The 72089-nt window shown below is 43.9% G+C and overlaps 1 protein-coding gene and 1 pseudogene across 1 annotated transcript; one reads left to right on the plus strand and one right to left on the minus strand.

Annotated features, from left to right (window-relative positions):
• Nucleotides 1-33458: 33458 nt before the first annotated feature.
• Nucleotides 33459-34934, minus strand: LOC118677435 (annotated as a pseudogene).
• Nucleotides 34935-43749: 8815 nt separating this feature from the next.
• Nucleotides 43750-43902, plus strand: LOC118675295 (60S ribosomal protein L39-like). Its single transcript, XM_036347779.1, has one exon. It carries the CDS (start codon nucleotides 43750-43752, stop codon nucleotides 43900-43902), a length of 153 nt encoding a protein of 50 aa, XP_036203672.1.
• Nucleotides 43903-72089: the final 28187 nt, after the last annotated feature.

Below are 72089 nucleotides of genomic sequence, written 5' to 3' on the forward strand. Positions count from 1 at the left end.
GGCTAGTGCCATTTGTTCCCACTGAAACAGGAGAAAACAGACGAGTAGAGGCGAGGAGAAATGTGGGGCTCAAACAAACAGAGCTAAACTGCTGTGTCGGGTGGGTATGCAACCAAGCACTTGCCAGCTTTTACCCGGGACAAAGTCTCCTCAGCGGGTGGTTGCGATAGTTTTGGACTGTGTGGGTTGGTATTAAAAGTGAAGCTGTCATAAAAGTTAAAATGGCAAATGTTGATTTCCTTATTTTACAGATTTCACAACTCAGGCAGAAGAGGAGTTAAACCATGGTAGTGAGGGAAGTAGCAGAGCAAAAGTCACCGGCGATTTCTTGGAACTATTTCTGCCTAAGCAGTTATCATTTCTCAAGCCCCCTGAAAGCGAGCCAAAAGCCATCTGCGTAAGTAGCAACAGGATGAGCAGCCAGCACTGGGCGTTGAGCATAGATGCTGAGCAGTTTTTACAGTTATCTCTTTAATTGGCCTCTCATTTGCTTTTATTTTGAGCAGCGCCTTTGGTGAAAAGTGCACTGAACTAAGAGTTGGAATATCTGGGACCTAGTCCTACCAGACCACAGCAGACGGCTACCTCTGGAGGCACTCGACTCTCTACCCAGGAAAGGAGAAGCAATTGAATCAGAGCTCTCCTAGTTCTAGGACAGGAGTTGGCAAACCACGGCCCACAGGAGGGCCAATCCAGTCCACCACCTGTTGCTGTTCTGTCTACAGGCTTTTATATGTTTAATGTTTGAAAGAAATCAACACAAGAAGACTATTTCATGACCTATGAAAATCATATGACTTCCAATTCAGTGTTCATAAAGACAGTCTTACTGGAACATGGACATGCTTAGTCGTTTCTCACTGTGATGGCAGAGCAGAGTGTCTTATTGGGACACGGACGTGCCCAGTCATTGTGCCTGTGATGGCAGAGGGGAGTGTTGTGGGAGACTGTGCCCCCCGCAAAGCCTACATTCTAGTCCTTTCCAGAAAGAGTTTGTTGATAGCTGTTGACTACAGTACAACATATGTTCTTATTTCCTGCCTTTATAAAAACAAAGAAAGGACTTCCTGGAGTTGCTGCAAGAATTAACTGAGATAATGGGTGTAAAGGCATTTTGAGCCCTGGCCGTGGTGGCATTGTTGGTGTACCAGGAGGTTGCTGATTAAATTCCCATCAAGGTACATGTCTAGGCTCATCCCCAATAGGGGGCATGCAGGAGGCAGCCAGTGGGTGTTGCCCTCTCTCTCTCAAAATCAATAAACTATATTTAAAAAGTATTTTGAGAAAGTCAAAAGCATTTGTAAATTTTCACAATTCAATTAATTAATTTGAGAAAGGGTATCATGTACATAAATACCCAGCTCATAGGGTTTGCTGGGTGGAGAAGTAAGAAACTCTTATTAATAGTTTGTACAAACACAAGCTCTATTTTTATTCAGTAAGTTTGAAATGTACAGGATGAGATTGCAGATGTGCGAAATTATCTGGAAGAAAAAATAACAAGAACTTACTTGCTAGGTTGGTGTGATTCTGGGTGAGCTTTTAACTTTTCAATTATTTAAAGCATTCTTATAACTTTGTTTTAAAATAGATAAGAGAAAAGGGAAAGTACCCCCAGTCTTATTTCAATACTAATATTTAAAAAAGTATTTAAAAAAGATTTTCTATTTCCAAAGTGAGGGCTGAACTGTAATGGAGAAGGTTAGCTCTCTGCTCCATACTAAGTTGTCTATAGACAACACTGTCCAACCAATTGAAAGATATAGTCAAGTATTGGAAATAAAATATAATTTAGAAAGATTACAATAGCCATGAGTTATGGGTTTTGTTACAACAATATTGGAATAACCTGTCATCGTTAGATTGTTCATCATTTACTTAATTATTTAACTAACAAGAAAAGCAAAATTATACTTGTTTAACATTTAACCTACTCAGATAGTTGGGCAGGAGGATGAACATTTTAAGTGAGGTTGAGTCAATTTCAGGTTTGACAAAATACACAAGGACGGAAGTTTTCCATGAGAGGTTCAGAGCTTCAGTGTGCCCAAGAATAACCTAGAAAAGCAGGACTTGGATTTTGAATCCTATTTTCCAGTAGTGACAGCTTAGGAAGCTTCCAGATCAACTTGCCAGTCTGTGTCTTTGTTATATTACTGGTGAGGTTTTTTCGCATTAAAGCTGTGGTTCTCAACCTTCTGGCCCTTTAAATACAGTTCCTCATGTTGTGACCCAACCATAAAATTATTTTCGTTGCTACTTCATAACTGTAATGTTGCTACTGTTATGAATCGTAATGTAAACATCTGATATGCAGGATGGTCTTAGGCGACCCCTGTGAAAGGGTCGTTCGACCACCAAAGGGGTCACGATCCACATGTTGAGAACCACTGCGTTAAAGTGACCAGCTGTTTGGTTGAATTCACCACGTGGGCACAGCCTTATTGTGAGCTGTGAATTAACCTCCACCCGAAAAGTGGGATTGCCCTCTCTCTGTCTGGAGGTGCGGACTGATCTGGGCAATGAGGCCCCAGGAGGCTGGGGTTCTCCTGGGACTTGCAGTGGGACCTCAGGTGCACCTCTTAGTTCTGCTGATCCTTGACTTCCTCACCCCCTAAAGGGGGAGGGTAATAGAACTTACTTCATGGACCTGTGAACACTGACTGAGGAGACCCGTGGGAAAGGGCCAAGAATGGAGGTGCCTGGTAGCAGTCCTCTCTCAGTAAGCGTTAGCCATTCCTCTCATCCTGGGTGGTGAGGTAGCTAGAAAGCAAAACCAAAACAGATATTTCTTGGTGGTGGGGGTTCGAGCTCATGCCTTCCCATTTCCTGCAAGCCCCGAGTCAAGTGTGAACGCAGGTTGTCCAGCTCACTGCTTTGTAAGGGATGAAAATGTCTGGTAACATTTCTTTCCCACTTTAAATCTTTGTGGGATGCGTTAGGCAGAAGGCAGTACTTGAGCACTCGATGAGTGATCTTTTCTACATGAATACCCACCCAACAAAATGATTAAGTACACACTGGTCATTTGATGTGTCAGGGACGGTCAATAAACAATGACAAAGGGTCTTTTACATTCTCACCATAAACACGGCTGCTCCTTCTCACCATCTTCCTTGATAAACACCATCTGGAGTTCACTCCCAGCGGAGGGGCAGCTCACTGCCATAATGTAGGATGAAGTCAGGCAGTTGCCTCTTGAAGATTTATTTTTGTCTTTAAAAAAACACTGGTGGGGCTCCTGGTGTTGGGGCCCTGGATATTAGTGGCTCCCTTTCTGACGTGGGAGACAGCTTTGGGTAGTGATTTATTATTATTATTATTATTATTATTTTTTAATTCTCTGTCATCTCAGCCTCTTGCTTTTGCATGAAAGGAGGGGGGAAGTGGGTTGTGAGGGTCTGGGGCTGGGAGCTTGGAGCCCAGGACTGAGATCAGGCAGTTCCTGTGTGTGAGAGTGGTGAATGGGAGGAGGGAAGGGGGTTTAAACAGCATGGTGAATATAACGAACACTCCATCTTTGTTGTCTTTACAAAGAACAATGGTAGAGAACTAAATATGGTTTTGGAAACCAAACCAGTGTTTAATTGAATGCTATATTGGACCAACATGGGATCACCACAATCACTCCTGGAATATCCCCTGAGCCTAAAACAGTGCCTGACACATGGTAAGAGTTTAATAAATATTTGTTGATGAATTGCCACCATCCTGGTTCCAGGTATGTATCCATGAAACTAATGCCATAGGTCTCCAAATGTATACATTTAATGGGAAACATCCTCTAAATCTCCTGGTCAAGGAATGAGCTCCTTTTGACCTTTAGCCTCGTCTCCTACACCCATCCCTATTTCCACATTCTGGCAGCAGCTCCATGTGTCTTTGGAAGTAAATGTCCTTATGCTTTCTGACCTTGCTCCTTAATAGTTGACAGGGCTGGTCATGACGTTGGAGGACTAAAAGATATTTGGTTAAGGACCAAGCTTATATACATTCTCTGTGGCCCAGCCAGTGCTCCCCTCCAAAAAGTCCCAGATGTGTGGGAGCAGCCCACGGCCAACTGGGATGTAGAAGGGATTGCGATCTAATACTGGGAGAGATGGCCCCAGGTCACCATCATAAGTGGAAGAGGAAGAAGGAAGCCACAGCCACAGCCACATAGTTCTCATTCCTGACACAAGCACGTTTGTGCAGGGAAACAGTCTTGCACTTTGTCAGTGTGTGTGCGCATCTGCATGTGCTTGTTTGTGTGTGTGGTGGGGGACAAATTTCTTGTTCTTGACTTTTACTCCTGATTTTGATTCATTCAGGAGAGGAAAGGGGAAGGTGTGTGTGCGTGCATGTGTGTATGTGTGTGTGTGTGTGTGTGTGTGTGTGTGTGTGTGTGCACGAAGTCTTGAACTCTCTTTAGAGGTTGAGCTTACTGTCTGTGCATAGGTCACAACTGTGCAGCTGTGGGCCCTTGCTGTGGGAGGGGAGATCAGGAAGATGTTAAAGGAACCAGTGCCTTTCAGATTACTCATTCACATAAGAATATAAATCCCACCAGTTAATCATCATGAATTCAAATGTATTAAGTTGAGTAAACATTTGTTGAGTTTCTACTGTATGCCAAATGTTAAAGCTGAAAAGACACAAACAAGAAACAAAATCTACTTTCAAATGTGCCACAGCTCTGTGAGAAAATGTAAGAGTATAATCAGCATCATGATGAAGTGATCAGAAGGAGACTGGAAAGAGGTAGGCCACTTGAGGTGAACCATGAAGGATGGTTAGAAGGTTGCCAGGTGTGGGGAGGGAAGGGCATTTTATGCAGAGAGAACAGCAGTGAGCTAAAGCAGGGACATGCAGAAATGTGTGGTCTTTCGTAGGTACAAACAGTAAGTAGGTGTGTTTTGTTTGTTTTTGAGGGATTGTAAAGTGTAGGGCTCACTAAGGAGAAAGGAGAGGAGAAAATAGAAGGATACTTCCTATACCAAAGCCAGTCTGTTGTGGGATGGGTTCTCCAGATGCGGAGATGGAGTTTGGAAACAAGATGTTTATTAGCGATTAAGGCCAATGAAGGCAGAGAAAGCATGACTGGGCAGAGGGAGAAGTGGAATCACAACTTCAGCCACCCTGGTGGGGAGCCTCATCTGCCTCCTAGCTTTGAATGTCATTGGAGGAGTGGGACATCAGTGTCCCTTCCCCCAGTCCTTTAATCCAGCGGTCGCCAACCGGTGGCCTACGAACCACTGGTGGTCCGTGAGGTCTGAGAGGTTGGCTACTTCTGCTGAGAATTCTTTGAGGGCCCGAGCTGGGTTAATGCCATCCAATGAAGGGTTGAATCTTATGAACTCCTCAGTGATAGTGGACATGGGTGCTACACCTAGACGGAGACCCAAGTGTGGCTGAGAGATTCACCTTGTAATGTCTTTAAGTCAATTCATGGCTGAGTGTCACTGCAACTGCTGACAGGAAGTTGTGGGTTGCTATTAATGGCAAGCTTGTCCAGGAGGTTAGACATCAGCACCCACACCTCCTCGACTTGGTTGTGAACACATCCTTGCTTTGCTCCCTCTGTTGAATGATTCCAATGCTTGACATTATCAATGACTCTTCAGGAGGGCATTGAGCAGCATGTGCAGGAGACATCAGAGTGTGTTCTGTGTCCACTGGGAGTCTACTATAAAGACAAATTTGATGGAAGGGTGCTTGTTTTATAGCCTAATGTGGCTGAAGACTGGCAGGGAGAACAGAACAGAGTTGTGGCTCATTATTGGGTCCTCCAAAGATATGTCCTTTTTATAGCACACTGTCTGGGTGTGAGTCCTGGTGCAAGCATTTCCTAGCTGTGTGACTTTGGGCAAATTACTTAATTTCTCTGTGTTGCAGTTTCCTCCTATTTAAAATAGACGCAATAATGACAACTTTATAGAGTTGTAGAAATCATTATGAAGATTAAATGCCTAGTAAAACTAAAGCACTTAGAACAATGCCTAACATAGAGTCAATGTTCTATAAAAGTTAGCTCTTGTTATGATTATCTTAATCCACATAAAATACATAACACCAACGTTTAAGACACTAGAGACCCTTGAAGAAGAAGAAGAAGAAGAAGAAGGAGAAGAAAAGAGGAGAATGATGGGAATGGATGTGCCATGTAATTCCTTTACTTGTTTAGTACTGTGGGGCATATACCAGGTGTCAGGTACTGTGTGAAGAAGACACAGTTTCTGCTCTGAGGATGCAGTTTGGTAGGGGACTTACAAACTTAGGCAAAATATCACAGAAGATGTCCTATGTGCTATACTGGAGGCATTTTAAGGCAGCCATAGGAAGCAACCATCTGCCGGGGAAGGCATTGGAGAGGGAGAGGTCAAAGGTGAGGAGGAATTCAGCAGGTGAGGAGGGAAGAGCATGGATGTAGCAGGAGGAGGTGAAGTGGTGCAAAGAGTGAGAAGGTGAGCAGGACTCTCCGCTCAGCTCTGGGAGATGCTGAATGTAGTGGGAGCTGCACAGGCGAGCTGGTGTCAAGCTGCCCAGTCTTGAATTGCCAAGCCGGGAGGTTGAACTTCACTCTGACCACAAGGAGCAGGGGCGAGATGTGATCAGATTCTGTGTCTCAGAAGACGTGTCAGCTTCACAGCAGTCAGTGTCCTTCCCACATCCTCATAGACCTTTGGTCCTAGAGTGAGGTCGGAGGGCCTCCCAGCCAGCATTGCCGGGGCACCTGTCAGAAATGCAGACTCAGGCCCCACCCAGGCCCACCAACATCAGCCTCCCCACAAGAGCCCCAGGGGACTGGTTTGCGTGGTAGAGCTGCGGCCAACTCAAGGCTGGACTCCACGGCATCTTAGGTTCAGAGTGTTTGCCTGATCAGTGCTGCTCCTTCATTCTGTGGCTGAAGGTTGAGCTCAATGAGCAGGAACTGCACATGGCTTTGGGGTGTCGGGGTTTGGGGGCTGAGGGTGGCTCAGGGGAAATGCTCGCTGGAGGGCTGTTGTCCCTGTAATGTTGGGACTGTTCATCCATGTCTTCCTCCTGAGCTTTTCTCAGTCAGGGTATTTGTACTTAGCAGCAGGGACACAGATATGTTTCAAGATGTTTCTGCTCATCAAGTGCTTAAAAATCAGCATTGCCAGGTTTTCATGTTCAGCCCAGGCCACCCTGGGAGTTAAAATCTGTTCCCTTAGTTCTCTGTCCTGCCAGGCTTTCTCCTGCATCACATCAACAGCTCCATTTGTGACCTTTATTTTCCAAACCTTTCTCCACTCTACCCTTCTAGAAGTTTCTGAACTTGTCTCTGGGTCTCATGTTTGATTTTTTTGGGGTGGTGGTTGTGGTGTCTGAAGGTAGTGGTGTCTGGGAGGAGCGAATGTAGTGGGAGCTGCACAGGCGAGCTCTTTTCAAACGGTGTCTTTTCAAACAATTATTTAATCTGCCAGCACGCTTTCAGTTCATAAATAGCATGAGAAGGAAGGCTTTTTCCTTTCCCAGGACATATTAACCTTAAAGAAACAAGATTGTGCATCTGGGGTGAAGGAAAAGCCACATCTTGATGACTGGGTGCTGCTTTTCACTGGCTCACACCCAAAAGCCAATGCATAGGAGCTATACATTGCATGGCCCCAAATAAATGAGCCTTTAGGCATCAAAGACTTTTTAATAAAAGCTGAAAGCATAGCTTTTCAGCTCTGCCCCTGCACTTTTTCAAGCTACTATAGAATTGGTATGATATTTCAAAGTATAGGAAAAGGCAGGGAAGTCATAAGAGAATTCTTTTCTCCTTTCAACTTTCTGTAATAATTTAAAAAAAAATTATCTGCCACGCTGCCAGGGTAGAGTGTATCTTACCAGGTCAAACCCAGAGAGATAAACCATCACAGAACAGCTGAGTTTGATACTCTGTCCTCACAGGACAAAGAATGAATGCTCTGCCAAGGAATTAACCAGCCCTGCATTCCAACTCAGGGAAGAGAAGAGACGAAGGAAACTGAGGGGAAGAGCAGACTCTCCCCACCCCCCACAACCCCCTCAGTATATCAAGGGTAAATCTGAGAGATGCTATTAGAAAGCTTTTCAACAAAGACATCTTACCAAATACAAGCACATGAAGACAAACCAAAGGAGCAGAATATAACAAGACACAGTGGTTAGACCACGGTCTCTGGACATTGGCAGTATTGATATTTTGGACTGATAATCCTTTGTGGGGCTATCGTTGCATCATAGGGTGTTTAGCAGCATTCCTGGGCCCTATGTACTAGATCCCAGTAGCACTTCCTCAGTTGTGACAACCAAAAATGTCTCCAGTCATTGCCACATATTCCCCAGGGGGCAACGTCCTCCCTGGCTGGGAGCACCTGATTAGCTACAGAATAGGCTAGCTGGTTCACATCCAGCTCTGCCACCTACTTGCATCGTGATCTTGGGTAAGTCTCTTAGTGTCGCTTGAGTTCAATGTCTTCACCTGTAAATTCACCTCACAGAATTACTATAGGATTAAGGACTTAAATATGCATCTTCTAGCCCAGTGGTTCCCAGGTGATTCTAATGTGCAGCCAAGGTTGAGAATCACTGATCTAGAGCCCACAGTAAGTATTCAACACATATTAACTGCTTCTGTGATGATAATGGCATCTTCTCACCTGAGATAAAATACTGTCACCCAGAAACTGGAGCAATTGATAAGAAGATTAAGGACACAGACCACAGTTTAGATTATCACAGGAGGAAAAATTCTGCTATAGCGAACAAAAGCGCCGATTTGCCCCACACGCATACCCCACTGAAAGAAAGCACTACACACGTCAGATTAGCAGCGAAGCTCTAGAAATTCTGAAGAACTCAGACAGGCTTAATAAGGGGGCCGGATTTAACCTTGGAAATCTGGAAAACAACAGGGCAGTGTCAACAGAGTGAAAAAAGAACAGAGGGCCATTGAGAAGAGCTGTAAGGCTAAAACAAAATCTTCCCTCGCTGTAGGACGCTCACTTAAACGCCTGGCTTAGAAAGTCCCTTTGAGATCTGAAGTAGCTGCAGGCCTCGCTGAAGAACACAGCGACTCCTCGTTGCCACTCTAACTTGCACATGGTCCCTGAGACAGAAGCGGAAACCCCCTGGTCTCTGAGATGTGGAACCAAGAACTCTAGGCAGAGCCTGGCGCTGGAGGCAGGGACGAGGCTGGGGGATGGAGTCAACAGAGTTAAAATGGACTGAAGCCACCAGCTTTTGAGTGATTTTTATTATGGATGCATAAATCAAGCAAGAGGCGAACTCTAAATTGATTGCGACACATTGCATTGTCAGTGTGTTCTCTGATTATTTAATTTCTGGTCCGATCTTATCTCCTATTTCCCAAGATGCTTCTGAAGGCTTTCATGTCCACAGCCTGAATCATGCTTTCTTTTCTCCTGCCAGTGCTCCGTGTTCCCAGAGCGTGTGGATGGGGAAGGTTTTATATAGCACAAGCTAGCACTTTGGGGCCTCTCCCTTGCCTAAAGCAAATTCCGTAGGGTTCGAAAGAAAATCTGTCTCTGTCAAGCTCTCTTTGCTTTTTTGTTATATCTTTAATTGTTGCAGCCATTTCAAGCCTTGGTTTATTTTTACATTTGCTCATCTACTTTTTCATTTTATATTTCATTTTATCCTGCATTTAAGTCTTAAAATTTCAATATCGCCTTGAGTGTGATCAGGATTACTTGTCATGTTGAAAGCCTTAGAAATACTGATCTACTGATGTGGCTTTACCTGGTGCTATTTATTTCCCCCTCAGACACTGTTATTAGCCAGGATCCTGGTAGAAAGAAGTTGGTTGAACTGAAAAGAATATTAATGAAGCACTTTGGGCAGAGTTAAGGGAAACAACCAGGGATGGTGAGGCACCCAGAACCAGGAACAGCGAGGGGTCCTGACCTCTGAGGGACACTCAGGGGTGGGAGCAGGTTCTCAGAGCCTGGTGAGGAATGACCAACAGGAGGCCCCTGCAGGACGGCAGCCATGTGGGAACACAGGCACCAGCAGCTGGGAGAAGCATGGAGTGAGCAGGGAGAATCAAGGCCCGAACTCTCTTTTACCCCACTTTTTGATTTCCCAATGGTGTCTCTGATTGGCCAATCTGGACAATCCCATGCTGAGACATTAGCCTTCCTGGCACAGAGCAAGGCAGAGAACAGATCTGGATTGAGGTGGGGATAAGGCAAAAACCTTTTGGCTGTTAACTTCTCATTAGATTATCAATAGAGGAGCCTTTCTCAGTGGATTATCTGTGGTGATGGGTACACATGAACGCCATGCCATTTCTACTCTTGTTATGATGAAATCAACTTATGCTCTTCCTGGAGATAGGCACTTTTTTTTTTCATTTTAGGGAACTTCTCTTTCTCCTGCTACATCTGTCCTATGTCTGTGTACAGAGTGGACAGCTGCCTTTAAAAGCTTTAATGCCCATACCAAGAGCATGTTAGCAATGTTCATTCTCAGCCCCTTCTCTACGTCTATTGAACCAGAAACTCTGGGGTGGGGCCCATGCATCTGTGTTCACAAGCCCTTAGGGGAGCCTGACGCATGCTCAGGTTTGAGAAGCACTGAAGTAGATGTTGTACAGAACATCTCTGATGCTTCTCTCACACCACACCTTTTTGTTCCAGGTGTTGCTGTGGCAACCAGCAGTGCACAGATGTAGCCTCACTTCAGCTGCACCACGTATATTTATCGGCCTTTGGGATAATTGGGGGAGCCTGCTCTGCTGTTCTTGGGCATGTGCAAACCTGGAAACACCAAGGAGTTTATTAATAATCCTGGGGCAGCCCTGGACCAATGGGGATTGGGAGCCAGTGGATAAGTCACGCCCCATGATCTCGAGGTAGGGTGTGTTCCCTACTGCTGCTCAGTAGGTTCCAGCAGGACTGAGCCCCATTTGCCCAGAGCACTTAACAGCTCAGTGATAAACCTTAGGATTGGCTTTCCCTCCCCCAAACCCTTCATTTTTGCTTCCTGGGATCATTTTCCAAAATAAACCACAGCATGTAAACCCCATCTCAGGCTCTATTTCTTGGGGGAAACCCCAGCTAAGACAATGTCCTTTTCCCAGCCTTTACTGAAATTGCATTCAGCTTTAAGGACCAATTTAAATGTTACCTATGGCTCATAAACCTCTCTCTTCCCAGTTAGAATAAAATACTGCCTTCCTTGTGCTTCCACAGTTCTTATGTTTGCCGTCATAGCAGCGGTCATAATCTGTCTGGAAACACGCTTCTAGAGCTATCTGTCTCCCCAGCCAGATTTGTTTCCCTGGTCAGGGACAGTGTCTATTCATTCGAGGAACATTCCCCTACCCGCCCCCGTCCTGGTGGGTTTTTGGATAGTGCTGAGCACAATCAATGTCTGTTGAATTTAATAGAATGTCAGAGTCACGTCTGATGGCTTTTAGAATCACACTGTATATGCCCAGTGCGTCTGACTTAGAAGAGTGCTATTCTTCATTGTTCTAGTCTTGAAGCTAGGAGGCTTTCTCTATCAGCTGTTTTTAATCCTGTTGCCACTTGAAATGAGGTGCAATTGGCTGGGGTCCGCTTCATGGGCACCTGGCCTGTGAAGTTTGTACAGGGTCCTGCACTTGATTTATTGCTTGGCTGTCGCTATCCTGAAAATTTAAATAATTTTATCTTTGAAGTTGTATTTTGTGAGTGAAGTGCAAATGGACAGTGGAGCACGCATATGGTCAGAGATTTATGTAATAGCATGTCTGTCTCTCTGCTATTCCATTCACATGTAGCATTCATGATGTCCCATGAGCACAGAGTCCCGTGGCCCCATATTGTGTGGGCTTCCAGTGAGAATCAAAGTACAAGGCAAGGGCATCATGTCCATGACTGAATAAACCAAGGAAGAGGAGAGTTAGGGGAGGAAGGAGAAAGAGAGGAAAGACCACACTTTCCACTGGAACCATACCATGCTTCCACTGCAGAAGGAAAGGAATATATTCTAGTAAACACCAGTGACAGAGGAACCCTATCATATCCTTTCACTGTGTTTGCTAACTGCTTCTGCTGAAAATGATGACACAGAGGAAAAGATGGGGTGACCCACAGTTCTTTTCCCTTTTGGTTCTTCCTTACCTACCAGTAAGTTGAAGATAGAAAGTGTTGGCAGAATGAACACATATGAAAAGGTGAAGTAAACACAGTGTGGTTAATTTTATCCAGTGTTTCCAATGTGTTGATAAGAATAAAATACATATGCATAATTGAGCTACTAAATGAGTTGTATAATTTCAGTGATTCTGTATATAAGTTGAATGTTCTTATATCTGCATTTAAAATGGTCATTGCACAATCCTATCTAATAAAAGAGAAACATGGTAATTAGCAGTATATCCGCTACCCTTCCCATTGGCTAATCAGGGCTATATGCAAATTAACTGCCAGCCAAGATGGCGGCCTGCAGCCAGGCAGCTTGAAGTGAACATGAGGCTTGCTTGCTTCAGTGATGGAGGACTCCAACGTTCCCCGCCTGCCTTGCTGGCCTCTGAGCTTGCAGTTTGAAACATTGTTACAAATACAGAAGCTAAACAAAACCCCAGAAACCTGCTTTCAGCCAGCCGGGATCTCAGAGCTGGAGTTGAAACAGTGTTTCCATTATAGAACCCAAACAAACCAGATACCTGCTTTCAGCAGTGGAGGCCTAAGAGCTGGAGCCAAGCCTTAGGGCTAAAGCTGGCCCAGAATAAAAAAGAAAAAAGAAAAAAAGGAGTGGTTGGGAGCTTCAGTCACCCGCCAGCCTGAAAACAGCCCTCAGCCCCTCACCCAGACTGGCCAGGCACCCCAGTGGGGACCCCCAACCTGATCCAGGACACCCTTCAGGGCAAACCAGCCGGCCCCCACCCATGTACCAGGCCTCTATCCTATTTAGTAAAAGGGTAATATGCCTCCCAGCACCGGGTTCAGCGTGACAGGGGGCAGTGCCCAAACCCCCTGATCGCCCTGTGGCTCTGTGTGTGACAGGGGGTGGGGCCACAACCTCCCTATCCACCCTGCTCTGTTCGTGACAGGGGAAGCTGCCCCAACCCCCTGATCAGCCCTGCTCTGTGCCTGATAGGGGGGAGCTCCCCAACCCCCTGGTCGCCCTGCGGCTCTGTGTGTGACAGGGTGAGGTGCCCCACCCCCCCACCCCCCCACGGACCCTGCTCTGTGTGTGACGGGGTAGAGCCATAACCTCCCCATTGGCCCTGCCCCGAGTGTGACAGGGTGCAGCGCTCCAACCCCCTGATCCGCCCTGCTCTGTGTGTGACAGGGGGAGGTGCCCCAACTCCCCTATCGGCCCTACTCTGTGAGTGACGGGGGGAGCTCCTCAACCCCCTGATGGGCCCTGCTCTGTGCATGACAGGGGGGAGCTCCCCAACCCCCTGGTGGGCCCTGCTCTGTGCGTGACAGAGTACGGAGCCCCAACCCCCATGATGGGCCCTGCTCTGTGCATAACAGGGGGCAGCGCCCCAACCCCCTGATCGGCCCTGCTCTGTGCGTGACAGGGGGTGACGCCTCAACCTCCCCATCGACCCTGCCTTGAGTGTGACAGGGGGCGGTGTCCCAATCCCCCAATCGGCCCTACCCTGAGCATGACTGAGGGTGGAATCCCAACCTCCCGATTGCCCTGCTCTGTGTATGACAGGGGGCGGCGCCCCAACTCCCCAATCGGCCCTGCTCTGAGCCAGACCAGGGGCTGCACCTAGGGATTGGGCCTGCCCTCTGCCACCCGGGAGCAGGCCTAAGCCAGCAGGTCTTTATCTCCCAAGGGGTCCCAGACTGCGAGAGGGCACAGGCCGGGCTGAGGGACTCCCCTCCCCCCCAAGTGCACAAATTTTTGTGCACCGGGCCTCTGGTATAAATATGAATGGGATGATTTAAATACAGTCATATATAAAAATATTAATTCAAAAATAAATGAAAAATAAAGTAACAAATTTTAGAAATACTGTTCAATGAGCCAAACTTGGTGTGTTTGTAAGCATATAAAATAAAATGCTTAAACAAATAAGAAGAAATATCTGTAAGGCGAGCTGCTTCTCTTCTCAGTTAGAATGTGCCAGGCTTTGGGAAAACAAAGATAAAAGCCATCATCCCTGCCCAAGGATTTCAAGATTAGCAGGGGATTCAGGCAAGCAACTCAGCCATCAGAGAGGAGGGTAGTGAGAGCTCTGAACATGTAGCTACATCAAGGTTGGGAGGAAAGAGAGCAGGCATTTCAGTGTGAGCCTTATTTAACCACCAGCTACCCTCTCCCATGGTGCTTGGCACACAGCAGGCATTGAAGAATCTGAGGAATGCCCTTCCAGTGTTGCTCAGTGATTAGAGCATTGGCCCACACACTGAAGGCCGCAGGTTTGATTCCCATTCAAGGGCACATACCTGGGTTGCAGGCTCGATCCCCGGCCCTGGTCGGGAGTGTGCAAGAGACAACCAATTGATGTGTCTCTCTCTCATCGATGTCTCTCTCTCTCTCCTCCTCCCCCTTTCCTTCCCTTCCTTCCACTCTCTCTAGAAATTAATGGAAAAAATACCCTTGAGTGAGGATTAACAACAACAAAGAAGAATCAGAGAAATGAATCTGATTCACGGTAGCTTTCTGGAGGAGGTGATTTCTTGACTGGAAGTTCAGTACCTGGGCTTGTGGATATCTCAGATGCACAGTTAACCTCCAGAGGTTGTGATTGAAGTTACCAAGGAGAGGCCTAGGGGGAACAATATTTCCAAGAGAGTCCTTTCTTAGGATGGTGGTATTTGTGTTCACCATCTGTGGAAAAATAAACGTCAGGGCCCATTCCTGCCTTATATGTAATTCTTATTCACAAGGACAGTATTTAATTTTGCTAAATTTCATGCTTAAAAATTAGAATAGTCTTTGTGCATTTCTTAGATAGAGGTAATATTTCCCTTTCCTTACATTTTGCAGACTCATCCATACAGGCTATTCTCTTTTACTATGTACTTTGCATTTATCTACTACAGGAGACTCAATCACCTTCACCCCTGAAAGTAAGACTTGTTCAACTAGTCCCTTTTCAGATGGCCCCAGTTGTCCTGGAAGATGACATGTGGCAATAACTGTCATCCACAGACTCTTCACCTGCCCTGCTTTAAGGCTCTTCTGCTTGGTATGACCACTGGCTTGATATTAATTAGACTGGGAATTTCTTGGGAGTAGCTTTGTGGCTGTCACCTCTGTTTCTCCCTGGGGACCCAGCACAGTGTCTGCTACCCAGGGGGAGCACAATCAGTGGGGTTGTTTGAATGAATGAGCTAATACCATCCAATTGCTCCCAAGCTTCTTTAATGATAATTTTTGGTACCTCACTTCTTTGCCTTATTTATCATTCTTTCCCTGATGCCTTTTAGTATAGAACACTTCACACACACACACACACACACACACACACACACACACACTTGTGTGCATTCCCTCTCTGTCTGCTTCTCCCTTCCCTGCCCCAGCTTTATCTATGCATAGCAGAGCACAGCAAAACTTGACTAAAAGATTTAGTGGGGACACTTTCACACTTCCTAAGACAGTTCACAGGAACATAAAAACATGATGGATTGCGTAGTCCTGGCCCCTTGCACATTTTAGCAAGATGGCAGTGTCTGATTGCAGAGCACACCTGTACCTCGTGACAGCCTGTGCCGAGTGGGTTTGGGAAAGCACTTATTTATTATAAACCTAAAATTAAATGACATGTTTTTACATGTTGTTTAGCAGCAGCTGATGCAAAACTTTGTCAACACAGAACTTTTCACATCTCAGGTCCAACTTCGGTAAATGGATTACTGTGTGAGACGTGCTGGCATTGAAAAGGAAAGAGCTAACTTGGGAAAATTAAAAGCCCTGCCCTTTATTTTCCTTTGAATAGAAATCTTTTCATTTTAAAAGGGTTTGGGTCACTTCCCTTTTTTGATGCACTTCTGAGTGTCCTTGTCCCAGTCAGGACACGGGGATCAAATTGAAAACAGCCCAGTGCTGTGCCAGTGAGATGACCATCCTTCCTGATGTAGTTGGGACATGTCCTTGTCTGGATCTATGAGGCCAATCTCACCAAGCTCTTGTCTGTGGTACTAAATGAAACAGTCTTTGCTTCCTAGCCAACTCCTCTGCTGCCCACGCGGCTTTGCTGCTGGCAAATCCCTTTCTCTCTTTGCTATGTCTCATTGTTCACCTTTGACAAAACATCCTGTTCACAGCCAAAAGTACAGTATGAACTCATGTGAAATTCTGCTCATTGCAACAGGTTCCTCCCATTGTAACACAGGTCTAACGCCGCTCTGTGCACATATTTTCATACAATTTGCCCTTTGCAGTGCAGGAAAAAAACATTTTCAACACATACCATTACAGCGACAGCTGGGAGGTCTCAAAAATAATATGGGAACCAAAATGTAGGGTGAGATATTTTAAAAAATGCTAATTGAAATTGAAAGCAAAAGGCTAATAAGACCCTCAGAGCCTCTGAACTTGAAGACCCGCGCATCACAGATAGGATGGGCAGTCTGCAGGAAAGCCATCAGTTGTAACATGGCCTATGGTTATTATAATTTTTTACTTTACATTTTTTTTTAGCATTTAGATGTTATAAAATATTTTTATGTCATGATTGTTGATCTTTAACCATAAGTTCAAATGAGGAAACTGAGGCTTATAGAAGTGATCCTGTACAAAAAACACCCAGCTGGTAGATGGTAGAGCTGGGACTGAGAAACTAAGCCCACAGATGCATTCCAGACTTTTATTACTGATGAAATTAAAGTGTTTCCTTAGACATCTTCAGGAAGCTGCCAATCTGAAAGGGGATTAACAACTGTGTAAACTTGTTACTATGTACAAACCTGTTATAAAGTGCAAACAGCAGGGTGATGCACCTGGTAGGGTCTAGAAAGGGAGGATAAAGTTAAGAACTGTTGAGTATTTCCAGGACTATCAAAGGATAAAGACATTGTGTTTAGTGAATAAGAACATTCTGGTCACTAAAACAGTATATTCTCCATTGTGAAAGGAAAAATTTTATTAGCATCTAATGTAAGTGCCTAATGCATCCTATCAGATAAAGCAAGCTTCTGGAGTTAGTCCCTTTTGCTTGGTTTGGTGTACCAGACAAACATCTGGTTATTAGTTCTATCTTATTAGTACTTATCAGCTGGGAAGGGAGAGGGTGCCCAAATATTGGATGGGAAAATTATAGTCATTAGCAAAGTTTTACTTTTACTTTAAAATTAAGGCAATTTATAAATCAGGCTGTTGGTGAAGTTGGTTTAGCTTGAATCAGTTCTCTAACACAAAATCACTTCCGGGTGAATTAGACTTGCGCGAGTTTCTGCAACTAAGCACCAGATTTTAACTCATGATGGTCATATAAGTACAGTCTTCTGAGCTGGATCTGCTGGCTCACCTTCTCCATCACTTGGTATGAAAACAAACCAGTCAGATGGTCCACGGGGACAATGTCCTTCACCAGGAGCATCTTAAACTTGAAGGAATATGTGTAACCAGCTATCTAATCTCCTCCCCAGGTAGAGGTCCCAAAGTGGTCATCTAAATCCTCACTGAGCTTGTTTTATCAACATTTATTTACTTTTGGATAACTAATTGTCAGAATTTATTTTACCTTACATATCGAGCTGAAAATTTTCTGACACTTGTTCATTACTCTAGAGCTGCACAGAATGAATCTACTCCATCTACGAGAAAACCCTTTGAATATTAAACTTGCAGCAATTACATACAGAATGTAAAAATTCTTTACAATGGATTTAACCATTAAAAACTATTTGACTTAAGAGAAGAAACTCAATTGGGTGACTTTTGTACTGTAGGCAGATAATTCTGACTGGAACTGGAGTTGAGTTCGTGAAGGGTTTTTATCTTTCATGATGTAGTGACTGTCAAGAACTGTGAAGGTTCTCAGATTTTACTTACTTGCAAAGTTAACAAGTTAGCCTGTGACAGGTTTATGAATGCTGGAAGAGAATATGAGACTCTTGGGTTAGAGACGAAGGGCAGTTTGAGGTTCATAGCAATAGTAGTAACCAGAATATCATCATTTTTTGTGTTGGTTGCCAAGCCCCAATTCCCACAGGGCGGGCAAACCTCGGGCCACTAGTTATATTATAAGGAATGACACTTCCACACACATAGGGTGTGTTATAGGAGAGAAGCCCGAGTTTAAGAAACCCCAATATTTTGTAATGGGTTGTAAGCAAACCCATCAACCTTTACTCAGGGAACATGTTATCTTTATTATGCTGAACAGCAAACAAACCAGCTCTGTGCTCCTCAGCGAAACACCACCTCTGTCTTTCAAGGCTGTTCTCTATGTAAACATTCTTGAAAAGATAACGTGGAACAAAGGTAGTCATTGCCTTTGCCTGTAAGATGTGCAAAAACATGAGGGACCTATGGAGAATCATCTCCCAATAGTAAGTACCTTTGACTTCTTTTCAAGACTTTCACACAAATCTCTAAACCGAAACTTCATGTCAAAAGATACAGGGGCACGCCCACTTGAATCTCCTTTTCAAGTGAATTTTCTTTCTCTTAAACTCCAAGAGTCCCCATGAGACTGGAAACAGGGGATCCAGGGGCAGTGGAGTTCATCCTGGGGTGACCCCCTGAATCTGTCCCCAAGGCCCCTTACCTCTAACTCTCCAGTGAGCTGACAGCAACGTGCCTTGGTTTACTTCTTTCCTGTAACATCTCTAGAGGCCAAAGCAGCCCAGCCTCGTCTTGCTCCTGCTGCTTCTTCTATCATAGATCCTTCCTTGTTTCACTGTCCCCAGCTTTAATAAACACAATCTCCAAATAAAAAACAAACAAACAAACAAACAAACAAACAAGGGCTATAATGAAAAGGAGGAAGGTAGGAGGTATGTGATTCCTTTATTTTTCTACTAAGTTTATTTACAACATCCTCTTCCAGCTTCTTTTCATTGATGTTCAAGAGATTAATTCTCCTCTGAATAATGTGGATTAGAAGAGTCTGATTTCTAGTAATGTGTAGCTTCAGTGGAAATCTATACTAATAAAAGGGTAATATGCTAATTAGACTGGGAGACCTTCCGGGTGACCTTCCGGACATCCTTCCAGACAAAGCCATGGTGGTGGGGCCGAGGCAGAGTGGTTAGGGGCAATTAGGCAGGCAGGCAGGCAGGCAGGTGAGTAGTTAAGAGTCAGCAGTCCTGGATTGTGAAAGGGTGCAGGCCGGGCTGAGGGACACTTCCAACCCCCTGTGCACGAATTTTGTACACTGAGCCACTAGTTATATTATAAGACTTTAAGGGAGAGATTGACAGCAATACAATCATAGGTAGGGACTTTAACACCCACTGTCATTAATGGATAGATCTTCAAGACAAAATATCAACAAGGAAACAGTGACCTTAAATGACACACTGGATCAGATGGGTTTAACTGATATTTACAGAACATTTCATCCCAAAGCAGCAGAAAATACATTCTTCTCAAGTGCACATGGAACATTCTCAAAGATAGAACACATGTTAGGACACAAAATAAGTCTTAACAAATTCAAGAAGATTGAAATTATACCAAGAATCTTCTCAGATCATAATAGCATGAAACTAGAAACCAACCACACAAAAAACTCAAGCCCTGGCCCATGTGGCTCAGTTGGTTAAACATCATACCACATACCAAAAAGTTGCTGGTTGGATTCTCCATCAGGACATATGCCCAGGTTGTGGGTTTGGTCCCTGAAACCAATTCATGTTTTTTTCTCTTTCTCTAAAATCAATAAAAATAGCCCAGCTGGCATGGCTCAGTGGCTGAGCATCGGCCTATGAAACAGGAGGTCACGGTTTGATTCCCAGTCAGGGCACATGCCCAGGTTGCAGAGTAGATACTCAGTAGGGAGCGTGTAGGAGGCAGCTGATTGATGATTCTCATCATTGATGTTTCTCTCTCTCTCCCCCTCTCCCTTCCTCTCTGAAATCAATAACAAATTATATATATATGTATATATAATTTGTTATTGATATATATATATATATATATATATATATATATATATATATATATAAAATAAAATAAATATATTGACAAAACAAAGCAAACCCTCAAAAACTTTCAAATACATGGAGGCTAAATAGCATGTTATTAAACAATGAGATCAAGAAAGAAACAAGAAAAATTACCTGGAAACAAATGAAAATGAACACACAACACCCTCAAACCCATGGGACATAGCGAAAGCAGTCCTGAGAGAGAAGTTCATAGCATTACAGGCCTACCTCAAGAAACAAACAAACAAACAAAAAACCCTCAAATAAACAATCTAACCCTATAACTAAAATAATTAAAAAGAAAACAAAAGAAGAAGCCCACAGTAAGTAGAAGGAAGGAAATAATAAAGATCAGAGCAGAATTAAATGCCATGGAAACTAAAAAACAATACAAAAAACCCAATGAAACCAAGAGCTGGTTCTTTGAAAAGATAAAGAAGATTGATGAAACTTTAACCAAATTAGTCAAGAAACAAAGAGAAAGGACCCAAATAAATAAAATCAGAAATGAAAGAGGAGCAGTAACAACTGATCTCACAGAAATATAACGGATTGTAAGAAATTATTATAAACAACTATATGCCAACAAATGGAACAACCTGGGCGAAATAGACAAATTCCTAGAAACATACAATTTTCCAGAACCAAAATCAGGAAGAATCAGAAAACCCTAATAGACCAATAACAACTAATAAAATTGAAGCAGTAATAATAAAAAAAAAATCTCCCAACAAACAAAAGTTCTGGACCAGATGGCTTCACAGGCAAATTTTACCAAACATTCAAAGAAATACTAACACCTCTACTCCTCAAACTATTCCAAAAAATTGAAGAGGAGGTAAGATTTCCAAGCTCTTTTTATGAGGCCAACATTACCCTAATTCCAAAACCCGGTAAAGACATGATATAGAAGAAAATTATAGGCCAATATTCCTGATGAGCACAGATATTAAAATCCTCAACAAAATATTAGCAAATGAAATCTAGCAATACATTAAAAAGATCATACATCATGATCAAGTGGGATTTATTCCAGAGATGCAAGGTTGATATAATATTTACAAATCAATAAATGTGATACATCACATAAGCAAAATGAAAGATAAAAATCACATGGTCATATCAATAGATGCAGAAGAAGCATTTGATAAAATCCAGCATCCATTTATGATAAAAACTCAGCAAAGTGGGAACAGAGGGACCATACTTCAACATAGTAAAGGCCATACATGACAAACCTACAGCCAACATCATACTCAATGGGCAAAAACTAAAAGCATTTCCCTTAAAATTGAACAATACAGAGATGTCCTCTTTCATCACTCCTATTAAACATGGTACTGGAAGTTCTAACCACAGTGATCAGAAAAAAATAAAGGCATCCAAATTCAGAAAGAGGAGGTGAAATTGTTATTATTCAGGGATGACGTGATATGTACTATGTCATGGAAAACCTTAAAGACTTCACTCATAAGCTACTAGATGTAATAAATTGGCAAAATAACAGGATACAAATCAATGTCGAGAAATCAATGTCATTTCTATACACCAACAATGAAATATCAGAAAGAGAAACTAAGAAAACAATCCCATTTACTATTGCAACAAAAAATAAATTACCTAGGAACAAATTTAACCAAGGAGGTAAAAGATCTGTACTCAGAAAATTATAGGTTATTGAAGAAAGTAATTGAGAAAAATACAAATAAGTGGAAGCATATATTGGGTTCATGGATAGGAAGAATTAACACCATTAAAATGTTCATACTATCGAAAGCAATCTATAGATTCAACACAATCCCTATTAAAATACCAATGGCATATTTCACAGATCTAGAAAAATATTCCAAAAATTTATATGGAACCAAAAAATACCTCAGAAAGCCTCACCAATCTTGAGAAAGAAGAACAAAGTTGGAAGGGTTACAATACCAGTCATCAAAGATTACTATATAGCCATTGTAAACAAAACAGCCTGGTACAGGCATAAGAACAGGCATAGATCATTGGAACAGAACAGAGAGCCCAGAAATCAACCCATACCTTTATGGTCAATTAATATTTGACAGAGGAGGCAAAAGCATACACTGGAGGTAAAAACAGTCTATTTAATATATGGTGTTGGGCAAATTGGACAATTACATACAAAAAATGAAACTAGACCACCAACTTATACCATACACAAGAATAAAATAAAAATGGATAAAAGGCTTAAATGTAAGTGGCGAAACCATAAAAATCCTAGAAGAAGACATAAGCAATAAAACCTCAGACATCTCTTACAGCAATATTTTTGCCAATATATCTCCTATGGCAAGGGAAACAAAGGAAAAATAAACCAGTGGGACCATATCAAACTAAAAAGTTTCTGCACATCAAAGGAAACCATCAACAAAATAAAAAGGAAACCCACTGTATGAAAAAACATATTTGCCAATGATACATCTGACAAGAAGTTAATTTCCAAAAAATATAAAGAATGCATATAACTCAACACCAGGAAGACAAATAACACAATTAAAAAATGGGCAAAGGCTCTGAATAGACACTTCTCCAAAGAGGACATACAGAGGGCCAATAGACATATGAAAAGATGTTCAAGGTCACTAATCATCAGAGAGATGCAAATTAAAACTATAATGAGGTATCACTTCATACCTGCCAAAATGGCTACCCTCAATAAATCGACAAACAAGTGCCAATGAGGATGTGGGGAAAAGGGAACCTTAGTACACTGTTGGTGGGGATGCCGACTGGTACAGCCACTGTGGAAAGCAGTACGGAGATTCCTCAAAAAAAAAAAAAAATTGGAACTGCTTTGTGACCCAGCAATTTCTTTTCTGGGAATATATCCTAAGAATCCCAAAACACCAATTAGAAAGAATATATGCTCCCCTATGTTTATAGCAGTGTTATTTATAATAGTCAAGATCTGGAAACAGCCTAAGTGCATATATATATATATATATATATATATATATATACACACACATATCCCTAATATGCAAATAGACTGAATAGCAGAACAACCGAACAACTGGTCTCTATGATGTGCGTTGACCACCAGGGTGCACATGCGGAACATGGTGGGCATCTGCAGCAGGTGTTGGCAGCAGGCAGCAGAGCACAGAACATGGTGGGAGTTGGCCATGTGGGATGGTGAAACAGGTGAGCAGGGACACCAAACCAAGATGGGGCACCGGTCGCTGTCATTGGGGTGAGCCTTTGGTGGTTACTGAAAATTCTTTGCTCTGGCGCTCCGCGGTCCCGCCTGGCGCTCGCACCCACTGCCAACACCCGGCCTGGCCCCAATGGCTCAGAGCTGTCAGCGGGTGTGAGCAGCAGCTGCTGGCCCTTATCACCCCTCAAAACTTCTCCACCTCCCCCTGCTCCTGAGGGGCAATCGGGCCAGCAGCTGCCTCTCCCATCTGCTGTTGGCATCGGCCCCAATCACTCCGCTGTCAGCGGGTGGGAGTGGGGCCGGTGCTGGCAGTGCATGGGAGTGGCAGTGGTGGCAGGAGTGGGGCTGCCTACAGACAGAGGACTGGGGACTGTGGCAGGAGGGGCTGGGTGGGGGCATGGAGGATGGGCTGAGATCTGCCCCTTTGCCCACCACAGCCTCATGGCCCACAGTTCCTTTCAAGGTGCATGAATTTGTGCACTGGGCCCCTAGTCAATAGATAAAAAAGCTGTTGGACATTTATACAATGGAATACTATGCAGCTGTTAAAAGGTAGGAACCTTTTGCAACAGCATGGATGGACCTGGAGATTATAATGCTAAGTGAAATAAGTCAGTCAGAGAAAGACAAATACCATATAATCTCACTTACATGTGGAATCTAATGAACAAAATAAACTGATGAACAAAATAGAACCAGAGACATGGATACATGGAATAGATTGACATATGTCAGAGGGGAGGTGGGGAGAAGGGGCTGATGGGATGAAAGAAGATGTAGGGATTAGCCCAAGAACATGTATGCATAGCCCATGGACAAAGACAGTAATGTAGTGAGGGCCAGAGGGAGGGGAGGATGGAATCTTGCTGGAGGGAGGTAAAGGGGGGTAATGGGGGACATCTGTAATAATGTCAACAATACAAATAAAAAAGAAATTAAAAAAAGAAATTATATTATAGATTATCCAAAAACTAGAAGTTCTATGTGGCAAAAATAAAGTGATGAAAACTCAAGTGAGGGACTTGGATGAAACATTGCAACGTTTTAGTAAACCAAAGATTAATACCCAGACTACTGCTTCTATTTTCTCCCTGACTGAAAAAAAGGACCACCCACCCAATATAAAAAGAACAGAGAATCTGAATAAGTAAATCACAAGAAAGGAAATAAAATGGCTGATAATCTTATGAAAGGACAGTTAACCTCAAAAGGTTATCAACTAAATGCAAATTTAAATAATGAGACATTCCCAATATATTGGTAAAAATGTACAAGACTGACAATAGACAGCTTTGATGAGGGGGTTAGAAATAACTGTTTTCAAAGTGGCTGGGGGTAATGTAAATTGATACCACCTATTTGGGCCAATTCTCATTTGAATCTCATGAGAAAGCTAGTTAAGTATTGCTATTAGTAACAACATTTTGGAAATAACATAATGGCCATTAATAGAATGGTTAGATCAGCCGTGGGCAAACTACGGCCTGCGGGCCGGATCCGGCCAGTTTGAAATGAATAAAACTAAAAAAATTAAAAAGACCGTACCCTTTTATGTAATGATGTTTACTTTGAATTTATATTAGTTCACACAAACACTCCATCCATGCTTTTGTTCCGGCCCTCCGTTCCAGTTTAAGAACCCATTGTGCCCCTCGAGTCAAAAAGTTTGCCCACCCCTGGGTTAGATAAATATGATATGTCCAAATTAAGAAATATGCCATGTAGTTTTAAAAAGAATGAAGTAGAATCTACTTATTAATTTTAAAGGACCTCTAAGGAATGTTGTTAATTAATAAAAGGAAGTTTCAAAATAATACTGTAAATATATACAGACATGCATTTATATGCATGTCTACCTCTATTTATGCATATGTGCATATTTAAAGGCACTGCTAATATTCATTAGTTCTGGGAGGAGAATAAGGGATCAGATGGGGGACATAAACATTGACTTTTGCTTTGAATTCATCATTCTTCAGTGTTGCTTGTTTTAATTAAATGTGTCACTTAATTGCTGGTGTGATTTAAAAAATTGCACTGTAGTAAGTCAACGTGGTTATCCTGTGATAGTCATACAACAAGCTCCTCATGGGCCAGCAGCCTGACTCTAGTTGAAAAAATAAGTGGGCCCCACCTGGTTTGGCTCAGTGGACAGAGCATTGGCCTGTGGACCGAAGAGTCCTGGTTTCGATTCTCGTCAAAGACGCGTACTTCGGTCGCATGCTTCCCCCCTGCCCGGGCCCTGGTCGGGGGCTCGTGCAGAAGGCAACCAATGGATGTGTTTCTCTCACATCGATGTTTTTCTGTCTTTCCCTCCCTCTTCCACTCTTTCTAAAAATCAATGAAAAAATATCCTCGGATGAGGATTTTAAAAAAGAAAAAGAAAAAAACAAGTGGAATTTTAGGACAACTACATGGGAGAAAAAGTAGAATTTTTAAGAAATCCTCCCTTTTTGTACAGCACAAACTGGTTATCCATGTTTAGTGCAGAACTTCCTAGTGAAAGAGATAAAGAAATATGGACTAAATTCAAGAGCTCAAAAATGATATGAGTCAGGATTTAAGATATTAAGAGAAGACTACAGTAATTCCAGGGACTGAAATGGCCAGTGTACATAAAGAGGAGATGACAGACGCTGGTGACCTGGGAAGGAAGGTATCACAAAACAACTGCTAGGAGGAATACTCACCAGTGGTTCTCCAAGTGTGGTCCCCAGGCCAGGGGCATTATTATCACCAGGGAGCCTGATAGATATGCAAATTAACCAACCCTGTCCCAGACCTACTAAGTCAGAAACTCTGGAAGTGGAGGGCCCTCAATGTTTTAACAAGCTCCCTTGGGAATTCTGATGTGGGCTGAAGTTTGACAATCACTGCTTTAGACCAGAGCTTCTCAAAATTTAAAATATATATGCATCATCTGGATAGCTTGCTAAGCAGCCCATTTGGAATCAGCAGGAATGAAGTGGGCCTGAGACTCTGCATTTCTCAAAAGCTGCCAGGCGAGGCAGATGCTGCTGTTTCTCAGACAACACAGTGACTCTAGCTGGAAGAGTAAGTATGCATTGGTAGGCGGGTTTCATAAGGAAATACTCAGGGAGAACACAACCACTGCCAGCCTCGCGATGCTCCCGCTGGCATTGTCAAGGCTAGGGGCAAGAACCCTGCTGCTCTCTGCCCTGCTTGTTGCCTGGGGCCCGACAGATGCTCTCAGGCGCAGGGCTGTATTTGCACACCTACAGCATGCTGCCCGGAAGCTCCACGCATTCCCTGCTTTCCTGATATTTTGTTAACAGTTCCTCTTTCCAGATGGAGAAGCTGAGGCTGGCCCACAGAGCTATTTGTCTTCCAGAGTCACAGAGACCTGGGCAGGCGGGGCTGGCTGGCTGGGCTCTTTTACAGGCGCCTTCAGCCTCTCCTACTAGCCAGTGGGAAGTGGTGGGGGCTCAGGGGATTAGCACCACAGCAGCTCAGCGGTGAAACCCAGGCCAGCCCACTCTCCAGGCTCTCTGGTGAATAACAGGATCTTTATCATCCTTTCCGTCAGAAAGCATTTATTTAAAACCCCTTGGCGAACTCACAGGGTGAGCTGGCCTGTCACACACCATCACATGGCATGGAAACTGGCAATTAAATTTAGCAACCCACCTCAGCAAATCCAGACCGAGATGTTTACAGGCAGCCTGAGAGGAGCCTGGTATTTTCTCTCCTAAATCCAGACGTTTGCAGAGAAAGTGAACTAAGCCTTGGGTGGGTTGTGCTGAATTCTGAGCACCTGTTCCCATCAATAACTTGGGGTCCTCAAAATGCAACAGCAGGACCACATGTGTCCCCGCTGTGTGCAGCCTGATGGAGAGCTAGTGGCCTCATTGCTGAGCTGTGGCTCAGAAACGGAGAGATGCTGAAAGGGAGATGTTTGCTCCAAGAACAACTCGTTTGTTTAGCGACTCTGGGGGTGGAGAGAGACACATTAACTAGAGAATAAATGTCATTTTCCCAGCACACTCCAAACAGAGCACAACAACTGCAGGGCTGAGCATGTTGAGCGAATTTCCACCGCAGCGAACACTGAGGTGGGCACATGGAGCAATGAGCTTCACTGGTGCTCAAGGTACAATCAGAGTTACCATCGGGAGTGCCTGCCACAGCCCTGCATGTGGTCCAGGAAGCTGTTCTGTAACAGGCTCTACTTTCTAGAAAACCCCTTGGATTGAAAATGAGCAAGAGTGGAATTTGTGTGTGTTTCTGGATCTGGTGGTGCGTGTTGAGATGTCTAAACCAGAAGAGATGATATTTCTCATTTTTGCAAAGGACTCAGCCAGAATCCCATGCTTTCGTGGGGCTGGGAGCGTGACTGTCAGAGTTGGTGAGAGTGTAAGGCCTTGTACAAACTGGACTCTGCAGTCGCATTTTCCCCAACATCTGCCCAACTTCTGTTAGGACTTGTCTTTGACGAGAGCCCAGATGTGCTGTGGGCGGGAAGAAACAGACCCTTGCAACCCTACAGAAAGGTGACATACCACGAGGAAGCCTTCCCTGCTCAGGTGCAGGTAAGCACGCCTGAGCAGCAGCACACCCACACGAGTATCTGTTCTCCCACTATACACAGTAGCACCTTTGCAGAAAAGGGAACAAGACTTCAGGGGTTGGAAACTGAGCCCCAGGGGAGGAAAACGGCCGCTGATAATGGGAGCTGCCTTGGATTGGAAACAAGGGGAGTGGCTCTTTATCACCCTAGTGAGTTTCCAGGAAGGCGAGGGATGGTGGGAGGCATCCTTTGAAGGCTGGTCAAATCCCTCGCAAAGCTGGCTTCTCTCACAGCCATCATTAAGGGCAGCGGTGTGACAATCCCTGTTCCTGTCTAACGTGCCCATCACAGGGCCTTTCTTTCTCTCCTCTTGTGCCTTTGCTCCCTTGTCTTTTCATTTGTCCCTTCTCCCCTTTCTTGACTGAATGGATGAAGAGTGTCACCCTACAGATGTTTCTTAACTGTACTTGGGCGTAGGAGGTGACTGATCGTTCTTGGTTCATTAGAAGCAGGTCAGGGCTGACACTCATGTGGCCCTGAATCCAATGCCATTGTATGGGCCTTGTGTATTTTCAGTGCCTGCGTTTCTCTCTCTCTGGAAGATGGGGGTAAAAGTCCCTCCCCTTCCTTTACAAGGAGGGTTTCCAGAACTGATGGGGTCATACAAGAGCACACACCCAGAGGAGGAAATGCTGTGAGTGCTGGGCAAGGCATCGCTGCGCAGCCACCTTTCAGAATCCCACGCTGACATCCTTACTCATGTCTCCCTCTTCTTGTAAAGCAGGTTGTATCCTAAGAAGGTGTTTGGCTCAAGTTCACACAAGGTTGGGTGCCTCAGCTAAACTAAACAAAGAGCAATTGAGTGCCTGCTCTAGGCTCAGCCCTCTGGACCACAGTGACCTCTGCTCTGCCCCTGGAAGGGCAGCCCTGGTGGAAGAAATAATGTGCTTACTTCTCCCGGGGAGTGTGGAAACCTGTTACACTGCCTCCTCTTCCCCGAGTGCGGCTTGAATCCAGCCACATGTCACACCTGCTGGCACAGCCTGCTCCTTGCATGGGACCAAGGTATTAGTCAGGGGGACGCTCAGTCTGGCCAGAGGCGAGCCAGAGGACACGCACCCACTTTGGGGGTTTAGAAGTGATGGGTTGGCCTGGCAAGTGTAAGCTTCACAGCCTAATTAAAATGTTTCCATTCTGTCCAACTTTTAATTCAATTCCTTTATATATTGGACATCTAAAACAGAGATACCTGGCCTTAGCTGGTTTGGCTCAGTGGATAGAGCGTCAGTCTGTGGACTGAAGGGTCCTTGGTTCAATCCTGGTCAAGGGTACATACCTCGGTTGCAGGCTTGATCCTTGGCCCTGATCTGGGCACATGGGGGAGAAACCAATCTATGTGTCTCTCTCAAATTGATGTTTCTCTCCCTGTGTCTCTCCCCCTCCCTTAAACCAATGGAAAATGACTGTTGAGAGAGAATTAACAAAAAAACAAACCAACGCCCCCCCCCCCCCAAGCAAACAGATAATGCCAAATAATCCCCCCCTGCCCCCCCAACAAACAGATAATGCCAGGACAAAACAAAAAAGGGGAAAAACCTGGTGGAGGTTGGGACAACGGCAGCACGGTGGCTGGACCTGCTGGGTATTTGCCTGGAGTGCCCTGACCTCTTTGGAATGCAGCAATGTGTCTCCTGCAAACTACCTCTCCCAGGCCCCTGCCGCCTGGCTTCTCTCTGGCTTCAGCCCAGGGAGTCAATGAGGACAAACTGGAGGGCTGGACGAAGGGAAACACCAGGCTGTCCCATACCATCTGGCTCTGAGTGGGGCAGGGTCTCTAACAGCGATCATCTGGAGGTGTGCGGCTGGGGACAGCCCCTCCACGGCCCCAGCCCCAGCAGACCACCCAGAGTTCAGGTGCTGGTAGCATCCCCTTCCCAATCTGGGGTGCAGGAAACCTCCTGCTGTGACTTCTGTCTGGGATTGGCATCGGGGCTCTCCCCGCACCACTGTAACCAGCCCCCCCATCGCAGTCCCTGCTGGGGCACTGTTCTCCCAACTGGTAGAAACAGGAAACCTTTGAGGGCACCTGGTCCACTTCACAGACCTGAAACCCAGGGGCGCATGGGAACTGCCTGTAGGAAGTGGATCAGAGGAGACTGGAGCGCAGGGTGATCAATGTCAGGAGAGACACCTGTGGGTGAGCCTCCTCGCACAGGGGGCACATAGGATCTGAGCCTCAATGTGGCCACACTTGACTGGTAAGGAGAGACCCAGAAATAAAGCTGAAGTTGCTAATTGATGTGCAGAAATTGCCCAAACACTCTAATTAGCCAGAAAGGTTCTTCCTTTAACTTAAAAAAGGAAGAAAAAAAAAGACAAAAGATAAAAAGAGCAACTGGGTGTCAAGGTATTAAGGAAAGAGGCGGACTGTCTTATTCTCCTATTTGCCTCTCTAGATTTTGCGGCGGAGCTGGGCTGGGGAACGGACTTCTTCCAAAGGCAAACTGGGTCCCTCATCCCTTCTCTGAGAGGACTGGAGGCTGCTGGGGGCCCATGGCTTCATCCAGAGCTTCTCCCAAGGACTTCTTGGGGTGCGTTGAGGAGCCTGACCCTTGTCACAGCCAGACCCCAGCTCTGGGAAGCCTACATTTAGGCCATGGTGCCACTAGCCTTGTCCATGTCAGACTCAAGCCCGGTGCCTGCCCTCCCAAACCACCTCCCAAAGGGCACTCCATGGTCAGCAGGGCCTGCAGGGCCCGGGAGGGGCCCGTCCTGGCCACTGCCCTTTGACACAGGCATTATTCAGAAGTCCCTGAACCAGGCTGCCTGCCGCCTGCACAGTTCATGGAAAGGTTTGGCACAAGCGGCACAGGCATATCCAAAGGGATATGTGATGCGAGAAACTTAACACTTTATTTTTAACTGTAAAATACACAACATAAAATTTACCATCTTAACCACTTTTAAGTGTACAGTCAGTGGCATTAGTATATTCTCATTGCTGTGTAACCATCACTACCATTCACCCACAGATTTTTTTCATCTTCCCAAACTGACTTAAAACATTAACCCCATTCCCTCCCCCGAATTTGACTGCTGTAAGAACTTCATGTAAGTGGAACCATGCATTTCTGTGACCGGACTATTTCATTTAGCATCATGTCTTCAAGGTTCATCCATGTGTCAGCATTTCTTTTGTTTTTAAGGTTGAATAATGTTCTATTGTAGGTCTATGCCACATTTTGTTTATTCATTCATCTGCCGATGGACACCTTTGAGCTGTTGTGAACAATGTTGCTGTAAACATGGGGATACAGGTATCTGTTTGAGTCCCTGTTTTCAATTCTTTAGGGTGTACCCAGAAGTGGAATTGATGGGTCATATGGTAGCTCTACTTTTAATTTTTTGAGGAGCTGCTATATGGTTTCCCATAGCTGCACCATTTTACATTCCCACCAGCTGTGCACAGGGTTCCCTTTTCTCCAAACCCTTGCCAACACCTTTTTTTAAAATAATAGCTATCTTAATGGGTATGAAGTGTTTCTTTGACTTTTTAATTTAATATTTAAAAATGTATTGTAAATGTGGAATAAAAATTTCAACATGAGTAAAAGTGTGCACAATGAAACATCAATTTTCCTCTCCCCTGACCCTAGTTTCCCTATTTCTAGAGGAAAACATTGTTTTGACCCTCAGGAATGCTCCTCCACATGGTCTGTGCATAGATGAGCATGTGTACGCACCCTTTTAAAACAAATAGAAGCATATAATACACATTATTTTACATGTTGCTTTTAAAAAAACTAAACATGCCATTTTCACTTAATATAACATTATAACATTCCATAACTGACAATAGGCTTAAATCTGTATAGGACACTGAATCTATAATTTAGAGTCCTCATCCTTCCAACCTATACAAAAAGTTTGGACTTCAGGGAGGGAACACATTTACAGCAGGGACTGAAGCAGACCTTGTCATCAAACACATTAATATTTCTGCATAGAAACATAAAAATAAGTTACACTAAGTGGGATAAACATTCTAAATAGCCACTCATTGGTTGCAGTCAGGTTTTGCCACCAAATGAGTTTATAAAGATTTTGGTTTACAAAGCTTTTTAGATTTCAGAATTACAGATAAGAGATTACAGGCTTATATTTTTAATTAATATTTAGGGAGTGGCAGATCATAGACGGAAGCTTTTCACATCTTACTTTTGATACTCACAATCACCTCATGATATAGAATTTTATAGGTTCAGAGACAGAAAGTAATTTGCTCAAATAAGTGCCCAAACTAGATCTTGAACCAAGGTCTACCTGATTCCCAAGTCTGGGCTCTTTTCTCTGTCTCACATGTGACTGTATGCCATTGCCCCCTGCAATTACCAACAGTGCCCCTTCACTCTAAAAACTGATGCCAAAACCGGTTTGGCTCAGTGGATAGAGCGTCGGCCTGCGGACTGAAGGGTCCTGGGTTCGATTCCGGTCAGGGGCATGTACCTGGGTTGCGGGCATATCCCCGGTGGGAGATGTGCAGGAGGCGGCTGATCGATGTTTCTCTCTCATCGATGTTTCTAACTCTCTATCTCTCTCCCTTTCTCTCTGTAAAAAAATCAATAAAATATATTTTTTAAAAACTGGGTGTTGGAATATATATTTTTACTTTGTAATCAGTGTATTAAGGAGACATTCATACATTTCAAGAATTGCTTAAATTCTGATATCCAGATTTAAGCTTGTGAACATATGACTTTAAACATACAATTAAGGCTATTCATAATTTGCTATACTACCAACATTAAATTACAGTTACTTTGGAGCATAAGTTAAATGGTTTAAAGTAAGCCAGTAACATACCTAAAACACACCTTCCTATCTCATACATGCAAATTACTTCTCCATGTAAAGGTTTCATCACTCAACTTCTAAGTAAGCCTATTCCAGAAGTCACTACTCTAAGGCTTATGGTCCAAAGAGAAGGGGGAAAAAATGTAACCAAGGACTGATATATAATAATAAAAAAAAGATGGCACAACAGAAGGGAATACAATTCTACAAGTGCAAGCCCTCAAGAAGCAGATTATGATAAACCCCTTCTTTGGAAAGGTATCATTTCTATCACTGATACCACAGGTTAAATTATATGGCATGCCACCTTCAAGTAACAGTTGAGTCAACAGAATAAATGCAGAGGCATCACAATGAATCCCACTTAATACAACTATACAAACTAACACTTCTCTACAAATTCAGTTCTTTGTCTGACTGCCAGTTAAATACAGAATTTTAACTTCATAGCTTAACAATTAAGGGTCACACACCAAAGTCAATACATATATCTAACATTTCAGTCTAAGCTATTCCATGTACATAACTGAAATTAATTACAAAAGTATGGCCTAGAAAATGCTAGGGGAATTTTTTTACAGGTATTATCTTGCACACAAGTCATCAGACATACAGGGCAAAGTCAGAGCTTTTTTTTTTTTTTATATTTTATTGATTTTTCACAGAGAGGAAGGGAGAGAGATAGAAAGTTAGAAACATCGATGAGAGAGAAACATCGATCAGCTGCCTCCTGCACATCTCCCACTGGGGATGTGCCTGCAACCCAGGTACATGCCCTTGACCGGAATCGAACCTGGGACCTTTCAGTCCACTGGCCGACGCTCTATCCACTGAGCCAAACCGGTTTCGGCAGAGCTTTTATATTTGAGTTTATTCTTCATTTAACTTTTAAAACACTACTATACTTGAATATTAAAACAAAAATAATAGCAAGTAGTGAGCATATTATGGTTACAGTCCTTCACTCATTCACTACTGTATATAAAATGCCAGCAGTGAGTGCTATTCACTGGCCCCATTAAGAGGTCTGATACTGAACACCACCCCTAGGATGATGTTCATCATCCTCGTATGCTTCTCCATTGTAATGGCGCTGTCTTTCTTGATTTGGATCAAAGTCCACCAGTTCTACCTGGTCCATTTCATCAGTCTCTTCTACTTCCTTCCTTTCAGGTAGGAGTTTTTCCAGCAAAGAGAGTTTATCAGGAGAGAGAAAGCCATTCTCAGGAAAGTTTACCTTAAATTCGATGATTAGGCGACCCTTTTCATATGGTCTACGATAAATTGGCATGCCTTCATTTAATACACACTTGATATCTCCATGCTTGACAATCTGACCTGGATGAGAGGTGATGACTATGGTTCAGTTGTCAAGAGTAGCTATTGGCTTTTGGAAGCCACACAAAGCTTCAACCAGCTGTATGTCCATACACATGAAAAGGTCTTCTCCTTGTCGAGTGAAAACAGCATGGTCCTTCTGATCTAAAACAATGATAATATCTCCTGGCTCCAGTCCTTGTTCCTGGTCTCCTTCACCATGGAATGTTATCTTCTGGCCATCTTTCATGCCTTTATCAATATGAACTTCTAGAATCTTCTTCTCTCGAACTATCTTCCTTCTGTTGCAGCTTTTACATCCGTCTTTAGGACTGATCCTTTCCCCATGGCCCTGGCACTCCATGCACTCAGACTGAATTTGCTGAACCATTCCAGGGCTGATCTGATGAATGCTTATTTGCATTCCAGTACCTGGCCATTTGGACAGCACACTACAGCTCCTTTCTTACCACCTCGGCCTTCACATTTATCACAAATCACATTCTTTTCTAGAACTAGTTTTCTCGCCGCACTATTATGTAAGTCTTCTAATGTACGGAGAGCTGATGCACAACTTTTTTAACTCTCCTTTCTCTCTGCTTCCTTCCTCCTCCACCAAAAAACATATCAAAGATATCCATGGGGGAACCAAAACCACCACCTGCTCCACCTTCCTTAATTGCTTGTTCTCCTCCTTTGTCATATAATTCTCTTTTCTTTGCATCAGAGAGCACTTCGTAAGTTTGAGAAAACTGTTTAAACTTCTCTCCCTTCATTTGGATTCTTATGAAGGTGGTACTTCAAGGCCAGCGTCCTATAAGCCTTTTTCAGTTCTTCCTGGGTGGCACTGGGTTTGACCCCCAAAACATCATAGTAAGTGGTTGCTTTCATTATACTTGACAGCCGGTGAACAGGCTGAGGCAGGTGTGGAGGAGCTGGAAAGAGCATGTTGCTGTGCGCAGCTGAGGCAGCAGCTGCTCCTCCACCTCTTACCGAGCGTTCTGGAAAGCTCCCTGGAGTATATATTTTATGGTTGTGCCAACCATACCATGATGTCTTGGTGGTTGGCCTAGCCCTTGACTTCCATAGATATCATTAGAGTTTGAGACAGTCTTTACACTTTGCTGGCCTTAGTGCTCCATTAGCCTGCACTTCACAACTTATTGTGTGGAAAACCACACAAGCTTTACTTCTTCCACACAGCCTTCCCTGAATTCTGTAACCACGCAGGATCTCATTTATTTTTTAAGCTTGTGGTAAAATACACATAATATAATATTGACCATGTTAGTCATTTTGAAGTGTACAGTTCAGTAGTGTTAAGTACATTCACATGGTTGTGCAACCATCACCACGATCCATCTCCAGATCTTTTCCATCTTCCCAAACTGAAACTCTGTACCGATTAAACACTAACTCCTCAAGAAAGAAGTAAAACTGTCATTATTTGAAAGTGACATAATATTGTAGATAGAGAAGTCTAAATATTCTACCAAAAAACTACCAGAAATGATAAATACATTCAGCAAAGTAGCAGGACACAAAATAAATATCCAGAAATTAGTGGCATTTTTATACACCAATAATGAACTATCAGAAAGGGAAATTAAGAAAATATTCCCAGTTACAATTGCATAAAAAATACCCAAGAATAAGTTTAAACAAGGATATACTTGTAAAAGACCTATAATTAGAAAATTATAAGGTACCAAAGAAAGAAATTAAAGATACAAATAAGAAGAAGCATATACATGTTCATGGATAGGAAGAATTAACATCATGAAAGGTCCATACTAACCCAAAGCAATCTATAGATTCAATGCAGTTCCTATCAAGATACAAAAGGCATATTTCACAGAACTAGAACAAATATTCCAAAAATTTATACGGAACCATATAAGACCCGGAATAGCCATAGCAATCTTGAGAAAGAAGAACAAAGTTGGAGGAATCATTCTACCTGGCACGAAACTATACTACAAGGCCATCATAATCAAAACAGCATGATACTGGCATAAAATCAGACATATAGATCAATGAAATAGAATAGAGAGGACAGAAATGAACCCACACTTTTATGGTCAATTAATATTTGACAAAGGAGGCAAGAATATAAAACGGGGTAAAGACAGTTTATTCAATAAATGGTATTGGGAAAATTAGTGCAAAAAAAAAAAAATGAAACTAGACCACCTTATACCAGCCACAAAAATAAATTCAAAGTAGATTAAAGACTTAAATATAAGACTCAAAACCATAAAAATCCTAGAAGGAAACATACACAGTAAGGTCTCAGACATTTCTCACAGCAATATTTTTTCTGATATACCTTCTTGGGCAAATGAAACAGAAGAAAAAATAAACAAATGGAACAACATCAAACTAAAAAGTTTTCGCACAGCAAAGAAAACCATCAATACAATGAAAAGACAACCTACTGAATGGGACAACATATTTGCCAATGATATATCTGGTAAGGGGTTAATATCCAAAATTTATAAAGAGCTTATACAACTCTACATAAAAAACAATCCCATTGAAAAATGGGCAAAGGATCTGAATAGACACTTCTCCAAAAAGACTAAACAGCTGGCTAACCTACATATGAAAAGGTTCTCAATTTCATTAATCATCAGAGAAATGTAAATTAAAACCACAATGAGATACCACTTCACACCGGTCAGAATGGCTATCATCAATAAGTCAACAGCTCCTACCCACTGGATGGCTTGGTTGGTTGGAGTGTTGTCCTGTACACCAAAAAGGTTTGGGGTTTGATACCCTGTCTGGGCACCTGCCTCGGTTGTAGGTTTCATCCCCAGTCAGCGAGCTTATGGGAGACAGCCGATCAATGTTTCTCTCTCGCATAAATGTTTCTCTTCTCTAAAATCAATAAACATACTCTCAGGTGAGCATTAAAACAAACTAACAAACAAACAAAGAAACAAACAGCAAATGCTGGTGAGGGTGTGGAGAAAAGAAAACCCTCGTGCACTGTGGGTGGGAATGCAGATTGGTGCAGCCACTCTGGAAAGCAATATAGAGTTTCCTCAAAAAATTAAAAATGAAACTGCCTTATGACCCAGCTATTCCACTTCTGGGAATATATCCAAAGAAACCTGAAATACCTATTTGAAAGAATATATGCACCCCCATGTTCACTGCAGCAGTATTTATAATAACCAAGATTTGGAAGCAGCTGAAAGTGCCCATCAGCAGCTGAGTGGATAAAAAAAAGCTGTGGTACATTTACACAATGGAATACTAAATGGTTGTAAAAAAGAAGGAAATCTTACCTTTTGTGACAGCGTAGGTAGACCTGGAGAGTATTATGCTAAGTGAAATAAGCCAGTCAGAGAAAGACAGATACCATATGATTTCACTTATATGTGGAATCTAATGAACAAAATAACTAACAAAAAATAAATATGGACTCATAAGAACAGAATGATAGCTGTCATAGGGAAAGGGTGCTTGGAGGCTGGGTGTAAAAAGTGAAGTGATTAAGCAAAAAACAACAACCCACAAAACTCATAGACATAGACACCAATATGGTGATGCCAGAGGGAAAGGGGGATGGGGAGGTGACAGAGGGTAAAGATGGGATTAATGATGATGGAAGGAGACTTGCCTTTGGGTGGTGAACATACAGTACAATATACAGATGATGCATTCTAGGATTGTACACCTAAAACACATTTAATTTTATTAACCAATATCTCCCCAATAAATTTGATAAAAATTTAAAAAAGTTTTCTTGTACAGCTGAAACTAATATTATGTTATATGTCAATTATATATACATTTAAAATAAATAAATAATGAAATTAAAAACAAACAAACAAAAAACCCCATTAATTCCCAGGTCCCTTATCCCTCAGCCACTGACACCCACCTTTTTAAGCCCTAACTGATCAATAGTGGTTCTAAATGGAAAAGCAGAAAAAGTCTTGAGTTTCTTTCACTTTTTTTTTTTTTTTTGCAAAGGTGTGTCCTCTTCCAAGGGGGACAGGAAGGAAGGCGCCGGACCTGCGTGTGTGAGGTCTTTGCTCCTTTAAGGCCAAAGGAGTCCTCATATCTAGGACTGATGCTGACCAGCATCTCTCATGCAGTGGCCGCTGTCCTATGTGCCTGCAGCAACCGTCCAGGTGAGGGCTTGCATCGGCTGCTTGACTGTTCTGAAATGGAGGCAGAGAGGTTGATGATGTGCACATGGTCACACAACTGACTCAATAGAGGTGGTCTGGCTTTGTGGATGAGGCTTGTTTAGGACCCCACGTGGGGTTGAGGTTCGACTATTAAGCCTCGGAGGTATCAGGTCTGTTTGGCTCAAACTGCATCTGGACATGAGCGACTGGCTGTGAAGCATCTGCCCTATTGGAAGCCCCGGGAAGCCCAGGTCTGACATCTTGCCCTGCACATCTTCAGACAGCGCCTGTTCTGGCTGCACCCACTTTGCCCTCCTACCCTATTCAGCTCACTAGCAGGAGGGGACCTGCAGAAGGAGGCCGCAGGTGGGCCTGCCCGGTCTAGGTCTGCAGGGTCTCAGCCTGGCAGGGCTGGGGACTGAGGAGCTGGAGAGTGCTCCGAGGTTGCCCTGGAGTTCCGCTGCACCTGGTGACCCTGAGACTGTCACCCAGTGCAGGTCCGGACATTCAGATGCTGCTGCAGCCTCTCAGAGGCCACAACTATGGTCAACACTAGGAATACTTGCCTGTTCTGGAAGCTTCTCCCACAGGAATGGGACTGATATCATCGGATGGAGGAGGGGAAGGTGGTGTCAGCCACCAGGGTTCAGCATCCAGGCACAGTTCCCTTCCTGTTACCCGAGCTCTTATGAGTTACTGACAGCTAATGGGAAGCGCGAAGAGTTTGAATAAGCAAAACAAACAAAACCCCAGGCTAGGGCACTGCCACCTCCAAGACACTGCGTGCTAAGCTGTGCACGGCCCTGGGAGTTGTGTGGCATGGCGGCAGGACTGCAAAAAGAGTTCCCGGGGGAAATGCATCTGGGCTTTGACCAACCCCTCCCAATGCAGTCAGAGAGGGGCCTGCGGTTAGAACTAGAAGAGGGTGTGTGTTGTGTGTTGTGTGTGTGTGTGTGTGTGTGTGTGTGTGTGTGTGTGTGTGTGTGTGTGTGTGTGTCCAGGGCAGGATATGTAAGTTCTAACATTTCCTGAGATGTTGGAAGGAGACCCGCCTGCCTAGATCTGCTCCCAGCCTTCCCTGGAGGCTCACAGATGCAGAGAGTAGGACAGGGCGGAGGAAACAGGCGGCCTCTGGCTGTCAGGACTGGAGCTTGTGTGTCCATAAAGGAGCTCTGTGCCTGCCCCTGGGCAACCCTGAGATGGAGGAGGAAGCCTGGGGACTGGTGGGAGGGTGGGCAGAGGCTCAGAGGGTGAGAGGGCCTGGGGGTGGGGTTGTCCTGAAGATGGGGCTCAGGCAAATGGTCTGTTCAGTCAGAAAAATGGCCTGTTCGGTCAGAATCTGGGCTCCTTTTGAAACCTGTACAGCAGAAGATGGATCCAAAACAAGCAGAGAGTCTGGTTTTACCCTCCGCTAGCATGTTTTAAAATCTGTGGTGCACATTTATGTTCAAACGCTGTTGCAGGGAGCTGTGGGCTCTCCCCAGCGTCGCCAGCAGTGGAAGGTCAGCTGGGGCCGGCTCGCTCGCGCAATCCCAGGCTGACTGTGGGACAGAAGTCAGGAGCCCATGCACACTGTCCTGGTACCTGCTCCCAGAAGCTCCCAGGCGGTGGCTGCCGGCCTCACTGTCCAGGGGCCTCACAGAGCACCTGAGGCATCTCTGCCCAGACTCCCACCTGAGGGCAGCATGGGAAGCCCCACAGGTGGGCTGACAGCGAGCTTGGCAAGGCGGGGAAGGCCCACGTGAAGGCCGCTCGGTCGGTGGGGACTGTGGGGACTGTGGGTCTCTAGAGTCGCTTGCACAATGCTTCCTGCGAGCGTTTTCACCACAGTTCCACAACTGTCATGTCAGCATATGACCTTTAAAACTGTTGAAAAGGAGCCACTGCTGGGAATGTGCTCAGGGAGCAGACCCTCCTGCCCCGTCCGCCTGCCTGGGCAGGGAGCCCGCGGCTGTGGAATGAGCCAGCCACGGAGCCCACTGGCTGGCTCACTTGGCATCTTGTCTTACTGTACTTTATTATTTTTCACCCTTTTGTCGTATGCACAGCTGTTAGAGAATTTGGCATCTCTTCACCTCCCGGAAGACCTAAGATCTCTGCGCCCTATTTCTCCCTCTTACACAGCGCACCTCCAGGGTCAGCCTGTTCTTTTGGCAATTTCTCCACCCCCAAATGCAGGTACACTGTTATCTTCTGATCCTCAGTGAGGCTCACTGAGCCACCTTCTCCCAGCATCATCTGTCTTCCAGAGGATTCAGGGGAAAGGGAAGACTGGGAATCGCTGGGGGAACCTGGCAAAGGAGGTGGGGGAGGAGCCTGCATAGGGGTGGGGAGGCTGGGAGGGAGAGAAAGGTCAAAGAGTGCCTCTCAGTGTCTCTAGGGCATCAAGGACATCAATCCCTACCCTCAAGGCCCCGGATCCATTCAAGGAGACCCTTTCTCTCTCACCGTTTTAGCTGCTCTTCCCTAGACCAGTGCACAGCTTTGCACTGATTTCTGGGATGTTTCAAACTGGAAACAAATGGACACATATTCTCCTAGGTCAGCCTCCATCCACTCTGGGGTGTGGGCGCTGGTTGCTTCAGGTTCCCAGGTGCCCTAGTGCCCACTGGGGTCCTCCTTCCCCCTCCTCTTCCTTTGTCAAAGCAGATTCCTCGCCTGTTATGTGGGCTCTACCTCTTAAGCATTGTCTCAGCACATTCAAGGGAAAAGAGCCCTGTTCCTTCATTTGCATACTCCCTCTGACTACTTTCTGGCTGCAATGGCAGAGTTAATGTGCCCTGATATTTACTATCTGGCCCTTTACAGAAAACATTTGCTAGCTCCTGCCCTTGTCCTCTTTCAATGGGTTATTGAACCATTCTACCAACTGCAACCTCCAGTCGGACTCCCCTCCCTGCCCACACCCTGGCTTTTCTAAAGTAAAAGTCTGACTGGCACTTTCCCTTTTGCTCCCCTGACTCCCCGTGTCCACTGAGTGGATTCTAAACACCTTATGGTTTGCAGGTTCTTCCTCTGGCTCCAGTCCTTTGGCCACTGTGCCACATCCAACCACGTCGAAGGACCTTCTCTTGGCTCCTTACCTGGCCTGCTGTGACCCATTCTCCAGTTCCCAGGAGAGCCTCGTCACTTCCAAGACTGGGTTAGGAGCCTTTTCTATGTGCTTGCATGGCATCCCAGAATTCTCACTTGATGTGATGTATCATGTTATATTGAAATTGTTCTATTCATTTCATCCATTCTATGTGTCAGCCACTAATCTAAGAGCTGTTGGTGAAACAAGAAAAACCCAAAGCTCCCTGCTGCTCTCTTACGTGCTAGTGGGGAAAATAGAAAACAAACAAGATGACAAAGCAGGACAGAGAATATTAGAGAGCAGGATGTGCTAAGGAGGAAAAGTAAACCAGGAAGGAGGATATGGAACACACTGGGACGGTTGACATTTTCGGGAAGGCCTCACTGAGGAGGTGATTTTTCGTAAAGGCTTGAAGGAGGGGTGGCAGGGAGCCATGCCAATATTGGGGAGAGAGCATTTTAGACAGCAATGCGATGGCAGGAACACACCCATCTGGTGTGTTTGAAAATGAGGCCAGGGTGGCTGGAGGGGAGAGAATGAAGAAGGGAGGAGGATGTTAGGGGGGAAATGCGGGGAGGGTAGACGTGTGGGGCTGTGGGGGCCATGGGAAGGACCCAGGCCTTTACTCTGAGGGGCTTGGGAGCCACTGCAGAGTATTGAACAGAGGAGTGGTGTGACCTGACGCGTTTTAATAGGGTCAAACTGGTTGTGACATTACTCCCCATTAGACGAACTCCTTGAGAGCAGGCATTGTGTCTTGTTGACCTTTATTCATAGGACGTGGCATTCTGGCTCGTGGAAAACCTCAAAATATGTTTTACAAATGAAAGATGAATGAGTGAATGTGAGAGTGAAGGTTATCTCCCAACAGCCAGGTCCTGGCTCCTGAGGGGTTGGGAAGTCTTCTCACTGTTGAAGGAAAGCTCTGGCAACAGATGCTGCCAACAGCCAAGTCCCTGGGGCTCTTAGCTGCCTGCTTAGACGTCGCTATGGCAGCAACACACATCTAAACCAGTTTTCCCTGTTGCCGCAGAAAGGGCTGCTTAATGGATCAATGTCACCTGGAGGGAGAATTTCAGGGTGTAGCACACTGCATTGGCCTTGGCCTTGCTCTGTGGGATGATCTGCTCAGTGGCATAAATGAAGGTACAGAGAGAGTTATTGCCAAAATTGCCGATGGAGGTGGGAGGGATAGATGATCTGTTGATTGATAGACTCGGGGTTTTTGTAAGTTCAAGCCAAGAGGCCCTATACATAGGAGAAGGTAAAATAGAAAGCCTCTTATGGTTCTATGTCAAAGCCAGAAAATAAACTGTAAAAAAAATTGAATTGGGGATATGTAGCTTTAGTAGATGGTAAAGACTAACTGAGTTAAAAGTGTGGAGCAATTGTTAAGAATCCTAAAGCAAGCTGAGAAGCCCTTCTAGAAGTATGTAAGCAGACACCTATAATCTGAGAGGTGTAATCCCCTCCTGACTGTGCAAGGCCGCTCCCAGGACTTCATGTCCAATCCTGGGTAAGACACCTGAAGGGTGCTGTGAGCTCACTGGGAGGATGACAGAAGAGGTATATTTGCAAGCACAGTGGGTGATTGGAAACATTTTGGGGGTGGGGATTCAAATATCTGAATTATTAGGGCAGGAGGGCTTGGGTTTGAGAATTATTCTGAATGGCTTTAATGGGTTAAAATAGGGTTAAGTGAATGTTAGTTCAACTGATAGAAACATTGACTAAACATGAGGTGGGGTAGCTTCAGGCCTCTTTTTATGAAGCGGGGGAGGAGACAACCAATGGGCACAAATGCTTAAGCATTAGATCAGCACTTTACTAGAAAAATTTAAAATCCCTTTTCACCTTGAGATGTCATGCATTTATGCTTCTCTATTACTGAGTGTGGTAGGATCTGCTAGTTATTCCTTAGTATCCATTTTTCACTTCTTTCTTAGTAAAAAACACACAAAAACAACTCAATATTTTTAGCATGCTTTTATAGAACAAGGTCTATTTTCCCCATCCTTCCTTGGAACTAGGTGTGGCTAGGGGGTAAAATTGTGACCAATGAACTAAAAGTAGAAGTATCATGTTCAACTTCTGAAACGTAGTAGTAAAGATAGGGGATATACCCTTACTTCCCCTGCCTCCTTGCTCTAGGCAGGAATGTGGATGTGGTGGCTGGAGCTCAGTAGCCATTTTGGGCTATGAGGTAGAAGCTCTATGTTGATAAGGAGCCTGGGTTCCTGATGACTGTGGACATTAATATAATAGACTGCTTACCATTATTCTTCATTTATGCTAGAGAAATATAAACTTGTATTTGTAACAAACCATAGTTATTTGAGGTTTTCTGAAATAAAGATGAGCACATTCATAACTACTATGCCATGGAAAATACACACATGCATGCACACATGAAGGAACAGCACTGAAATGAAGGACATAGAGTCTCCAGTTGTATTGCTTTGCTTCAAATTCCAGTTCTACTACTTGCTGGCTATGTGCCCTTGGACAAGTTTCTTAACCCCTCTGAACCTCAGTTTCCAAACTTATAATAATATTAATAATTGGCTCCGCCATCGAGATGTGTTTGCTTCTCCTTCGCCATGTCTTTCCACAAGACTTTGAGGATTAAGAGGTTCCTGGCCAAGAAACAAAAGCAGAATTGGCCCATTCCCCAATGGATTCGAATGAAAACTGGTAATGAAATCAGGTACAACTCAAAGAGGAGACATTGGAGAACCAAACTGGGTCTATGAGGGTTCACACATGAGAGATGGCTCACATATTTATGCTGTATCCAGGTTGCCTGCACCTTTAAATGATTGAAAAGATCAACTGTCTGGACAGTTGGGGAACTTTAATTGGAAAATTATTGGAGTCATGATCTTGCTCTGTTGATTTTTTTCTGCAGTAGTAGGATTGTTCAGTAATAAGTGTGCAAGACCTTTAAAAAGATAAATAGTAACAACTGGGCAACTTTCATTTGTTTTTGGAGAGGATTAAAGGAGAGAATACACGTAAGAACATGGAACAGTGCTTACTCCACATGTTTATTTGCTTGTACTTTGCCTCTCCATACACTGAGGCAGCTATAAAGTTGTTCTAACTGTCTTCTCCCTTATTTACTTGCTCATTTGATGACTTCCATTAATGCCCTAAAGAGAAATGAAATCAGCATCAGAACAGTCAAAATGTAGTTTATGCACCCCTACTCAAGACTTTTCTTAATTCTCTTTGAAGAATGAGATTGCGGAGTGAGTTGCATATAAAAAGTGGGACATTGGGATTTGCTGTATGTTCTGAATCCCTTCATTGTTCTGGTTATTAATTTTTTGATTGTATACAAATGTAGAGTTCATCATAAATAGTAATTGGTACCCGGAGAAAGAGCACAATTCTCTGTGAGGGGTTGCCTCTCTGAGTTTCTTAAGAAACCTAAGTTTGAACACCATCTATTCTTTCATTTATTTATTCATTGGAATACAGGGTCAAATGCCAATGAGAGATCCACACCCTCCAGATGCTCCCAGCTCCATAGAGAAGGCAGACCTCTTCTTGTGGCTCTTCCATGCCTCTTCTTACTAGTATGTCTGGCTCTACAGGCCGTGGGTGTCAGAGGTGAGTAAGAGTTTTCCAGGAAGAAAAGGCGGGGCAGCACTTCTGGGAATTTAACCCCCAGAGGCGTCTGCACATGTATGCAAAGATATACATATAGTTATTCATGGCAGCATCACTGTGGTAGCAGAGGTTTAGAACCCACGTGTCTATCTATAGAGGGCTGGGTAATTCAGGGACATGCGGTGGTGGAATGCTATACAGCTGGAGAGAGAAAGGGGATGAAGTCTGCTCACTGATAGGATAAGCTTTCCAAAAAGTATTGTTAAACAAACAAACAAACAAACAAACAAACAAACAAAGCAAGGAGAAGTGAGCATATATAGTTGCCTGTGTTGTGTGTAAGAAAAGGGGTCAGGGAGATAGTGTATATATCCATATTCACTTGTATTTGCAGGAAAGATAAACAGAAAATATAAAAATGATCACCTTCAGTAGGGTGTGGGGTGGGGAGTGGGAAAGGAGAAGACTGATCAGGGTGGGAGCAGGCCTTCCCAATCATTATCATTTTGATTTAAAATCCATGTAAATATATCTATTCCAATAAATGAAATGTAATAATAGTAATAATAAAAAAAGAACATTTTTCAGCAGGAAGAACAACATGTACAGGGTTTAGAGGCATTAAATAGGTAACAGTAACATCCGAGAACAAAGTCCTCCCTAACTTTAATCTAGGGTCCCTCTGGCCAGGCTTCCAGAACTGTTTGTGTGTCTCTGTTTCTTATTTCTGAACACCTACTGGAATATAAATTCCTTAAGAGTATGGGATTCTGTCAGTCTTGCTCACCACCATATACAACTACCATGGGTTGCCTGATGCTATGACTATCTGAGATCTCTCTCATAGGCATCCAGCCAGTCAGCATCTTCTGAAGGAAACATGCCCTTCCTTTCTGTAACCTGCTTTGTTTCTCAGCTGGGGTCCTAGGCCAGGGGTGGGCAACCCCTGGCACGGGTGCCAAACATGGCACGCCAGTAACTTTTGCTGGCACGCGAAACCGTCTCTTATAATCTTCCGTTTACAATTTTTTTCTTAATATTAACTTTTTTATTTTTCAGATAAATTCAGTGTAGGTGCATCTTAGATAAATAAATAATTTTACATAACAAGTTATCTTAAAGACCATAGACATGGATTGACAAGAGAGGGGAAGAGTAATTTCTATGTCTCTGCCTTAACTTCCCTTCCTTCCTAGATCCGACCAGTATTTTGGTTTCATCCACATACTTGTGAATCTGTTCTCAATGATGAATTTTGTTAAGTCTGATAATAGGAGTAGCCTGATGGATGGAAGTAGTAGCTTGTGCATATCTCTGAAGGTCACGAAATATAAACCTGATGTAAAATCTCTGTCATCAGTGATGCAGAAGCAAAAGTCCCACTGATAATATCAAACGGAGTCATAAAGTTTTCTGTCAGACTATCAGTGTACATTAAAAAATAAATGTATTTTTCACCATCATATACTGTGTTTTTGTCGCTTGAATGAATTTTATTATTTCTTCAAGGTTCTTCACATATGTACACCTTAAGAGATATCAAGTAGGCATAATATGTTATCAAAAAATTAGGGTTGGCATGCAGAAGAATTTTGAGTCAGAGATTTTGCTGGTTTTGGCACTCACTCACAAAAAGGTTGCCGACCCCTGTCCTAGGCTCTCCCCTTTCCTCAGTTTCCTTGACCAGGCATCATTCCTTCTCTCTTCAAGAAAACAAAAAGGTATGGCTGGCTTGCCAAAGAGAAATTATACATTTAAATTAAAATACATAGCTCTGAATAAAATTACACACCAATATAAATCTATATGCATCCATACATAAGAATGTACTAGTATATAAGCTTACTAGAGGCCTGGTGCATGAAATTTGTGCACTGGGGGCAGGGATGTCCCTCAGCCTAGCCTGCACCCACTCCAATCTGGGACTCCTTGGGGGATAATCCGGGGATTAATCCGGGGGATAATCTCTCTCATAATCCAGGACTGCTGGCTCCCAACCACTTGCCTACCTGCCTGCCTGATTGCCCTTAACTGCTTCTGCCTGTCAGCCTGATCATCCCCTAACCACCCCCTGCCAGCCTGATCGACGCTTAACTGCTTCCCTGCTGGCCCGGTCACCCTCAACTACCCTCCCTTGTAGGCCCTGTTGCCCCCAACTGCCCTCCCCTGCCAGCCCAGTCACCCCTAACTGCCCTCCCCTGCCAGACTGGTCACATCTAACTGCCCTCTCCTGCTGGCTTGGTTGCCCCTAACTGCCCTCCCTTGCTGGCCTGATTTCCCACAACTGCCCTTCCCTGCTGGCCATCTTGTGGCTGTGGGCGCTGCCATCTTTGAGGGTGGGGCAGTCAATTAGCATATTCCCTCCATTGGCTGTGGGTGCTGCCATCTTTGTGACGGTGTGAGGGTCAATTAGCATATCCCCTCTTTATTAGATAGGATATTTACACATTTACACAGAGACCCATATGCAATACACCATAGATACATCATATTTTACCTATTAAATAAGGACTACATGAGTGGGTTTTCTAGAATAGCAGTTTTTAAGAATTTTAGCTTGTATATCTCCTATAGCGGTGGTCTGCAAACTGTGGCTTGCGAGCCACATGCGGCTCTTTGGCACCTTGAGTGTGGCCACAAAGTTTCAATCGCACTGTACATGCGCACCTGCACGTGGTATTTTGTGGAAGAGCCACACTCAAGGGGCTGCAGTTTGCCAACCACTGTCCTATAGGAATTTTGAACCTCCCTTCCAACATTTATAATTCAACATCTAAAATTTTTTTTCATAAATTTAAATAGTTGCTAAGTATGTAACTTTGGGCATATTGTAAAATGTTGACATTTAAAAATATGACTTTAAAATATTGGCCCAATGAAATTTAAATGCTCTAATGATTTGATACTTATTTGAAATTACATGAACAGTTCTTAGCATTCAGACATTTTCCATCTTCCTTTTTTTCCCTTGAATTCCTATTTCTATTCTATTTCTCCACAGATTTTTGTCTTATATATATTTTTATATTTTATTGATATTTTTAGAGAGAGAGGAAGGGAGAGAGAAAGAGAGAGAGAGAGAGAAACATAAATGTGAGAGAGAAATATCAATTAGTTGCCTCCTGCATGCACCCTGACCAGGGAACAAATCTGTAAATGGGCATCTGTCCTGACTGGGAATCAAACCAGCAATATTTTGGTGCAGAGTACAATGCTCAACCAACTGAGCCACATTGGCCAGAGCCTAATGTAATATATATTTACTAGAGGCCCAGTGCACAAAATTCGTGCATGGGGCAGGCGGTGTCCCTCAGCCTGGCATGCACCCTCTCCAATCTGGAACATCCCCCTCACAATCCGGATCTGCTGGCTCCTAACCGCTTGCCTGCCTGCCTGCCTGTTTGCCCCTAACTGCTTCTTCCTGCCAGCCTGATCACCCCCAACTGCCCTCCCCTGCAGGCCTGTTCACCCCCAACTGCCTTCCCCTGCTGGCCATCTTGTGGCAGCCATCTTGTGATGACATGAGGGTGTCGTGTGAGGGCACGAGGACCACCTAGGCTTTTATTAGTATAGATGCTTGAAAGTTTTTATTGGTCTCATAATTATCTCTATCAAATCTGTGTGAATAAATTGCAATGTTATTTTTGTTTTATTTCCTGTGACAAGTTGTTAAATGTCTAAAAAAGTTTTCTGTTTTTTTTCCATTCTGGATTGAATCTGTGGTTGGCTGAGTGGTTCTTTAATTCTAGAAGAGCTCAGCTGATTTGGCTGGGCTGGCTCACCTGTCTGTAGCCAGCCATCTGGTTAGCTAGGATGCATTGTGTCTACTGCACGGAGTTTCTCACTCTCCAGTGGGCTAGCCAGGGCTTCTTTATGGGCAGGTCCCACAAGAGTGGGTGTGACCAAGCAAAGTCTCTTGTGCACAGTTTCAAGGCTAACCCATTGTCACTTCTGTCACATACCATTGGCCAAAGCGAGTTATAAAGCCAACCCAGACTCAGGGTTTAAGGAAATAGACTCATCTCTGGATGTGGGTAAGGAGCTTCAAAGTCAGGGAACTATTTTGTTAGATTTACACAAATATTTCATTTTTTGGGTTGCTAATATAAGTGGTGTTGTGTTTTTTGTTTTGTTTTTTAGTTTTTTTTTTTTTTATTGACTTCAGAGAGGAAGGAAGAGGGAGAGAGAGATAGAAACATCCATGATGAGAGAGAATCATGGATTGGCTGCCTCCTGCAAGTCCCCCACCGGGGATCAAGCCCACAACCTAGGCATGTGCCCTTGACCGGAAACAAACCTGAGACCTTTCAGTTCGCAGGCCGACGCTCTATCCAGTGAGCTAAACCGGCTAGGGAAGTGGTGTTGTGTTTTAATTTCAAATTCCACTTGTTCATTGATGTCATATAGGAAAGTGATCAACTTTTGTATATTAACCTAGTATCCTGCAAACTTGCTATAATTGCTTATTTGTGAGATTTTTGTTTGTTTTGTTGGTGTTTTTTGTTAATTCTTATGGATTTTTAGAGACATTTTATTTCTTCCTTCCCAATCTGCACACTTTTAATTTCATTTTCTTGCCTTGTTGAATTAGCGAGGACTTCTACTATGATGTTGAAAAGGAATGATGAGGGGACATCCTTCCTTTGTGCCTGATCTTAGTGGGAAAGCTTTAAGTTTCTCACCATTAAGTATGATGTTACCTGTAGGATTTTTTGTAGAGATTGTTTATCAAGTAGAAGAAGTTCTCTATTCCCAGTTTACTGAGAGTTTTTATCATGATTGGATGTTGACTTTTGTCAAATGTGTATTCTGTATCTATTGATATGACCTTGTGATTTTTCTTTTTTACTCTGTTGATGATTACATGAATTGATTTTCGAATGTTGGACCAGCCTTGCATACCTGAGGGCATAATTCTTTTTGTACATCACTGCATTTTATTTGCTAATATTTTGTTGAGGAGTTTTGCATCTATGTTTGTGAGAGATATTGGTCTTTAGTTTTCTTGTAATGTCTTTTTTTTTTGGTTTTGGTATTAGGTTAATGCTGCCCTTAATAATAATAAAATTGATAAAAATACATTATAAACTATTTTATTAAACAACACACCAAACCTGAAAGAAACCACATGAAACTTTAATCTCAGGTCTTTACCTATTGTATCTTGAAAAGTTTAGAAATTGTTTAAAGCATTTCAGTTACAGTTAAAATTACCAGCATGATCAAAACTATAAAACTCTTATAGCTATATGGCTTTAGCGATTTGAATATACGTTTCTTCTCAACTAATGACACCTTCTATTGGTGAGCTTTAAAAATAACTGCAAAGAATTTCTTATATTTAAAATGTGAGGAAAATTATTTTTAACATTAAATAACTTTTACAGACGTTCTCCTTGATTTGCTCTCATTGGACTAACCTCAAGCACAGTGATTTTTCTCTTTCTCCCCACCCCCTTCGCTGTCATTCTCTTTCTTTGACAGGTGAAAAAGAGGATAAGGTGAATTTTTTTTAATGAAAAGCCATATTTATTCCCATTTCCTCACTGTACCATCTAACTGAATTCAGATATGTCAACACCGACCAAATACTCAGTGTGAATAATGGGCTTTCCTATAACAAGCAAACAAGCAAATGTAGAAACCAGGGAAATCCCGAAGCCCTGGGAGTTGACAGGACCTTTTATTACTCATCCTAGGAAGCTTCCCTTTTCTTGGCTGGCCTGGAGTTTTCCCACCATAGGACAAGGAACCATGGTAAGACGTAGGAGGAGTATGCCTTTCTTTTCCAACGTGGGAGTAAGGCTACTGCAGCGAACTTTATCATCCCCTCAGTCCAACTTCTTTAGGAAAGAGCGTACACGGAGAATGAAAATCTAGAAGTTGATTCTCTTAAGACCATCTAAGCTGTACCCCCTGAAAGTCTTTGTGTACACCAAAGCTAGAGGGTGCTCAGTAAGTTAGGAGATCTTCCAGGTTATCAGAGGAAAGAAGGACTGTGCAGAGGTCAGAGAGAGAATGTCGTCCATCCTGTCCTGGCAATGCATGTGGAGAGATAGGAACAGCTCCTCCCAGCTGCTCTGAGAAAGTTCCTTGGAATTGTATACGGAGAGGCCAGAGAAGCTGCTTTTCTAAGGAGATTGTAAGCATTCTGAATGCAGTTGTGTATTCTTTTTTAATATTCCCAGAGAGCCCAAGATTGCGCTGTATCTATGGTAGACCTGCACAAACACACAGCAAACGGCATGAAAGACAGAAAGAGACCTCTAGAATTCTCCAGTTCACTCCCTCATGCATCTGGTGAAATGAATTTCAAAGTCTCAAAGACAGTGGAGAATTCATCTGAATTTTAAAAAGCAAGAGGATGATTCCCATAATATCACTGTTGACCCATTTCAGGGTCTAATGGCCTAGAGCACAAGAAATGTTTCCTGAGGTGTAACTTAAGTGACTATTTGCTTTCCGACATGGACTGAGGATAGCTGGTGCATCCTCATGACATTAATCTTTATACTTCAATTGCATCTTCCTCCTACCCTCTCTTCCTTGGGCTTGGAAATCTGAGTTCCTTTTATGTCTCAGAGGTGTAGCATATTCTGGAAGATGTGCTCATTTGCTTCTCTTATGTTCAGCTGGGGAGAATTTAGGTTTAAAAGAACAAAGAATGTTACACTTTCCTAACTTGTGAAGATCTGTGATGTTCATGGGAAATGCTCTGCATTTGCTGTTTCCTAATCTCCCTTCCCTCTCAGAGTGCTCGCTGTTCACTCTGACACCAGTTCCCCCTCAGTCACCGATGCTCCCGTTGATAGCTGGCCACCGGGCTCTCCAAATAAAGACCACACTCCCCAACCTTCCTCGCAGCTGATTGTGGCAAAAAGACATAAACAGTAGTGTTGCCTGGAAGCTATGGAAAGTTCCAGCAAAGAGTACTGCACGTGGTTTTTGACTGCTCTTTGCCTCTCCCACTTACTATTCTTTCAATTTTCTATTGCTGTGGACCAATACTCTCCAATTGGTGGCTAAAACCACTATGATTTATTATTTTTTGTGATTCTATGCATTGGCAACCTGGTGGTTTCTTCTGCTGGTCTCACCGGACATCCAGCTAGGCCATAGGATCTAAGATGACCTCGTTGCCATGTCTGGCAGCTGGGGCTCCTCAGTTCTCTGTGAGGTGTCTCATTCTCCCGTAAGCTAGATGGGCTTTATCACAGCAAGGTGATCTCAGGGTTTTAATAGGGAGAGCGAGGAAGCTTCAAGAACCCATAAGGCCTAACCTCTGGGATTCATACCATATCACTTCTGCCTAATGGTATTCGTCAATCTGGATTCAAGGATGGAGAAATAGACTCCATGTCTTAATAGGAGGAGAGGCGGTGTCCTTGATATGCAAAGGTGTGTGACATGACACAGGAAATGTGATTCACTGGGGACCATGTTAAAAATAACTGATCTCATTTGGCTGGAATGTGGATGTGATGTCAGCCATCTTGGTCAAGGTATGGAGACCACGTGCTGAGATTGGAGCCTTGAGATGGGAAGATCTGAGTCCCTGCCAATTTCATGAAGGCTCTATAAGCCATAGACTGTCTGCCTCCACTGTGAGGTTTTCTGGGAGAGATGGGTAAACTTTATTGTTTGAGCCACTGTCATTTTGGACTTTCTGTCACTTATAGCAAGATCTTTTAATTCCTCTAATGCTCAACCTCTTTTAAATTTCCAGCTGTACTTACCAGCCTAGGTTACCACTGCTTGGAGTTTTCTGTAGTTTCAGGGTTGGAGAGGAAGGGAAAACCTAACACTTTGGAGATGCCACCATGATATTTTGATGTAATTTCCGGTCCCACTTGACAAGCCTGGAGAAAATAAATGAGGGAGGCAGACAGGAGGAATGCTACCACGAGGCAGGACAATATTAGGAATTGTCAGGAGCCTGAACCATTGCCTGATTCTAAGTTGATTAATGTCATTTCAAGGACTAGCCCAGGGTAGAGCCCAGGCACCACAGTGGCAGGTCCAGGAACATTCCAGGCAAGCTGCGAAGGCCAGACCTCACCATGTATTGACTTGTGGATCAGTGGTTCATTTGAATGTGGTGAGAAGTGGGTCTGCTCCTTGATATAATGATAAGCTACATATCTCAGATTCCATCTGGAAACCATTCTTAGGTTTACATTATGAAGAGATGACTTTGAGTTGGGTCTCTTTTAGCTCATCTGTTTTGCATGTGTGCAAGGGTGGGTTTTAGAGATGAACAACAGCTTTTCTCCTCCCCATTTTTTCTTCGAGTTTTATGGTTTGGTTTGGGCTTTATTTATAACACGTCACATGTAGAAATATAGCAGGCACTATCCAGGGGCCACGTAGCATCATATCATTTTACATATTCCCCACTCGTAATTAGTTTAGGCTGTTTTAAGTTTTCATTTTCCCCCCTATAATGATATAGTAGACACAAAGTGTTAACTAGAAACAGAAATATTCCCCCTTACCTTCGTCCCACCCTTCAACCACCCCCTTCTACGCCACCTCCCTCTACCCCTCCCTCCCATCAATCCAAGGTTCATTCACCACCAGTGAAAAACAGATTGATCTGGAGCTCCAGCCGCTCTTAAAGGCCAAAGGTCTTTGAACCCTTCTCTCTATCTCTCTCCTCCTAACAGAATGACACGCAAACAAGCCTGCACAGACAGAGGCCTCTACCAACTTCTAAAAAAGCTTCATGCACCTGGCTGATTCTGTGATCTTGCTTTATTACTCATTGCTGAGTTTAAAGACCTCACTATTAGGGACCAAGAGTGTCTGAGACCTCCAACAGTATGAGGTCTTTTGGTCACTCAGCCCCTGTCACAGACTTCCGATGTTGCATCTTGCAGATATTTTAAATTGCCTTTAGCTCTCTATGAAGGACACTCTGGCAAGGCCACATATGGGAAAACTATGACATATGACAGAATTGTAGTCTACTTTAAGACGGAAATATACCCTGATTCCTGTTGCTCAGTGGTTAGAGCATCGGCCCATATACTAAAAAGGTCGAGGTTCAATTCCCAGTCAAGGGCATGTACCTGGGTTGTGCCCTCTCTTCTTCTGCCACCCCCATGATGCAAATATTGGTAGCTTAAAGTTATCCCAGAAGTTCCTTACACTATCCTCATTTTTTGGATTCTTTATTCTTTTTGCTATTCTGATTGGGTGTTTTTTGCTTCCTTATATTCCAAATTGTTGATTTGATTCTCAGTTTCATCTACTTTGCTATTGATTCCCTGTGAATTACTCTTCATTCCAGTAATTATTCCTGGTTCTTTTTAAAGGTTTCCATGTCCTTTTTCAGGCTATTGAAATTTTCATTCTTCCCCTAAATTCATTGAGCATCCTTTATGATCAGTGTTTTGAACTCTGCATTTAGTACAGTGGTTCTCAACCTTCCTAGTGCTGCGACCCTTTAATACAGTTCCTCCTGTTGTTGTGACCTCCAACCATAAAATTATTTTCGTTGCTACTTCATAACTATAATGAATCATAATGTAAGTATCTGATATGCAGGATGTGTTTTCATTGTTACAAATTGAACATAATTAAAGCATAGTGATTAATCACAAAAACAATATGTAATTATATATGTGTTTTCCGATGGTCTTAGGTGACCCCTGTGAAAAGGTTGTTCGACCCCCAAAGGGGTCGCGACCCACAGGTTGAGAACCGCTGCTCTAGTAGGTTGCTTGTCTTCATTTTGTTAAGTTCTTTTTCTGGAGTTTTGTTATGTTCTTTCATTTGGGACATGTTTCCTTGTCTCTTCATTTTGGCAGCCTCCCTGTGTTTGTTTCTATGTATGAGATAGAGCTGCTACATCTGCTGGGCTTGGTAGAGTAGCCTAATGTAGTAGGTGTCTTGTAGGGTTGTGACACAGCCTCCCTGTTCAACTGAGCTGGGTATACCAGGTAACCATGCCCCCGCCCCCCCAGGAGGCTGTATACACCCTCCTATTGTAGTTGTTTGAAAATGTTAGTAATTGTCAGTCTTGATTGTTGTTGGCATGTCAGTGGGAGGGATTTACCCCAAGGCCAATTGGCTGCAACAACTGGTTGTAAACCACCATGTGGAACCAGCTTTGCAGAGGCCCACCCCACAGAGCAGGACTTATTTCAGTGAGACTCTGGTGCCCACTGAGCCCACCCCTTGAATGTTTTGCTTGTGAAGGTGGGTGGGTGGTGCTTTGACATGGTCTGTCTGAAGCTGTCCACCAGGTGCTCTGGCTCTGGGGCCTCCCAGGTGGTACAGGCCAAGGTCACCCATTGCCTGTGTTCTGCCCAGAGCTACCTGACATGAGCTACAAAGCAATCTGCAGATGGCTGCTATTTGTGTTGGGCTTGGAGGTGCCCAGGTGAGGCCAAGTTTTGAACCAAGGTTGGCTTCTGCTAGTGCTGGGCCTGGGGCCAGTTAGCTAGAGGTATAGGATATGCTAGATGCTGCTTATTTGAGAGATTTTTAGGAAAGTCTAAAGCATAGGCCATTTGTGGAAAAACCACTGAAACCAGCTTGGGTGGGCCTTAAGTTGGTGGGGCAGGGTCTCAAGGAATCACCAGGGCAGGGCAAATAGTGTGAGCCAGGTTGATGGAGTCTCAGATATGGCACCTCCTCGTGCAGGCTCTGTGGAGAGAGGGCTCATTAAAGGAACAATGACTTCTGCCAGCACTGCTATCTGAGAGAAAGCTGCCATGAAGCTCTCACACTGATGCTGGACAATTCAGTTCCTACCCATTTGTCCCTGGTGCCTTTTGAGCTGCTACACCGGCACTGGAGCTCTGAGGAAGTGAGTCCAAATAACTCCATGCACAGGCCTTTAAGCTGAACAGTCTAGGACTCCAGCAGCCCTCAGTCTCAGCCACAATCTCTGCTGGTTTTTACAGTCAGAAGTTATGGGAACTTCCCTTGCTGGCACTAGAATCCTGGGTTTAGTTATATTTTTTGATGTGAGTGCTACATCTGGAAGCCAATGCATTCTGACTTTGCCATCAGGTGCTAAAATATTGAGGGGCACATTTAGGATTAACCTATCAACCAATTTTTCATTTCCAAAGATGAAAGCCACTAACTTGGCAGTAGATATGCACATATTTAGAATTTACTGCCATACCATAATTAATTATATTTAAACAATATATGCTGCATATTGATTAGCCATAAACATAGTTCCCATAAATAGAGTTAATTAGTATAAATTTTCTACAGTCAAATCTTATCTTTAATTATTATTTCCTTATTTTTTTACTTGGAGGTATAACATTGTCAACTTCTGATTTCCTTGATACCCTTTCTGTTAAACCATCACAACACTATTTCACCTCAACCCAGTAGATAGTCCTACATTTTAGAGGATAGATAAGTGCACTTTCAAGGGGAGCAGAAACTTTGATATAAACAAACATATGTTTAAGTTCTGGTTCATCTGTGCTTAGAGTTGTATAATCTTGAAGAAGTTATTTAATTCCTGCATCCACTGACCATTGCTGAATAACAAACTATCCCAAAACTTACTGGTTTGAAACAAACAAAAATGTATTATACTCATGATTCTGTGGGTTGGCTTTTTTTTTTTTTTTTTTTTTTTTTTGCTGGTCTTGCCTGGGCTTACTCAAGTTATTTCATTCAAAAACCAAACTATAGTCTTGGTTTCTCTCCATGTGATCTTGCTATGAAGGCAGCTTGGGCTTCCTCACAGCATGGTGGCCATAGAGTTCCAAGAGGGAGAAAGCAGAAGCTGCCCAGATTCAAAGAGGGAGAAATTAACCCCCATCTCTTGATGGGAGAAGCTGCATGCACATCAGGGATGAGAGGTATTTTTGGCAGCCATATTTTCAGGCAACCTACCATACACTCCCTGAATCTTAATTTCTCTATTTGTAAAAAAGGGAAAATGCCCATGATGCTAGGTTATTGTGTAAACTCAATGAAATAATATATATGAAACTGCTAAATGAGCCTGAAAGATGAAATAGCTGCTCGATAAATGGCATTCATTCTTCTTCCCCCTTCCTTGGCTCTGCCCAAATATGCCTACTTGCCAGACACCTATCATGTGTAATCCCTTCTCTGCTCCCTATGAACTTACATACTTGAAACTTATTTGAGGTCTCAGGTGTCTAATGATTGGGATGGATAACAAAAGATCTGAGTATCAAAGCGAGAGCTTATGGACATGCTTTGGGGTGTTGGAGAATGGGGCAGATATTAGGTTGGTACAGAGGAAGAGATCAAGAATAGGGTTTAGGAACAGGGTGTGGAGAAGTGTATGACAGAAAGGGCAATCAGAATGGTGCTCTCTGTTAAGCCTGGGATCTGCCTGAGTATATTCTACTTCCTTCTGATGTTAAAGAGAGTTCAAAATTTACTATGACATACATCTTCCTTTAGGGCCATGGTTTTCAACAGGTGTGTGTATGTGTGTGTGTGAGGAGGGGAGAGAAATTTTTACCTCTCAGGGGTCATTTGGCAATGTCTGGAAACATTTTTGATTGCCACAGCTGGTGGAGGATGCTACCAATGCTACTAGCATCTAGTGAGCGGAGACCAGGGATGCTGCCAAACTGGACTCACAGGACAGCCTCAAGAACAAAGAACCACCCTGCACAAAGCATCAAACCCTGCTCTAGGGCTATTGTGATTCCTGCTGTTGAAAGAGAAGGCTCCCTGACCATCCCCATCCTAATCAAATAAGGCATTTCCTGACAATTTCAAAATTCCTTTAACAAGTTATAATTTTTTCACATCATAAATAGAGCTAAAAAACTCTTCATAAATTTTCATAGTGTGAGCCTTTACTTGTGTGTGTTATGGTCAGAGGGAGCTAGAAGAATGGAAGAAATGTAATTAAGGATGCCATAGAATGAGATAATAATATGATGTTTAATAAGAGTTAATATTTATTGAGTCCTTCCTGTATGTCAGATCCCGGGCTGACCATTTCACATGTCACATTTCACAGGTGTCCCTGCCTGGTGGGGAAGGGTGTGACAGACAAGGCAAGCAGAATGATGCCCAAGCTCTCTATCCCACAGGTCACACATAGCTCCTCCCACAAGGGAACTCCTGTGTGTCCCTGGGAGCACTGCTCCTCCATTCTCTTAGGATATTGGGGATGAGGTGGAGCTTACATTTCTTCTGGTTACTTTTTTGGGGTAAGATTTATTGAGATATATTCACATAATACAAAATTCAGTGATTTAATGTATACAATTCAATCATTTTAAACATCTTCTCACAGTTGTACAGCCATCACAATTAATTTTAGAATATTTTTATCATGCCCCCCCCCCCCCAAACCTCCAACACTGGGTATTATGTCTTTTTGATAGTAGTCATCCTAGTACTTCTGGTTAGTTCCTGCTCCATTAAAAAAACTCCGCTCAGCTCTTTATCTCGCATGTCACCTCCTGTGTTTCTTTTGTCCTTTCTCTTTCCATCAGCCTCACAGAATCCTTTTTCTTGCCTTAAAAATAGTTAATGTAGTGGAGTTTGACAGATGACTTGGGGCTGGCAGTGGGGGTGGGTGGGGAGAGGCATCACTGCACAGCACACGAAACAACCTATGAGCAACTGTTAGTTTCTTTAGAGCTCCTCCGCCATTGCAGGTGCGAGGAGTTTCCCACCAGCCCAATATCTTCTTTAGGAGCTATGGTCTCCTGCCCTGTGCTGGTTCCCTCTTCCCCTCCATTGCCATTTATTTCTGGGCTGTCACCCATACTCTAGGGTTTAAAATTGTTCTCATTTATCATGCCCAACAATTTAGCTCCCCAATCTCCCACTCACCTACACCAGCCTTGCCCTGGGACAGTCTGACCACAACTAATATATCCCATATGTGGCTAAACTGGATAGTTTCTCTGAGAGAGATTTGCCTCTGGCTTTTGTCCCCTTAAAAAAAAATTCTACACAATTAAAGCAAAAACAAAAAATCCCCCCAAAACAAAAGCAAAACAAAAACAGACAAATAAAAAAAACCCACAACTGATTCAAATCCTACCACTAACAAAGCTATAGGCTGAAGAAGAAAAATCTCTCTCTCACCTCACCCCAGTCTATCCCCTACGAGCAGCCATGCATAACCATCTGTGGGCATTTTCTAGAACTTACATAAACATACATGCATGTGCACAGCATAAATCATGCTAGACATGATCTGCAACTTCCCTTTCCACTTAGATGCTGTATTGTGAGCATATTCCATGTTTGCTTCTTCCATTTTAATAGCCGTGGTGGTCCATGGTATGAGTTTGCCACAGGAACTTACTCACTGATTTCTCTAATAATGTACACAACCACCTCATCCTATCAGTAATGCTGTGGTAAAACCCACACCCAAGGCACCTGCATGACCCTGAAAATGAGTGCCTCCTTTGAGTTTGCACCCAAAGAGTAGCTCTCTTGCCTCACCTTAGTCCCAGCCCTTGTACCCATTATCCATCAATTTCCCTTAGAAATACAGGGAATGAAGTAGGGTTCTAATCTCCCCCCTCAATTATCCCTGTTTATTGAGTTATTTATCCTCTCCCTGGTGAATTGAAATGGAACCTTATTCTATAATGGAAATATATATATATATATATATATATATATATATATATATATATATACACACACACACACACACACACACATACACACACACATATGTATATATATTGGGGGGGGGGAGTTATTTCTGTTTTTTTTTCTATTTTGTTCCATTAATCCATGTATTTTTATTCTGTTAAAGCCATATAGTTTGTTTGTTCATTTTGTTTGAATATAGGCCCACTTTGCATCCCATCCCAACTCACTCTACCCTTAGGGCCAGTCCTTATCCAGAAGTTATGGATCCAGCTTGCTGACTTCCCTTACCTCCTGTTCCAGAGGCTGGTCTCCTGGAAAACTGTGTGAACGTGGGTGTGGCCGGCAGCCATATTGCTTTGATTGTAACAACTCCATAGTAAGCTTTAATACACAGCAAGCCAAGGTCCCAACCCATACTAATTTTTTCAAAAAATTTTTAGCAATTGTGTACTTTCATGTGTATTTTAGAATCATTTTGACCAGTTCTTCTGGCATTTAAATAAACTCTTTAAAAGTCATGCATTATCTCCTTTATCCTCACACCAACCTGATGAAGTATGTGCCACAGATGAGGAAGCTGATGCCAGAAAGTGATGCCTTGTGGTGTGGTTCAGGCAGAAGAGCCAGGTACAGTCAATACGCCATCTGGCTCCAGAGCACGCTCTCACATACCCTTAAACACTGCGGGGACATTGAAAAGTGCACAGTGAAGAGTTTGCGTGGTCACCATGACTGCAGATCTCTGACTGAAGGTCCTCATGGTGGCTCTGAAATCCATCATTGTGAAGGTGTTGAGTCCATGCTTACCAGGCTGCTCCCAGTCAAGAATCTCCTGACGTAGAGAGCAGGCCCTCTGAGTTTCATCGATAAGGCCTCATCATCAGTCACTGGACGCCAGCGCTGTCCAAATGCTCAGCACATGTTCAGTTCAGGGCCCTGGTGGGAAAAACCTGGGACCCTGAAACAGGTATCCAGGAACCAAGGGTGTGGCAGTAGGAGTGGCCTTGCCATCCCTCTGGCGACTCAGTAGGGGATTATGTGCTTCCTTTCCCTGCAATTGTAGGCTCACTACAGGGTTGGAGGGCCTAGTGATGGTAAGGGAACTTTACGTTGTGGCTGCCACCAGGGCATCTTGGACAGTGCGTGACAAGAGCCACCATCCTGGCAGGGGTTAGTGACCCTGAGCAGTGCAGAAAGAAGGGTTTCTTTTACACATTTGAGTGGAATGCAGGGGATCCCCTTGGGTGCCTCTTGTTACCTTCTGCCCCACAGAAACCATGAATAGGTCCCCCCAGCAACCCTGGACTGAGAGTGGATCAGTGCCCGCCAGGAAAGCAGTTTGGGTATCATGCCCAGGTAAGCCATCAAGTTCTACTGAAATGAGAGATACAAGTGAAGGGAAATCAGACTGGATAGTGGAGGAGGGAGGGGATAAATATGAGGTTGGCCTTGAGTTCAGTGGTATCTCTGGGGACTTGGTCCCACTAACTTTCTTCTGGAGTTTCCTCTGAGGAAGAGAGAGGCATGGGGGCCATGGAAGGACTGCTACCTGACACTGTGGGGAGAAGCAAATATATGGCATGTTATAGTCAATATATGGCATGTTTCGCCCAAAACTCATATACTGAGTCTCAACCCTCAGTACCTTAGAATGTGACTGTATTTGGAGACAGGGCCTTTACAGAGGTAATTAAGATGAGGTCATGGGGGGAGGAGGGGCTTAATCCAATAGGACTGGTGTCCTAATAAGAAGATGGGACATGACACACAGGGAGGAAGGCCATGTGAGGGCACAGGGAGAAGGTGGCCATCTACAAGCCAAGGAGGGTAGCCTCAGAGGAGCCAACCCTGCCAACACTTTGCTCTCTGACTTCCAGCTTCCAGACCTGTGAGACAATGCATTTCTGTTGTTGAAACCATTCAGTGGTATTTGATGCGGCAACCTGAGCAAACGAATACATGGCAGAAGTGGTGGACCGTGGATGCCCCCCAAAATGCCTGCCACGTCTCCAGCTGCAGAGGGTGTGACTGCTATTTAGCTCTGTGACCCACCACAGAGCTCTGGGAGACCTGTTTCCCACAGACAGGAGGGAGACTTTGGCTTGAGGGTTCTCTGTCAGCTTGGCTGAAAGTGCACTGCAGTGTCCCACTTGCCCTCCCCAAGCTTCGTTCTGGACAGTGTCAGGCCTGCCGTGAGGTCTGCTACTGACTCCCAGCCGCCTCTGGTTCCCATTCCATTTTATTTCTTCCAAATGTTTTCCCTAGAAACTGCTCGTGTACACACAATCCTTTCTTAGTGTCTGCTTATTAGAAGACATGAGCTATTAAGTTTGAGCTCCCTCTCTCTCCCCATTTCACAGGTGAAGAAATTGAGACCCACTTTCGAGAACTCTATCTGAGCCACATCTTTTGGCCTATTTACACCTGCCATGTGTCAGCACTTTTGTAGGCAGGTTCTTTTGCCAGCAAGTTCTGTGTGTTAAGCTGTATTTCATAATTCATATTGTGATAAAGGTATCTTTTAACTTTTACTTTGAGAATTTCCTTTTAGATAACACATTCATATCCGCCTTCTCTGGTTTATTCTCTCCTGGTCACTCATTGCTATCTAACCTCCTGTAATAGTTTGCTTGTTTCTCTTGCTTATTATTGCCTGACTCACAACTACTGCATGAATAAGTAAATCACCTCAAACTTTACCATCCCCATTGCTTCCAAAGAGGTTGGTGAAAACTTCTGCCAACTTGGCATCTTTGTGCTTGTGAACTTGTCCGTAATCTTTTCTGCATTGAAAGCCCCATGGGGGCAGCTTAGAAGCAGGGAGTGAGTGAGTGAGCTGGACTCCTCTGTCCGTCCACCCTGCTATGTTTGGGTGGGTGGGTGGGACTAGGAAAGCCTTGCGCTCCTAATAGCTCATCTGGGAGAGGTGGTAGCAGCTCTTCCGATGGGAAGAGGTTTGGATTGTTTTTAGTGATTGAGGCAGCAGATAACCAAGGCTGAGTTCAAAGTACGATGTAATGAGTGTGAATCAGAACCAGGCAGGACACATGGCTGCAGTGGGGCACTCATGCAGCTCAGCTGTCAGGGCAGGATCAGAATGTCATTATAGTGAAAGAAAGAAAGACAAAGGGAGAGAGGGAGAGAGAGGTCCTGGAAGGCCTCACCAGCAGGCCCTGCCAGAGGAACAACACATGAAGCCTAGTGAGTGACGTAAAGAGCAGGGCCTGGTGCTGTCCAAGCAACCTGGAGGTTGGGAGCTGGGAGCTGAGGCAAAGCTGGAAGAGGGAGGCCAGTTCATGCTCAGGGAGCTCTCAGGCTTCTCAAGGAGCCCTGCTCAGTCTTGTGGCCTCAGGTGCCTCAGTAACAAGGGGAGCCCTAGCTGAAGATGACATTGGTGAAGCAGCTGGGGCAGAGGCCAGCACTGCCCAGGGCTGGACCTTGTCAGCTTGCCACAGGCAGGTGCCATAAAGGAAACTGAGCACCCTTGAATTGTGGGTGTGAGTGAGTCTGGTCTGGGGCTGGGGGAATCCCCTCCCACACATGTCCCCCTCCTCTCAGATAAAGGAGTGGGGCTGGTTTAGCGCCTGGTGGAGTTCGGGCCTCTGTCCTGACCATTACTGAGTAACCTGGTTCTGGCTGGGTGTGGGTGCTTGGTGACACATTTACTTTTGAAGTAAAAGTGTGACAAGTGTGCAGTACTGCTTTCAGTGAGCTTGCACAGAACCAAGGCTATATGGACATTTCCGCCAAATTAAACCCATACACCTTCTCCAATGCTTAAAAAAGGCTTACTTTCAGATTTCAAAAAATTTCATGTTAATTTTTAAATTATATTTTCAAATAGGATGCTTTAAGTGGCATGAAAGTAAATTAGAAATCCCTCCCTCCCTCCCTCCCTCCCTCCCTCCCTCCCTCCCTCCCTCCCTCCCTCCCTCCCTTTTCCTTCATTGTACTGAGTACCTGCTAGGTAGGGTGTCCAGAGAGATGTGAAGCCAGTGGTCTGCCTTCAAGGAAGAAACTATTAAAAGAGCAGCCAAATCTTTTGTCAAAGATTCTTAAAGCTGTCAGGTGCTTAGTTAGATCTACCAAGCACAATCCCGCCGCCACCGACCCCAGGAGGGTCTCAGCGCTTGAAGGGGGTGTGCTGTGATGGTAACACACACACTGGATTCTGAGGCTTTGGCATAGAGTGCACAATATCTCATGAATAATCTTAAATATGACTATATGTTCACATGATAATATTTTGATTATAGTGGGCTAAATAAATTATATTACTAAATGAATTTTATTTGTTTCTTTCTACTTTATTTTAATGTGGTTACTAGAAACTTTAGAATCACATAGATGAGTTATATTATACCTTTATTGGGCAGGTTAGCCCCTCAGAGCTGTTTTCCTTCTCCTACTTTCTGTGGAAACATGAAGATATAAACTCTTTATATATTCAATATAGGTAGTAATATATATTTAACATAGCTATACAAAGGGAGCCTTAAAGAGTTGATCCATCTAGGGCTTTTGGTCAGAAAGCTGGGATTTTTTTCCCCACCGGAAGGGTAAAACTTTAGATAACAACAGGTCACATATATAAGGGAGTTGAGCACATAGAGGGTGGGGGTGGGAGGGGCAGTGGGTTGGTCACACAATTACAGAGTGAAAGGGGAGGGACAGTGGGTGCGTGGAGAAAGGCCCTGCACTGCACCAGGAAATCTGAGTTTTAGTGTTCCTTCTGCCACTTAGAGGAAGAGCTGAGAAAGAGCACCTCTTGTAAAAATGCAGTGCCTGCAGCATGGAGGCCTGGGGACCCAATGGGCTCCAAGCCCTGGGAGAGCAAGGCAGATGAGAGCATTTCATTCTGCTTTTATAAGAAAAATAGAAGTCCCTGAATACAGTGTCCCTAAACTCCTTGAGACAGGGAGCTCACCAGGTTTAGGACAGGTATTAAAAAGTAAAACTAAGATAGACCCACCGAAAGCCTGGTTGTTGTAGCTGAGGACCCCACAAGACTGACCAGGAACAGGCATCACTGCCAATCAGGCCCCGCGTCTCCCCCAGACCTGTGGTCAGTCATCTCCCCAGGAGCCTGGGGTGAAATAGACCTGAGGGTGCTTAAGCAACGTGATTAGCGCAAGTGACAGGATTACGCTTATGCATGTCTGGAGGATTCCTAAGCTGAGCGTTAGGACCACCTAGGGAAAAAGCAAGTTCTCTCTTACTTACGTCTCATTTTGGAGACATTATCCACAGTATTATTTAACTGCATTAGATGGTCTTTTAGGTCTGATTTGGAATCTACGGAAACGAGAAAGGCAACACTAGGGATGTGAATGTAAGCTACTGCTTTCACCCTGAATATCATTCAAGGGTTTTTCTCCCCAGAACAGTTCGGGTTGGTATCTCCCCCAGAGCTGATTGTGTGTGTGTGTGTGTGTGTGTGTGTGTGTGTGTGTGTGTGTGTGTAAAGGATTTAAGCTAGATCGTTGCTTTTTCTGGCACTGGCTATAAATACTTAAAGTATTTTCATTTTCATTTCATTCCATGCAGTAATTTCATTTTCACTGTGCGTACCACCCGGCCAGGAGGATTTTGTTCACCGTTTCTTCCTGCCCCGCACTGAAAGGCCGCTTATACTAAACCATTCCAGTCTCTGCTTCTCCTGTTTAGCTTGTGCAGCAGTGTAGTCATTTCAGTTAATTCGTAATAGGTGCTTGTCTATTACATTTCACAAATAAAAAGCAGATAAAGGGTTTAGACGTTATTTACTGCATATTTTGAGAACACTGCTCAGAGCCCTGGATGTAGTGAGGTGGGTCAACACCGGAAATGAAAGAGATTTAAAAAAAAATTGATTTCAGAGAGAAAGGGAGAGGGAATGAGAGATAGAAACTTCAATGATGAGAGAGATACATTGATCGGCTGCCTCCTGCATGCCTCACAACCCGGGCATGTGCCCTGACCGGGATAGAGCCCGCAACCCGGGCATGTGCCCTGACCGGGAATTGAACCATGACCTCCTGGTTCATAGGATGCTCAACTACTGAGCCACACAGGCTAGGGGAGAGACATTTTTTAATCTGGGGGAATTCTAATCTTAAATGGAGACATTTTAGGTAAACACAAAGCAGAGAAGGACAGGTGGGAGTTTTTGGGTTTTTTTTTGCCACAGCTACTTTTAATCTCCATTCATCCAGAAGCCAAGGCACTCCTGAGACCCCACTGGGTCCAGTTACAGCTGCGTGTCCGCCCTTCCCTTTGTGGTGAATATTAGGAGGTTTAGGGTATTTATTTCTTGACCTTTGCTCTAGTTACCAACTCATAACAGGTCCTAGTCAGCCCATCGACATTTCTTCCCTGACATTTCTCTTAGTCCATGCTCTGAAGTTGACGGCAGGGTGGGAGTCTCACTGGTGAGCTGTGAGAGCTGGTCAAATTCTCCACTCTTTCTCAGCCTCATCTGTTAGATAAGCAAAATAATGGTGCCAGCTCACAGGGCAAGGGGAGGATTAGAGCGATTAGTCACATAATGCCCTCAGCCCTGAGTCTGGCACTCAGTAACTCGCGGCTATATTTATTCTCTCTCCCCTGCCAACCTTGTCCTGGCTGCATATAGAGCAGGGCGCCCTCCAAGACTGCTCTGTGAGCCTCAGCACCCCCTGCAGCCTGGGAGAAAGGCACACTTTCTGCCCCACCCCAGGCCTCCACGATCAGAACAGAGCTGGCCACCCTTGCGGGCAGGCTTCCTGGGGGATTTGCCTGTGCAGCCAGTCTGAGAGACACCTATCTGGAGAGCCTGGGGTGTGATTATGCACCTGCCACCTCGCTCTCTGCCCTGCCCCACCTCACTCCTGGGAACAGGCCGCGCTGCAGGTGTGGGAAGAAGCTGAGGTGGGTTCTGGGAAAGGGCTGTTGACTCAGTACTTCCGGATGGATAGACAAAGGGTGTGGAGGATGTTGGCCCATCCCTGCCTCAAGAACAGCCAGCAGAGAGGGGGACTGAAAGGAACTTCTGAGTATGCCCTGCTGGAAGCTGGGAAAATGAGGCAGGCCTGCAGGGGAGAGTGCCCCCTCCTTCCCAAAGGAGCAGCAGCTCAGCTCTCTGAGGCAGATTTGCCAGCCAGGTGCCCCTGAGGCTCTGTCCAGCTGAATCAGCAGCTCTCCCCCTCTCCCCCTTTCTCCCTCCCTGCCTTCCCATCCCCGGGGTGGGGGTGGGGGTGGGGGGCGGGGGATGAGGAGGAGGGAGAGTGCTTGGCAGGGTCCAGCTGCTGTGCCTGGCTCCCCTCACGCCTCTCTGGAAGACATTCCTGCACCCCAACCCCCACCCCAGCCAACCTAGGCCCTTGGCACCACCCATTTGTGTCTTAGTTTTATTTGCATATTTATCTCATCTGGGAAGTTGTAAGGTCCCTCTGGCCAGATTTCATTCATCTCTCAATCACTATATACCAGGCTTTTTCTGGGGGCTGGGAACAAAAAGCACAGCCAGCACCCTGAGTCCAGGCGACATCATCCAACAGGCTCCCCAGGGTTTCTTTGCTTCTGTCCATTCTTCACACATCTTGCACTTACAAGCACAAATCACTTCACTTCCCTGCTTAAAATCCTCTAATGGCTTCCTTCACGTTTCAAATAGAATCTGCGCTCCTTTCCAGGCCTCTGAGGCTCATCCAAAGAGCCTTTGGCAGCTCTCTGCTCTCACCTCCTCCCCACTCTTCCCTCGACCTCCAAACCTGTTCCTGCTGCAAGCTTTCCCCTTCCTCTTCCCGGAATGTTCTTCCCCAGACTCACAGGGCTTACTTCTTCCTTCTCATTATCTGAGCACTCCATGTATGTGACCCCACTCACCTCATGGTGCGACTCTCCCATTCTCGTTTCGTTTTTTTCAGAGCATTTATCATTGTCTATTCTATCACTATTATAGTACATATGCATATTTTACTTGTTTCTCTCAGTCTCCCCTAGAAATTCCCTGGCCTATTCATTATTCTGTTCCCGTGCAGTGCCTAGCTTCTGGCTGGCATCTAAGAAGAACTCAATAAATATTTGTTAAATGAATGAATCAATGGACAAATGATTGGACTTGGAGTTTATAGAATCATTAGATTCTGATTTGGGTGTCAATCTTTTCCCCCTTCCTCCCTCGGAAGAGGGAGAGGCTTTGGAAGTGTCCAGCAGGCTGCAAATGTGTTCTCAGTCCTGAAGGTTCATTAGGTTGTCCTCAGGTGAACCCCGATGATGCTTGCTGGCCCTCGCAGAAGTCCTTCAGGATGTCAGTTACAAATAGCTTTAAGGGAAATTTGCTATTGACTATTATTAGCTTGAGGATAATAAACATTCACTGGTGTTTTTCCTAAGGTACAGATGCTACTTTAAGGGGTTTTGAAATATTCTTTAGGACCCAGACAGAAACACATCATGGGTTTGTCTTGGGTTGTCAGAAAGTACCAAGTCTGGGCAGGTGAGTTTTCCAGAATAATAAACCATCAACCATCTTAATCCTAAAATGAAAATGCAACTATAAAAATCTTTGATAGAAGGCTTTCTCGTGGAGCAAAATATTTATCTGCACCTACATCTTACATTAACTCTCCTTGGGTATGGCCTGTAGAGAGAGGAAGGGTCTCTGTCTAAAGTTAGAACCAGGAAAATAGTTCCCAAGGCTTATGTCTTATGTCTTTCTTGTTCCTGTTTCCTCTTTCTTCCTCCTTTCCTTACCTGTGATATGGAAATTTAAAAAGCTCCTTCTCAGCTTGTTGCTTTGAGGTCTCCAGGGAAAAGTAAACAAAATTCACTCCTACTTGCAGTCTGTGTCTGATGGCTGTTCATTCCTGCAGGACATTCCCTTGGGAGGGGCCAACAAGGAACTGACTTCCCTGCTCCCAACCCAGCACAGTTCTTCCTGAATTTGGAGAACTTTTTATGAGTGAATAATATAAACAAGATTTTTACAGCATGTCATTTTAACACATTGTCAAATAGCAACACACCCAAGGAAGCAAGGAGATAGCATTATTAGATCATTGGAAGAGTGTTTCATTGGCCTAGCAAAGAAACAATTTCCTTTGCCATTTGAGAAGCTTACAAAAGAATTCTCCAAGTTAACTCAAGTTGCCAGTGGCCTGCATGCCTCATGAGGACATCTTCAGGAGAAGACTATCAGTGATAATTCTTTCAGTTGCAAGTGACAGGAAACCTGATCTGAACAGGCTTAAGCAAAAAAGGGAACATGCTGGCCGGTGTACCCAAGCAGTACAGGGAAGATGTGGGGCGCTGGGGTGGCTTCAGGTAAGCTTATATTCAAGCCTCAAATCATACAGCCCAGGTCCAGCTGTCTCTTTTTCTCAGGTCTCCTTCTACACAGCGAGCCTCCCCTTTGCAAGATGGTCGCCTATAGGTCTCAAGGTAAAGAGCTCCTGGGTTCAAATACAGAAGGAAAAAGAGGCCTTTGGCTTGGCACTCCCAGGCAAAGTCTCACTGCATCTCATGGTCTCTGATTGGATCAAGAGCCTGCCCCTGAACCAATCATATGGCCAGTGTTGTATGATATGCTAATTGGCTTAGACCCAAATCATGTAATCTGCTCAAGAAACCAGTTAATTCTACCCAAAGCCAATGGGCTGAGAATGGGGGACTGGATAATTTGGGAAGTACCTGGAAACAGTTACCAGGAAAAAAGGAGGAGAAGCTGGACAGTTAAGGCAGCATATCTTTGCTCTATTCTAGTTGCATTTTCAAGACAAGAGGCACAAAGAGGAAGTGGTGAAACATATATAATTGCTATGGAATTTTATAAATATGACTATTCTTTGGGGGCAGATTTAGCCAGAAGTAGAAGTTTCCCAACTGGCATATAATTGAATTCACTGGGGATTTGGATTCAATAAGTTTGGGGTGAGACGCTTTGAGTATGGTAAATCTGACAAATCTGATCGTTTTAAAGATGACCCTCAGTGATTTGGAAGATCAAATGGAGTTGGATATCCACCCTCCCCCAACCAAACACACCCCTGTTCTTAGTGCCAACTGAGGGGTGAAGTAGAACAGTTTGTCTGTGTCTGAATTTGTGTCCCTGTTGTCTCAGGTCAAGCCCAGACCTCGAAGTCTCCTGAGTCTGGACTCACGCCACCTTGCCAGTTCAGTTCTTACTGTTTTTCTACATGTACTTCTTGTTTTCAGATGGGAAAGTCGATTACCCCTAAATCTTCTTTTCTATTCCCACTTTTTCTATCCTTGCTTGTGTCATTTTCTTCTGAAAGTTTCCACCTGCTACCTACTGAAATCCTAACATTGAAAATTCACTCTCTTTAACGTCTTCCCTGGTAACGCAGTCAGATCGAACTTCCTTCTCTACCCTTGGTCCAGACCTGTATATTCTGCCTTGTACTGCAGTGTTTCTGTGGGCTTCACTTTCCCTTTCAGAACCCTGGGGGTCAGGGATCGTGCTGCCTATTGAATCTTGAATCTTCACAGGCCCTACCATCTTGTCTGATGCACAGGGGACTCTCAATTTATTTCTCTTGTTCTGCTCAAAGTGTGATCCTGCTTTCTTCCTCTTTCTCTTTGTTTTGGGCATCTTATCTTTCCCAAGAGCCTGTCCTTGGGAAGTTCTAATGAGCTCTAGCTTGATTTGCTGACAAGGCCTTGAGGTGACAAGGCCTGCAGAAGTAATATTGCAGTGTTGCCTACATTTTAAGGGGAGGTTGTTGGGAAACAAGACATTATAAAGCAAACTGAACAGAAGCAGAAGAAAAGAACTGGGGTACAGAATTTAAGGTGTGTCTCCTTTCTGAGAGTTCCTTTGTTTCCTGAATTAGTTCTACTACAAAGCGAGGAGAGAAACACATGACAATAAAAGTAGTAGGAAAGCCCTGGCCCGTGTGGCTCTGTTGGTTGAGTGTCTCATGCACTGAAAGGTTGTGGTGTTCATATGTGAGACAACCGATCAATGTTTCTCTCTTACATCGATGCTTTTCTCTCTCTCTCCCTCTCCCCCTCCTCTCTCTCTAAAAAAAATCAATAAAACATATTTTTTAAAAAATAGTAGGATAAGTTAGGATAGGTAGAGATTCCTTCTTAAATAAGATAGGAAACCCAGAAATCATTCAAAGAGAAAAAGATGTATAGATTTGATTACAAAAAATTAGAAATATGTGCATGAAAAATACGCCTTAAAGTTGAGAGGAGAAAACGCTGATAATACTTTTAACCACAGAAGTGTACTAATTGACAAATGTTTAAAATCTGATCTGAGAAAGCTAATATCTCAATAGAAAAATTTGCAAAGACTATAAATAGGCGATTTATAGCAGAGGAAATACAAATGGCCAAAGTGTATGAAGAGATGCTAAGTCTCACTGCAGTCAGGGAAACAAAAGTGAAATTGACCAGATGTCAGTTTTTATCCATTTCATTTGCAGAATTTGAAACAACCCATAAGAGCAGGAGCTGAGAGGATGGTGAAATGGCATCTTCTTCATTGCCTGTGGGGTGTGAATTGCTGTGTTTACCAAAGTTGTTTGGAAACATCTATAAAGTAAATGATGATTATAGCTTTTGATTGAACCACTAATCCTATTTCTAGGAATCCAAGCTTTAAGTTTGTAAAATGACAGCACCAGGATGTAAGACTGCGGTATAAAGTATTTCAGCTTTGTTTGAGGTGGAGGAAAAAGAAACACTGAGTATCCCATCATAACAGAATATGCATTCATTCTATGGCATATTATGAATCTAATGAAAAGGATGATTAGATCTACATGTGGAGGGGTTAAGCATCCTATCTAATAATAGACAAACATGGTAATTGACCATACCTTCACTATGCCTCCCATTGGCTAATCAGAGCGATCTGCAAATTAACTGCCAACAAAGATGGCAGCTAATTTGCATACTGCAGGCAGGGCGGGACAGTGCAAGCCGCCAGCACCAGCCACCATCCAGGCCCCCATGTGCGACCCCAGAAGCCGCCTGCCTGCCACCCGTGATTGGATCTGATCCCAGGCCGCAGACCAGCCCCAGAAGCCCAGAAGCCACCTGATATGGTAGTAACTCTATCAGTAAGCACTCTGAAAGTCAGTGGCATAAATGCACCAATTAAAAGACAGATTATGAGGGTGAATCAAAAACAAAACCCACTTTAAATATAAAGACACATATAGATTAAAAGTAAATGAATTAAGATGCAGCCTGTGGATAGAGCTCAGTGGATAGAGCATTAGCCTGTGGACTGAAGGGCCCCAGGTTCGATTCCAGTCAAGGGCATGTACCTCAGTTGCTGGCTTGATCCCCAGTCCCTATCAGAGCATGTGCAGGAGGCAACCAATCAATGTGCCTCTCCCTTTCTCTTCACTCTCTCTAAAATTCAATGGAGAAATATCCTTGGGTGAAGATTAACAAAAACAAAGTAAATGGATTAAGTAACATTAAAGAGATTATAAGAAAAATATATTCCAAATTTTGTTAGTTGTATAATGGTTATGTTTAAATTATTAACACCTAAGAAATTGGGTGAAGGGTATATATAATATGCTGTAGTATTTTATAGTTTTTTTATATGTATGAGATTATTTCAAATTAAAATTTAAAAATTAATAAAATATTAATTGAAATGTATCTGCATTACATGAAAAATCTCCTAATTGCTTCTAGCATAATTTATTAAATTGTGCTAAAATTTATAAGGGTTCAATTAAAAAATTCTAAATGATATAATAGAAAATATATAATAATG

The sequence above is a fragment of the Myotis myotis genome, unplaced genomic scaffold (genome assembly GCF_014108235.1).
Source record: "Myotis myotis isolate mMyoMyo1 unplaced genomic scaffold, mMyoMyo1.p scaffold_m19_p_2, whole genome shotgun sequence".
NCBI lineage: Eukaryota > Metazoa > Chordata > Mammalia > Chiroptera > Vespertilionidae > Myotis > Myotis myotis.

What these genes read in the sequence shown, in the direction of transcription:
- LOC118675295 (XM_036347779.1), top strand. Translation starts at nt 43,750, where the DNA reads ATGTCTTTCCACAAGACTTTGAGGATTAAGAGGTTCCTGGCCAAGAAA.